Below are 71,696 nucleotides of genomic sequence, written 5' to 3' on the forward strand. Positions count from 1 at the left end.
TCAGAGAGACAGAGTCAGAGAGACAGAGAGAGAACATTTTCCTGTGACCCTCAGCCTCCACCCCCCATAATACAATAGCCTTATGAAACCCTGCGATATCAAAGGTGACTGCAGAGAAACACACACACACACACACACACACACACACACACACACACACACACACACACACACACACACACACACACACACACACACACACACACATATAAACACAAACACACATACGTACTGTGTGGCAGGTACTGTACAGGAGCCTTCAATGATCCAGGGCAGGGCCCGGTTGAGTTGAGACCACAGAGGACAGAGAGGTGTTTACAGCTCTCAGGTTTATTATTAGACCTTTATATTTACCTCTCTTAGCCATGGTTGACTGGCTCACTGGCCCACAGGCCAGTTTACACCACTGGGGTCAACTAGTCTATCTGAGAGTCTGAGAAAAACCCTTGAATGAGTAGGTGTGTCCAAACTTTTGACTGGTACTGTATATCTACTGCATATATATATATATATATATATATATATATATATATATATATATATACATTTACATTTGAAGTCGGAAGTTTACATACACTTAGGTTGGAGTTATTAAAACCCGTTTTTCAACCACTCCATAAATTTCTTGTTAACAAACTATAGTTTTGACAAGTCGGTTAGGACATCTACTTCGTGCATGACACAAGTAATTTTTCCAACAATTGTTTAGACCGATTATTTCACCTATAATTCACTGTATCACAATTCCAGTGGGTCAGAAGTTTACATACACTAAGTTGACTGTGCCTTTAAACAGCTTGGAAAATCCCAGAAAATTATGTTATGGCTTTAGAAGCTTCTGATAGGCTAATTGACATCATTTGAGTCAATTGGAGGTGTACCTTTGGATGTATTTCAAGGCCTACCTTCAAACTCAGTGCCTCTTTGCTTGACATCATGGGAAAATTAAAAACAATCAGCCAAGACTTCAGAAAATAAATTGTAGACCTCCACAAGTCTGGTTCATCCTTGGGAGCCATTTCGTCTGAAGGTACCACGTTCATCTGTACAAACAATAGTATGCAAGTATAAACACCATGGGACCACACAGCCGTCATATCACACTCAGGAAGGAGACGCGTTCTGTCTCCTAGAGATGAACGTACTTTGGTGCGAAAAGTGCAAATCAATCCCAGAACAACAGCAAAGGAACATGTGAAGATGCTGGAGGAAACAGGTACAAAAATATATGCACTGCTCAAAAAAATAAAGGGAACACTTAAACAACACAATGTAACTCCAAGTCAATCACACTTCTGTGAAATCAAACTGTCCACTTAGGAAGCAACACTGATTGACAATAAATTTCACATGCTGTTGTGCAAATGGAATAGACAAAAGGTGGAAATTATAGGCAATTAGTAAGACACCCCCAAAAACGGAATGGTTCTGCAGGTGGTGACCACACACCACTTCTCAGTTCCTATGCTTCCTGGCTGATGTTTTGGTCACTTTTGAATGCTGGCGGTGCTCTCACTCTAGTGGTAGCATGAGACGGAGTCTACAACCCACACAAGTGGCTCAGGTAGTGCAGTTCATCCAGGATGGCACATCAATGCGAGCTGTGGCAAAAAGGTTTGTTGTGTCTGTCAGCGTAGTGTCCAGAGCATGGAGGCGCTACCAGGAGACAGGCCAGTACATCAGGAGACGTGGAGGAGCCGTAGGAGGGCAACAACCCAGCAGCAGGACCGCTACCTCCGCCTTTGTGCAAGGAGGTGCACTGCCAAAGCCCTGCAAAATGACCTCCAGCAGGCCACAAATGTGCATGTGTCTGCTCAAACTGTCAGAAACAGACTCCATGAGGGTGGTATGAGGGCCCGACGTCCACAGGTGGGGGTTGTGCTTACAGCCCAACACGTGCAAGACGCTTGGCATTTGCCAGAGAACACCAAGATTGGCAAATTCGCCACTGGCGCCCTGTGCTCTTCACAGATGAAAGCAGGTTCACACTGAGCACATGAGCACATGTGACAGACGTGACAGAGTCTGGAGACGCCGTGGAGAACGTTCTGCTGCCTGCAACATCCTCCAGCATGACCGGTTTGGCGGTGGGTCAGTCATGGTGTGGGGTGGCATTTCTTTGTGGGGCCGCACAGCCCTCCATGTGCTCGCCAGAGGTAGCCTGACTGACATTAGGTACCGAGATGAGATCCTCAGACCCCTTGTGAGACCATATGCTGACACATGCACATTTGTGGCCTGCTGGAGGTCATTTTGCAGGGCTCTGGCAGTGCACCTCCTTGCACAAAGGCGGAGGTAGCGGTCCTGCTGCTGGGTTATTGCCCCCCTACGGCCTCCTCCACGTCTCCTGATGTACTGGCCTGTCTCCTGGTAGCGCCTCCATGCTCTGGACACTACGCTGACAGACACAACAAACCTTTTTGCCACAGCTCGCATTGATGTGCCATCCTGGATGAACTGCACTACCTGAGCCACGTGTGTGGGTTGTAGACTCCGTCTCATGCTACCACTAGAGTGAGAGCACCGCCAGCATTCAAAAGTGACCAAAACATCAGCCAGGAAGCATAGGAACTGAGAAGTGGTGTGTGGTCACCACCTGCAGAACCATTCCGTTTTTGGGGGTGTCTTACTAATTGCCTATAATTTCCACCTTTTGTCTATTCCATTTGCACAACAGCATGTGAAATGTATTGACAATCAGTGTTGCTTCCTAAGTGGACAGTTTGATTTCACAGAAGTGTGATTGACTTGGAGTTACATTGTGTTGTTTAAGTGTTCCCTTTATTTTTTTGAGCAGTGTATATCCACAGTAAAACAAGTCCTATATCGACATAACCTGAAAGGCCGCTCAGCAAGGAAGAAGCCACTGCTCCAAATACGCCATAAAAAAAGCCAGACTACGGTTTGCAACTGCACATGGGGGCAAAGATTGTACTTTTTGGAGAAATGTCCTCTGGTCTGATGAAACAAAAATAGAACCGTTCAGCCATAATGGCCATCGTTATGTTTGGAGGAAAAAAGGGGAAGCTTGCAAGCCGAAGAACACCATCCCAACCGTGAAGCATGGGGGTGGTAGCATCATGTTGTGGGGGTGCTTTGCTGCAGGAGGGACGGGTGCACTTCACAAAATAGATGTTATCATGAGGTAGGAAAATTATGTGGATACATTGAAGCAAAATCTCAAGATTTCAGTCAGGAAGTTAAAGCTTGGTCGCAAATGGGTCTTACAAATGGACAATGACCTCAAGCATACTTCCAAAGTTGTGGCAAAATGGCTTAAGGACAACAAAGTCAAGGTATTGGAGTGGCCATCACAAAGCCTTGACCTCAATTCTACAGAAAACTTGTGTACAGAACTGAAAAAGCATGTGCGAGCAAAGAGGCCTACAAACCTGACTCAGTTACACCAGCTCTGTCAGGAGGAATGGGCCAAAATTCACCCAACTTATTTTGGGAAGCTTGTGGAAGGCTACACGGAACGTTTGACCCAAGCTGAACAATTTAAAGGCAATGCTACCAAATACTAATTGAGTGTATGTAAACAACTGACCCGCTGGGAATGTGATGAAAGAAATAAAAGCTGTAATAAATAATTATTTCTACTATTATTCTGACATTTCACATTCTTAAAATAAAGTGGTGATCCTAACTGACCTAAAACAGGGAATTATTGCTTGGATTAAATGTCAGGAATTGTGAAAAACTGAGTTTAAATGTATTTGGCTAAGGTGTAAACTTCTGACTTCAACTGTACATTTTTTGCATGTTATTTTGGCATTAATACGTAGCACATATCGGTTTGAAAACAATGTAAAAAAACAAACATCATTGAGTTAATAAAGCCACATACAAACATGGTCTCTTTTTTGCTTTCTTGAGTCAGGCAGCTCCAAAATTAAGGTGTTTCACCCTAACGCAGTACTTTCTGTGGTGGTGGGGCAGCCAGCGGAAAATACGAAGTGTAGGAGTTGGTAATGTTCTCTAGTTGCGCCGTGATTGGCTCAGTGTTCTGTCACTCTTGGGGATACTACATCACTGCAAAATCTACAGGGAGAGCTCGAAAATGTAAGCCCCTTTGGTGCTGCCATAGAGTTACATTAGAAGTGGCCTTCGATGAAGGCTTAATGTCACTGGCCACAGATAAAATTACGTCAAATGACATACAGTGCCTTGCAAAAGTATTCACCAACCTGGGCATTTTTCTATTTTTGTGCATTGCAACCTGTAATTTAAATAACATTTTATTTGGATTTCATGTAATGGACATACACAAAATAGTCCAAATTGGTAAGTGAAATGAAAAAAATGACTTGTTTACATATTTTTAAACAAATTTTAAATTGAAAAGTGGTGCGTGCATGTGTATTCACCCCCTTTGCTATGAAGCCCCTAAATAAGATTTGGTGCAACCAATTACCTTCAGAAGTCACATAATTAGTTAAATAAAGTCCACCTGTGTGCAATGTGTCACATGATCTCAGTATATATATTCTTCGGATGGGGCCACAGTGTCTCCTGACCGCTCCTGTCTCAGCCTCCAGTATTTATGCTGCAGTAGTTTGTGTCGGGGGGCTAGGGTCAGTTGGTTATACCTGGAGTACTTCTCCTGTCTTATCCAGTGTCCTGTGTGAATTTAAGTATGCTCTCTCTAATTCTCTAGTTCTCTTTTTCTTTCTCTCTCTCTGAGAACCTGAGCCCTAGGACCATACGTCAGGACTACCGGGCATGATGACTCCTTGCTGTCCCCAGTCCGCCTGGCCTTGCTGCTATTCCAGTTTCAACTATTCTGCCTGCGGTTACGGAACCCCTACCTGTCCCAGACCTGCTGTTTTCAACTCTTAATGATCGGCTATGAAAAGCTAACTGAAAATTATTCATGATTATTATTTGACCATGCTTGTCACTTATGAACATTTTTGAACATCTTGGCATTGTTCTGTTATAATCTCCACCCGGCACAGCCAGAAGAGGACTGGCCACCCCTCATAGCCTGGTTCCTCTCTAGGTTTCTTCCTAGGTTTTGGCCTTTCTAGGGAGTTTTTCCTAGCCACCGTGCTTCTACACCGGCATTACTAGCTGTTTGGTGTTTTAGGCTGGGTTTCTGTACAGCACTTCGAGATATTGGCTGATGTACGAAGGGCTATATAAAATAAACTTGATTGATTGATTGATTGATATATACACCTGTTCTGAAAGGGCCCATAGTCTGCAACACTACTAAGCAAGGGGCACCACCACAAAGCAAGGGGCACCAGCACGAAGCAAGGGGCACCACCACTAAGCAAAGGGCACCACCACTAAGCAAAGGGCACCACCACTAAGCAAGGGGCACCACCACTAAGCAAAGGGCACCACCACTAAGCAAGGGGCACCACCACTAAGCAAGGGGCACCACCACTAAGCAAGTGGCACCACCACTAAGTAAGGGGCACCACCACTCAGCAAGGGGCACTTCCACTAAGCAAAGGGCACCACCACTAGGCAAAGGGCACCACCACTAAGCAAGGGGCACCACCACTAAGCAAGGGGCACCACCACTATGCAAGGGGCACCATCAAGCAAGCGGTACCATGAAGACCAAGGAGCTCTACAAACAGGTCAGGGACAAAGTTGTGGAGTACAGATCAGGGTTGGATTATAAAAAATATCCGAAACTTTGAACATCCCACGGAGCACCATTAAATCCATTATTAAAAAATTTAAAGAATATGGCACCACAACAAACCTGCCAAGAGAGGGTCGCCCACCAAAACTCACGGAACAGGCAAGGAGTGCATTAATCAGAGAGATAACAAAGAGACCAAAGAGCATGACAGACGTAGGTTTACCATGTTGAGAAATAAGAAATAAGGTGATGAAAGAAATCAGACAGGCCAAGGCAAACTTTTTTATTAACATAATTGGTGAAGCAAAGGGAAATTCTAAACTGATCTGGGAGAATCTAAAAAAGTTAACAGGGAAAGACCATAGTAACACTGCAAAAAGACTAGAAATCATGGTGAATAACAATCTAACACAGGATGCAGTCGAAATAGCAATAGCCTTCAATTCCTACTTTATTGACTCTGTCAGGGTACTGACACAGAACCCCTCCACTGGTTTCTTGGGCTCAGTGCTAGTAAATGATGCTCAACCTGTCTTCCTCATAAGGGAGGTTTCTGAGTCAAAGGTGGACAAGGTGATTAGCTCACTAAATAACTCTAAAGCCAAAGATGTGTTTGGGATGGACTCTACCTTTCTTAAAAACTACAAAGAGTCACTCATTGGCCCCATTACTAAGGTCACCAACACATCTATTGGTCTCGGGGTGTTTCCAAAGGTATGGAAGTCGGCCATAATAACGGCCATCTTTAAATCAGGCGACCCTGCTGACGTGAGTAACTACAGGCCCATTAGTATACTACCTGTGGTGTCAAAGGTTGTTGAAAAGTGTGTAGCAGAACAACTGATTGCCCACCTCAACAACAGCCCCTTCACATTACATTCCATGCAGTTTGGCTTCAGAGCGAAACACTCCACAGAAACGGCCAACTGCTTTCTTCTGGAAAATGTGAAGTCCAAGATGGACAAAGGGGGCGTTGTTGGGGCTGTGTTTCTGGACCTAAGGAAGGCTTTTGATACTGTTAACCATGAGATTCTCATCACAAAATTGTCCAAGTTCAACTTTTCCCCCGATGCCTTGAGATGGATGAAATCATACCTTGAAGGCAGAACTCAGTGTGTCAGAGTGAGCAATGAGCTGTCGCCCACTCTTAGCTATGATGTGGGCGTGCCCCAGAGGTCAATACTGGGGCCCCTCCTGTTCAGCCTGTACATTAATGATCTGCCTTCTGTCTGTACTGGGTCTGAAGTTCAAATGTATGCAGATGATACAGTGATATATGTGCATGCAAAGAGCAAACAACAAGCTGCACAAGAACTCACTACTGTAATGGTCCAGGTTACAAAGTGGCTCAGTGACTCGTGTTTGCATCTCAATGTGAAAAAAAAACTGTGTGCATGTTCTTCACAAAGAGGGCAACAGATGCTACTGAGCCAGATGTCTATGTGTCAGGGGAGAAGCTCCAGGTGGTATCTGATTTTAAGTACCTTGGCATCATACTTGATTCCAACCTCTCTTTTAAAAAGCATGTGAAAAAGGTAATTCAAATAACCAAATTCAACCTAGCTAATTTCCGATTTATACGAAATTGTTTGACTACAGAGGTAGCAAAACTGTACTTCAAATCTATGATACTCCCCCACTTAACATACTGCTTGACTAGTTGGGCCCAAGCTTGCTGTACAACAGTAAGACCTATTCAGTCTGTCTACAAACAGGCTCTCAAGGTGCTTGATAGGAAGCCCAATAGCCATCATCACTGTCACATCCTCAGAAAGCATGAGCTCCTGAGTTGGGAAAATCTTGTGCAATACACCGATGCATGTCTTGTATTCAAGATCCTAAATGGCTTGGCTCCCCCTCCACTCAGTATTTTTGTTAAACAGAAAACCCAAACATATGGCAGCAGATCCACAAGGTCTGCCATGAGAGGTGACTGTGTAGTTCCCCTAAGGAAAAGCACCTTTAGTAAATCTGCTTTTTCTGTGAGAGCTTCCCGTGTCTGGAATACACTGCCATCAGACACACATAACTGCACCACATATCACACTTTCACAAAATGCTTGAAGACATGGCTAAAGGTCAATCAGATTTGTGAACATGGTCCCTAGCTGTGTGTTGCCGCTTTCCATGTCTGTAACTTGTGAGGTGTGGAAACACTTTGTTGCTTTTATGAATTTTGTCTTGCTGCTTTTTGTTCTATGTTACTCTGTCTGTATGCTACGTCTTGCTTGTCCTATGTTGCTATGTCTGTATGCTATGTCTTGTTCTATGTTGCTATTGTCTATATTGTAATTGTTTTTAATAACCTGCCCAGGGACTGCGGTTGAAAATTAGCCGGCTGGCTAAAACCGGCACTTTTACTGAAACGTTGATTAATGTGCACTGTCCCTGTAAAAATAAACTCAAACTCAAACTCAAAGATGACCCTGAGGGAGCTGCAAAGCTCCACAGCGGAGATTTGAGTATCTGTCCATAGGACCACTTTAAGCCGTACACTCCACAGAGTTGGGTTTTAAGGAAGAGTGGTCAGAAAAAAGCCATTGCTTAAAGGTAAAAATAAGCAAACAAGTTTGGTGTTCGCCAAAAGGCATGTGGGAGACTCCCCGAACACATGGAAGGTACTCTGGTTAGATTAAACTAAAATGTAGCTTTTTGGCCATCAAGGAAAATGCTATGTCTGGCGCAAACCCAACACCTCTCATCACCTCGAGAACACCATCCCCACAGTGAAGCATGGTGGTGGCAGCATCATGCTGTGGGTATGTTTTTCATCGACAGGGACTGGGAAACTGGTAAGAATTTAAGGAATGATTGATTGCGCTAAATCTAAGGAAATTCTTGAGGGAAACTTGTTTCAGGCTTCAAGAGATTTTAGACTGGGACGGAGGTTCACCTTCCAGCAGGACAATGACCCTAAGCATATGTCACGTTCGTCGTAACATTTAAGTTAGGAGGACCAAGGCGCAGCGTGATAACAAAACATTCTCTCTTTAATGAAGACGAAAACAAAACGAACACTATACAAACTAAACAAAACAACAAACAGACGAACGTGACGCTATACAAACAATAAGTGCAGACACTGGCAACTTACACATAGACAATCACCCACAAACTACCTAATGACTATGGTTGCCTAAATATGGCTCCCAGAGACAACGATAGACAGCTGTCTCTAATTGAGAACCAATCCAGGCAACCATAGACATACATACACCTAGACTAAACACTGCCCCATAAACATACAAAAAAAACCTAGGCAATACAAAACACATACATCCCCCATGTCACACCCTGGCCTAACTAAAATAATAAAGAAAACAAAGATAACTAAGGCTAGGTGTCACGTTCTTTCAAAATCGAACCCAGAAGCAGACCAGGACAAGGAGCGTAGAAAGAAGGTGAGTATTTATTTACAAGTGAATGTGAATGAGTAGATATATCCAGGTGGCGTAGCGGGCAGCGGAGGTGAGTGGATGGGAGTAAATAGGTGAATCCAATGGAGTAGCGGAATTCTCCGTCGACCAGGCGGGAATGGGGTGAATGATCCGGGTGAGTAACTGAAGACAAAACAAACAAGTAAGTTCAAGGCAAGCAATACGTAAACAAAAACAACAAAACAAATACTATCCAACTTGAGGCTGATACTATGGCACAACATACTGTTCATGTCTAACGATCCGGCAGGGAATGGAAGTCAGGTCAGAGCTTTTGAAGGGGAGAGGTGATGATCAGGACAGGTGTGCAGATTACTGATGGGATACAGGTGCGGGTGAACATCAATCTCCCAACGAGCTAATTCGCCCGGCAACCAGACAGGGTGCGTTCCAGGACACCGGAAACACACTCCAGGACAGACGCACAGGCAAACACAGACTCAGGAAGCGGGATTCGTGACACTAGGGCGTGACAGCATACTGCTAAAGCAACACATTAGTGGTTTACATTTAAATGTCTTGTAATGGCCTAGTCAAAGCCCAGACCTCAATCTAATTGAGAATCTGTGGTATGACTTAAAGATTGCTGTACACAAGCGGAACCTATCCTACTTGAAGGAGCTGGAGCAGATTTGCCTTGAAGAATGGGCAGAAATCCCTGTGGCTAGATGTACCAAGCTTATGGAGACATACCCACAGAGACTTGCAGCTGTAATTGCTGCAAAAGGTGGCTCTACAAAGTATTGACTTTGGGGAGATGAATAGTTATGCACGCACAAGTTTTCTGTTTTTTTGTCTTATTTCTTGTTTCACAATAAAAAATATTTTGCATCTTCAAAGTGGTAGGCATGTTGTGTAAATCAAATGATACAAACCCCACAAAAATCTATTTTAATTCCAGGTTGTAAGGCAACAAAATAGGAAAAATGCCAAGGGGGGGTGAATATTTTCGCAAGCCACTGTATCTACCGTAGCTTTGATTGGACTCATCATGTCAACATCATACTTTCAAAATCTTACCTAGCAAGCTAGCAGTCATCATCATGAATGAAGTCGACAATCTACTGGCAAATCCTTTTCAATCACTGTCATATGAAGAGAAATTATGAAGAGAAATTATAGATAAAAAGTATTGTGGACAAAAAATTATACAACAAGTTGGAAATCGCAAATTCAACAATGAGTGGTTTGGAAGGAATCAGTGGCTAACTGCAAGCATTGCAAAGCAATCACTAGCCTGCTATTCAGTGGAGTGGGTGTGTGGTCCAAGTCTGGGTCTCTTTTCCAAGCTTAAAAGGATAAACATTCAACATTGGCCATGCTATCAATCCAGCGTTCAAAACAACTAGAAACTCGGAACTGGGAAATCTCAGACTTCAGCCAGTTCAAGACAACTAGGTCATGCTGGGAACATACGTTTTGAATGGTCATCCAACTCGGAATTCCAAGTTGGGAACTCGGGCCTCTTTCTAAAGCTCTGAGCTGAAGACCACTGGCGTCATAATTCAACCTTGTTTTTTTCTGAGTTCCCAGTTGTCTTGAAAGCACCATAAATTCCCAGAATGCCAGACTTTGATTACAAAATTGAAGAACCACCGCGCCACCTTCCTGTTCAAGTGAGTACAGCACAGAAGGTGAGTAAAATTTTTTATTGTATGCTGCTGCATAAATTATGTAATATGTCAGGGAGATATGTATACTGTAGCAAAGAAAGTAATACTAAGTGTAGTGTTGTAAGCTGTTAGTAGCCCATGTGCCTCAACCTAATAATTTGGTCCCTTTTCCACTCATAACTTAGCCTACAGTTTTAGGCTAAGACTTAGCCTACTGTTTAGCCTATTTTAGAGAAATGTCATCATTGAATATTGTAAGACCTGTCATTGTATGCTTATATGCCTCCTTTATTTATCATACGGTTCTGACTTGGTGTACAGGGAGAATACTGTAAGAACGGCCCCGGTTCTGAATTCTGTCTCTGTACATTTCAAAAGTGCTGAACAAATAGTTATATTGACTACGTCCGTCATAGCTCTCTCATTAATGTCTTAATCTAAATCTTATGGATTGCCTCTTATCCGCTCGTCGTCCCCCTATGCCATAGTTTTTTCATGTCAATTGTCAGTAGAAACAACATTTATTATGCGAAAATTGTTCATTTCTAGGTTTTGCAGTAAAATCAATAGAGGAAGACAAGTGTTTCCAATGACATCGTCGGTGTGCATCGTGTGATTTCAACCAATTATGAGGTGGCATTGTCTATTAATTATATACTTATTGATTGAAGATGTCATTGGAAACACTTATCTTCCTCTATCGTTTTTACTGCAAAACCTAGAAACGCGTCATTTTCTTATATGTTGATGTTGGGGTGGTGCTGGATGGATATGAAGTTGAAACATGTGGAAATGTCCCTTTAAGCCAAACTAAGCTAGCAGTGTTATTAAAAGTCTAACTTAAACATTCATTGAAAGTTGAGGAAGTTATTCAAAAACCTCCATGCAACCTAAAAATGAATGTTTCCAGAATAGGCAAAATTTTTCACATCCGTTCTTAGAAAGTTTAAAAAACGTTCCGTTTTACGGGTCTGGAAATGTACAGTATGGCTTCGTTCCCAGAATCAATGAGAAACCAAAAACATACATTCCCACAACATCCAAGGAACCAAATGTGCTAGCTGGGTGCTCTCTTATAATTTAAAAAGTCCACAAAAGCTCTCACTGTACATAACATCATTATTAACCTTTAGACGTACGAGTTACAATAGCAATCTCAGGGATGGCTAACTCTGGAAATTCCTTTCGTTTTTTTGCACCTTACTTGTGGAATAATCTTAAAAATTCAAATGTTTTATTTATTTTGGTGCCTCTAGGGTAATTCAGACTGCTGATTGAGGATCTTCTTACTGAAGAATGTGTTTTTTTCTATGATCTGGTTTTGTATTTCTGCTTTGCATTTCGTATCTGTATTTTATGTGTGTATCTTTTTAATTACAGGGATCATTTGTAAATTAGACCTTGGTCTCAACATGACTGCCTTTCAAAATAAACGTTCAAATTAAAAATTAAAAAATATCCCACTGGGCACAGACATCAATTCAACGTCAACCCGTGTGTGAAATGCTTCCAAGGAAGTCGTCACCAGTAGTCCCACAGATTTTGGACAGGAACTCCAATGGCAGTGCCAAGGACTCGCTTCCCTCCTGGATGGGGCCAGTTGTTGACAATAGCTAGTGTGTGTGTGCATGCGCGCATGTACAGACACTCTCAGAAACGTAGGCACACACAAGCACGCACACACACTTTTAGCCTATTTGCAAGTCTGTTACCTCATCCCTTGGTCGACTCTAGTTGAATGGACAAGAGGCAAGGTAAATGGTCTGTTCCAGTCAGGCTGACAGCTGGCAGGCAGGCTGCAGGCAGAATTAGGTCCTTACAGCTCTTGTGAAGCAGGCAGCCACAAGACTAACAACAAACGTTCCCACAACTTTAGAGAACGTTCCCTTAAGAGTCTCATTAGGTCATTAACTAAAGTTTTCATAGTTCCCATGACGTGCAAGGAAGAGACCATTCCCTTACTGTCAAATAGAACCAGTGGCGATTTTAGCATGTAAATCTTGATGGGGCAACAAAAAAATGCTGCATGCCAGATAACCCACTACACATTAATTGCACTATAACAGTGACAAATTGTGCCCATGAACTGTTAGGGCCTACATTTTTTTATTTACCTTTATCAGTCAGTTAAGAACAAATTCTTATATTCAATGACGGCCTAGGAACAGTGGGTTAACTGCCTTGTTCAGGGGCAGAACGACAGATTTTTACCTTGTCATCGCAGGGATTTGATCTTGCAACCTTTCGGTTACTAGTCCAACACTCTAACCACTAGGATACCTGCTGCCACATAAAGCTGTCCCAACAGTAGTCCCAACACCTTACCACTGCTACACCTGGCTATCAGTGGAGCCTTGTCTGGCAGCGAAACAGTTAATTCAGCTTAATTTACTGCCTTTAAAAAAAACATAGCTGATATGGCTGACTTGCTTAATTAAACAAAATGTAGTTTCTACTGACAATTGAGATGTACAAACCATGGCATAAGGGGACAACGTGCGGATAAGAGCCAATCCATAATTTCGATTAAGACATTAATGAGCGAGCTAGGACGGACATACTCAGTATAACTATTTGTTCAGCACTTTTAAAATGTACAGAGACATAATTCAGAACATGGGTCGTTCTTACAGTATTCTCCCTGTACACCAAGTCAGAACCATAGGATGAATAAAGGGGGCATATAAGTAGACAATGAAATCTCTTACAATATTCGATGATGACATTTCTCTAAAACAGGCTATAGGCTACATATGCACCACCACTAAATCAGAACAGTAGGCTAAGTTGAAAGTGGAAAAGGGACCAAATGATTAGGTTGAGGCACATGGGCTACTAACAGATTACTACACAACATACATTTAGTATTACTTTCTTAGCTACAGTTTACATATCTCCCTGGCATATTACATAATTTATGCAGCAGCATACAAGACCTTTTTGGACTCATCTTGTTGTGCTGTGCTCACTTGAACAGGAAGGTGGAGCGGCGGTCCTTTGTGGCAAATTTTGTCATCAAACTTTGTAATCAAAGTCTGGCATTCTTTGGATTAATGGTGCTTTCAAGACAACTGGGAACTCAATTGGTTGAATCATGGTTGAATTATGACGTCAGTGATCTTCAGGTTGGAGTTCCCGACTTGGAATTCCTAGTTGGATGACCATTCAAAGCGTATTTTCCCAGTCAGAGCTAGTTTTTTTCAGAGTTCCCAGTTGTCTAGAACATTAGTTCATATTATTTGCTAGTTAGTGAGTTATTAGCCCAGTTATAACTATCTAATTTCTAGTCAACAATGGGGAAGTGGTCATTTCCAACAAGAGCACAAAATGTGTGCATTTCTGTCCATCTTTGAAAAACCAGTCAGGTAAAGAGCTTTTTATGTCTTCATTTTTTATGTATTATTTAAAATTTTCGCCTAAAATGTGGACCTGAAGCAAGGATATGCATATTCTTGATACCATTTGTGTCAATGGTGGGTGTAGCTGGTGCATGGAAGTCAGGCACAGGAGAGCAGTGATGAGTGGACAAAGCACTTTACTTAGGCAATCATAATACAGAACGCAACCGCGTCACGAAACAAATGAGGCAGCACAAAGTACAAAACCCAAGTACAAAGTACCGGCTGCCACAAAGCACGGGCATAAAACAAAACCCGGCGCAAACCAGCCGGAAGCGTGCCAACCTTGACAAATAAACAATACCCCACACAGACATGGAGGGAACAGAGGGCTAAATACACATAGTAATGATGATGAGATGTAAACCAGGTGTGCAGGAAAACAAGACAAAACAAATGGTAAATGAAAAGTGGAGCGGCGATGGCTAGAAGACCGGTGACGTCGACCACCGAACGCCGCCCGAACAAGGAGAGTGACCGTGACAGTACCCCTCCCTTGACGCGCGGCTCAAGCAGTGCGCCGACACCGGCCTCGGGGACGACCCGGAGGGCGAGGTGCAGGGCAATCCGGATGAAGACGGTGGAACTCCCAGAGCATTGAAGGGTCCAATACGTCCTCCACCGGGACCCAGCATCTCTCCTCCGGACCGTACCCCTCCCAGTCGGCGCGAACGGAGTACGCCGGGACCCCCTCGATGTCCAGAGGGGGCAGAGGAACCTCCCGCACCTCAGACTCCTGGAGCTGGCCAGCCACCACCGGCCTGAGGAGAGACACATGGAACGAGGGGTTAATACAGTAATCGGGGGGAAGCTGTAACTCACCTCGTTCAGTCTCCTAAGGACTTTAAATGGCCCCACAAACCGCGGTCCCAGCTTCCGGCAGGGAAGGTGGAGGGGCAGGTTTCGGGTCGAGAGCCAGACCCGGGCACCGGGGCCTCACTGCGGTGATGGTCTGCGCTGGCTTTCTGGCGCAGCACGGCCCGCTGGAGGTGAACATGGGCGGCATCCCATGTCTCCTCCGCGCGCCTGAACTAGTCGACCACCGCAGGAGCCTCAGTTTCCGGCTGATAACCCAGGACACACTGGAAGGGGGAGAGGTTTGTGGAGGAGTGGCGAAGCGAGTTCTGAGCCATCTCTCCCAGGGCACGAACGCCGCTCACTCCCCCGGCCGGTCCTGGCAATAAGACCGCAGAAACCTACCAACATCCTGGTTCACTCTCTCCACCTGCCCATTACTCTCGGGGTGAAAACCCTAGGTAAGGCTGATTGAGACCCCCAGACGTTCCATAAACGCCCTCCAGACCCTCAAAGTGAACTGGGAACCCCGATCAGACACTATATCCTCAGGCACCCTATAGTGCCGGAAGACGTGCGTAAACAAGGCCTCCGCAGTCTGTAGGGCCGTAGGGAGACCGGGCAGAGGGAGGAGACGGCAGGACTTAGAGAAACGATCCACAACAACCAGGGTCATGGTGTTACCCTGTGAAGGGGGAGATCGGTCAGGAAATCGATCGACAGGTGCAACCAAGGCCGTTTTGGAACGGGTAAGGGGTGTAGCTTACCTCTGGGCAGGTGCCTAGGAGCCTTACACTGGGCGTACACCAAGCAGTAGGAAACATAAACCCTCACGTCCTTAGCCAAAGTGGGCCACCAGTACTTCCCACTCAGACAGCGCACCGTCCGACCGATGCCTGTATGACCAGAGGAGGGTGAAGTGTGGGCTCAATAGATCAGCTGGTCATGGACAGCAGGCAAAATGTACAAACGCCCAGCGGGACACCGGAGGGGAGCGGCTCTGCACGTAACGCCTGCTCAATGTCCGCGTCCAGCTCCCACACTACAGGCGCCACCAGGCAGGAGGCAGGGAGTATGGGGGTGGGATCCATGGGCCGCTCCTCTGTGTCATACAGCCGGGACAGTGCGTCTGCCTTCACGTTCTGAAAACCTGGTCTGTAAGAAAGGGTGAAAACAAAACGGGTGAAAAACATGGCCCACCTTGCCTGGCGAGGGTTCAGTCTCCTTGTTGTCCGGATGTACTCCAGATTGCGATGGTTAGTCCAGGTGAGAAAAGGGTGTTTAGTCCCCTCAAGCCAATGTCTCCACGCCTTCAAAGCCTTGACGACAGCCAACAGCTCCCGGTTTCCCACATCATAGTTTCGCTCTGCCGGGCTGAGCTTCCTCGAGAAGAAGGCACAGGGGCGGAGCTTCGGTGGCGTACCCGAGCGCTGAGAGAGCACTGCTCCTATCCCAGCCTTGGATGCGTCCACCTCCACCATGAACGCCAAAGAGGGATCCGGATGGGCCAGCACGGGAGCCGAGGTAAACAGAGCCCTCAGGTGACCAGAAGCCCGGTCCGCCTCAGCCGACCACTGCAACCGTACCGGGCCCCCCTTCAGCAGTGAGGTAATGGAAGCCGCTACCTGACCAAAGCCCCAGATAAACCTCCGGTAGTAATTGGCAAACCCTAAAAAACGCTGCACCTCCTTTACCGTGGTGGGAGTCGGCCAATAACGCACGGCTGAAATGCGGTCACTCTCCATCTCCACCCCCGAGGTGGAAATGCAGTACCCTAGGAAGGAGACGGACTGCTGGAAGAACAGGCATTTCTCAGCCTTGACATACAGGTCATGCTCCAACAGTCGACCAAGCACCTTGCGCACCAGGGACACATTCTCGGCGCGTGCAGTGGAGTACATCAGAATGTCATCAATATACACCACTACACCCTGCCCATGCAGGTCCCTGAAAATCTCGTCTACAAAGGCTTGGAAGACTGATGGAGCATTCACCAACCCGTACGGCATGACGAGGTACTCATAATGCCCTGAGGTAGTACTGAACGCCGTCTTCCACTCGTCTCCCTCCCGGATACGCACCAGGTTGTAAGCGCTCCTGAGATCTAGTTTGGTGAAAAAGTGCGCCCCGTGCATTGACTCAATCGCTGTGGCGATGAGCTGTATCGGGTAACTGCTCACAGTGATCTGGTTTAGGCCTTGATAGTCAATACACGGGCGCAGACCTCCCTCCCTCTTCTTCACAAAAAATAAACTCGAGGAGGCGGGTGAAGTGGAGGACCGAATGTACCCCTGATGCAGGGATTCGGAGACATATGTTTCCATAGCCGCCGTCTCCGCCTGTGACAGGGGATACACGTGACTCCTGGGAAGTGCGGCGTCTACCAGGAGATTTATCGCACAATCCCCCGTCGATGAGGTGGTAATTGAGTCGCCTTCTTTTTGGAGAAGGCGAGAGCCAAATCGGCATATTCAGAGGGAATGCGCACGGTGGAGACCTGGTCTGGACTTTCCACCGTAGTAGCACCAACGGAAACCCCTAAACACCTCCCCGAGCACTCTCGCGACCACCCTGTGAGAGCCCTCCGTTGCCATGAAACAGTGGGGTCATGACAGGCTTACCAGGGTAGGCCTAGCACCACAGGAAACGCAGGAGAGTCAATGAGAAAGAGACTGATTCTCTCCTTGTGACCCACCTGCGTCACCATGCCCAGGGGAGCAGTGGCCTCCCTAATCAACCCTGACCCCAATGGTAGACTGTCTAAGGCGTGAACTGGGAAGGGCACAGCCACTGGAACAATGGGGATCCCTAAACTATGAGTGAATGCTCGGTCTATAAAATTCCCAGCCGCGCCTGAATTGACGAGCTCCTTATGCTGGGAATGCGGGGAAAACTCAGGAAACATGACATGCAAAAACAGGTGTGCAACCGAGGGCTCTGGGTGAGAATGGTGCCAACTCACCTGGGGTGACGCTAGAGTGCCCTGCCTGCTGCCTCGACCCCCATAGAAACCAACTCGACACCGACCAGCAGTGTGCCCTCTGCGGCCACAGATGGTGCACGCGAAGGCCCCTCCGGCCTCCCTAAGCACAGCACCTCCCAGCTCCACAGGTATCGGAGCAGTGGTGCTGGAGGATGGAACCAACAGAGCCCGATCTGGACGTCCGCGGGTGGCCAGCAGGTTATCCAGCTGGATGAACAGGTCCACCAGCTGGTCAAATGTGAGGGTGGTGTCCCTGCAGGCCAACTCCCGACGGACATCCTTGCGCAAGCTGCAGCAATAGTGGTCGATCAGGGCCCTGTTGTTCCATCCTGCTCCGGCGGCCAGGGTCCGAAAGTCCAGAGCGAACTCCTGAGCGCTCCTCGTCCCCTGCCGCAGGTGGAAGAGACGTTCACCCGCCGCTCTACCCTCGGGCGGGTGGTCGAAGACTGCCCGGAAACGACGGGTGAACTCCTCAAAGTTGTCCAGCATCGCATCTCCTTCCACCCACCCGGCGTTGGCCCACTCCAGGGCTTTCCCCGAGAGGCATGAGACGAGGGCGGACACCCTCTCACGGGCCCGAAGGAGCCGGGTGGACGGTCGCCAGGTATAACTCCAACTGCAGCAGGAAACCCTGGCAGCGGGCAGCCGTCCCATCGTACTCCCCGGGGAAGGCGTGGCGAATCCCACTGGAACCGGGTGCAGGGGAAGCGAGTAGAGGAGGCCCCTGTTGTGCTGGTGGAGGTGCTGGAGGGACTCCCTGTCTCTCCCAGCGGTCCATTGTTTGGACGACGCGATCCATGGCGGCGCCGAGATGGTGGAGCATCGCTGCATGTTCCTGGACGCGCTCCTCTACCCCAATGACAGGGGCACCTGCTCCTGCTGACTCCAATTGAAGGTGGGGTATTCTGTCAATGGTGGGTGTAGCTGGTGCATGGAAGTCAGCCGCAGGAGAGCAGAGATGAGTGGACAAAGCACTTTACTTAGGCAATCATAATACAGAACGCAACCGCGTCACGAAACAAATGAGGCAGCACAAAGTACAAAACCCAAGTACAAAGTACCGGCTGCCACAAAGCACGGTCATGAAACAAAACCCGGTGCAAACCAGCCGGAAGCGTGCCAACCTTGACAAATAAACAATACCCCACACAGACATGGAGGGAACAGAGGGCTAAATACACATAGTAATGATGATGAGATGTAAACCAGGTGTGCAGGAAAACAAGTCAAAACAAATGGTAAATGAAAAGTGGAGCGGCGATGGCTAGAAGACCGGTGACGTCATCCGCCGAATGTTGCCCGAACAAGGAGAGGGACCGACTTCGGCAGAAGTCATGACAATTGGAAAGGAAACACTTTGAAGTTCGTGGAAATGTGAAATGAATGTAGGAGAATATAACACCTGGTAAAATATATATATATATATTTTTTTGTACCATCGTCTTTGAAATGCAAGAGAAAGGCGAAGATGTATTATTCTAGTCCAGGCACAATTTAGATGTTGGCCACTAGATGGCAGCAGTGTATGTACAACGTTTTAGACTGATCCAATGAACCATTGTATTTCTGAATCAAGACTGCCCAAATGTGCCTAATTGGTTTATTAATAACTTTTAAAGTTCATAACCGTGCACTCTCCTCAAACAATAGCATGGTATTATTTCACTGTAATAGCTACTGTAAATTGAACAGTGCAGTTATATTAAGAAGAATTTAAGCTTTCTGCCAATATCAGATATGTCTATGTCCTGGGAAATTTTCTTGTTACTTACACCCTCATGCTAATCACATTAGCCTATGTTAGCTCAACCGTCCCGCGGGGACCAGCCGATCTTGTAGATGTTAAAGGGGAAGTTTTGTATTTTGAGACAGTCTTGAATAAGCTAAGTAGCCAATAGGTAGAGCATAGCATACTTTGTCTGATTCTCTGTAATAATGGTATGGGAATAATAATGCATTATATTTTGTTTCTTGCATCAAACACAACATTTTCAGCCACTTCCTTGTCTGAAGGACAAGTGGATAAACAGGTTAATGTCAAGCCCTGCATGTTTTTTAACAAAAGTCGCATGGAATGTGGCTTTAGAACACCACACATTGGCTGCTGCTGTAGGCTGAATGATAGAACAGCTATTTCCACATTAAAATGTTATGGGACTCTTTTTGTCTCTATTGTTTTTGATGGTAGTCCACTCTGGTAGGCCTACATTATGATCAAATAGCTATCGTAGCCAGCTTGGCCACTGTTAAAACTGTAACTTAAAGCAGGTACAGCCTCAGTGTTTACAGTAAACGCATGCGTGAAGTTGCACAGAACGCAAACTGTAATGTTCATGTCGGATAAGACAAACCCAAACATACAAGGTTGGCAGTCATCTAATTATACACAGACAGACAAAGTGTTTAGTATTAGGCAATCGGGAGAGGAGAGGGGAAGAGGGGAGAGGAGTGGGGAAGAGAAGAGAGGAAATGAGAGGGTAAGAGAGGAGAGGAATGTAGAGGGAAAGAGAGGAGAGGAATGTAGAGGGAAAGAGAGGAGAGGAGGAGAGGAACGGAAAGGGAAGGAGAGGAGGGGGGAGGAAAAGAAATGAGAGGAAATGAAAGTAAAAGAAAGGAGAGGGGGAGAGGAGAGGGAAGTAAAGGAAAGGAAATGAGAGGAATGGAAAGGAAAGGTTAGGGGAGAGGAGAGGAGATGGGAGGAAAGGAGAGGATAGGGGAGGAAAGGTGAGGAAATGGGAGGAGAGGAGAGGGGAGGAAAGGAAAGGGGAGGAAAGGAGATGGAAGGGGAGGAAAGGAAATGAGCGGAAAGGGGAGGAGAGGAGAGGAGAGGGAAGGAAAGGAGAGGAAAGGAGAGGCGAGGAAAAGAACGCAGAGGGGAGTAAAGGAAAGGAAATGAAAGGAATGGAAAGGAGAGGAAAGGAGAGGAGAGGAAAGAAGAGGACAATAGAGGTAATGAGAGGAAAGGAGGATGGGAGGAGAGGAAATGAGAGGGGAGGAGAGGAGGGAGGGGAGGGGAGGAAATGATAGGAAAGGAAAGGAGAGGGGAGGGGAGGAGAGGAAAGGAGAAGGGAGGTGAGGCAGAATTTTATCATTGTAAACTCTCAGAGATCCAGCAGGTCAAAAGTTGTTCCCTGTGTCTTCTCCACTTCTCCTCTTCTTCCAGGATCTGATGCTTCTGGATAGGTATTAACCACATCTCCACCTAGAGGCCACTATATTTATTTCACCTATCAGCTCTGTAAAGAGCAGCGAGAAGTAACTTGTCTGAAATTAAACACGACCCTTGTTCTCATCTGATGCGGCATCTCTTTTTCGTCTGACGTTGAAATACGAGCTGTGTTTCAAGTTTCAACAACTCGAAAGATCCAAACAGCTCTTCTAATTCAGACACGTAACTGCAGACGTCAGCCGGTCAGCGGGTTTCTGAGCTCTTCCTTCGTCGGGTTTGTTAACAGTGTCAGTTTTAATGTGTTGTCTCCACTAAACATATAGGACATACCTTGTCTCACTAAACATTATGACCATGATATGGGTTTAAAAGATGCATACTTTGTTACATTTCCAACCATGCTAGAGTGCTTTTACCAAACACCCTCAGTTCATGTTCAGTTCAGTTCTGATGGTTTATAATGGTGTGTGTATGTTGTACTTGTGGAGCAATTCAAACAGCTCACAAGTAGTTCATCCCATGTTTTAAATTAGGCCTTGGAAAGTGTTGTCCTTCCACATGTCTATTGACATCTCGGTCTGTCCTCTTTCTCTGCTCTCTCTTTCTGGAGAGTGACACCAGACATCAGTGTAGACGTGTGTTGTAATACACAACGACCACCAGATGGCGAAATCTCACCACTGACCAGAGCTATCCAACCATTTTCCAAGAGAACTTCTGTGCATTATAAATGGCAGCCAATTCCCTATAGTTCACTACTTTTGACCAGAGCTCTATGGGCCCTGCTCAAAAGTAGTACACTATATAGGGAATAGTGTGTCATTTGGGACTCATTCATAGGGTTGGCCTCGTCCTAGAGAGCTACTGGGTGTGTTAGAGAAGGGTTGGAGGAAAACCCTGCACGTCCACAAATCAGCTGTCACAGTGGTGAGGTGAGTAGTGACTGGGATAGTGTAACTGCCAGGGGACAAGGATGACAGGGGACATGGACAGTGTAACTGCCAGGGGACAGTGGACAGGAACAACACCAAGGAAACTGTACCAGCCTACACATAGTAGGGCTCAGGTCGGCATAGTAACTGAAACCCTATAGGATCAGTAGCAGAGCCATGGCTAGCAGATAAACCAGATAGCATCAGCCCATGCTCCTACACGCGCACACACACACACACACACACACACACACACACACACACACCTATGTTTCTACAGTTGGGTGGAACTGGAGTCAACCCTGCCCCTGTCCTAGTCCCTGTGAACTAATGAATTAATTAAACCAATGAATGACTGAGCTGACTATATTAATCGCGAGCAGCATATCACCCTGCATACCACTGCTGGCTTGCCTCTGAAGATAAGCAGGTTTGGTCCTGATCAGTCCCTGTGTAACAGATGTAACTTTACGTCGTCCCCTCGCCCCGACACGGGCGCGAACCAGGGAACCTCTGCACACATCAACAATGGTCGCCCACGAAGCATCGTTACCCATCGCTCCACAAAGGCCGCGGCCCTTGCAGAGCAAGGGGCAACCCTACTTAAAGTCTCAGAGCAAGTGACGTAACTGATTGAAATGCTACTAGCGCGTACCCGCTAACTGCCATTTCACATCCGTTACACCTGGATGGGAGCAGGGCTGGTCCTGGTCAGTCCCAGGATGGGAGCAGGGTCGGTCCTGGTCGTTGGTCCTGGTCAGTCCCTGGATGGGAGCAGGGTTGGTCCTGGTCAGTCCCTGGATGGGAACAGGGTCGGTCCTGGTCAGTCCCTGGATGGGAACAGGGTTGGTCCTGGTCGGTCCCTGGATGGGAACAGGGTCGGTCCTGGTCAGTCCCTGGATGGGAACAGGGTCGGTCCTGTTCTGTCCCTGGATGGGAACAGGGTCGGTCCTGGTCGGTCCCTGGATGGGAACAGGGTCGGTCCTGTTCGGTCCCTGGATGGGAACAGGGCTGGTCCTGGTCGGTCCCTGGATGGGAGCAGGGTCGGTCCTGGTCAGTCCCTGGATGGGAACAGGGTTGGTCCTGGTCGGTCCCTGGATGGGAACAGGGTTGGTCCTGGTCGGTCCCTGGATGGGAGCAGGGTCAGTCCTGTTCTGTCCCTGGATGGGAGCAGGGTTGGTCCTGGTCGGTCCCTGGATGGGAGCAGGGTCAGTCCTGTTCTGTCCCTGGATGGGAGCAGGGTTGGTCCTGTTCTGTCCCTGGATGGGAGCAGTGTCAGTCTTGGTTGGTCCCTGGATGGGAACAGGGTCGGTCCTGGTCGGTCCCTGGATGGGAACAGGGTTGGTCCTGGTCGTTGGTCCTGGTCGGTCACAGGATGGGAACAGGGTCGGTCCTGGTCAGTCCCTGGATGGGAACAGGGTTGGTCCTGGTCGGTCCCTGGATGGGAGCAGGGTCGGTCCTGGTCGGTCCCTGGATGGGAGCAGGGTCGGTCCTGGTCGGTCCCTGGATGGGTGCAGGGTCGGTCCTGTTCTGTCCCTGGATGGGAACAGGGTTGGTCCTGGTCGGTCACTGGATGGAAACAGGGCTGGTCTCAGGGCAGTGAAGGGGATATTTCCCTGTATAGGGTGCTGTCTTTGGGATGGGACATTAAACAGGTGTCCTGCCTCTCTGTTGTCATTAAAAATTCCATGGCACTTATTAAAAGTGGTATATAAATCCAATGTATAATTATTATTAATGAATAATGAAAGGTGAATGAGGCCTGTCTGTAGACCTCAGTTATGATTGTGTGTGAGTCTAAGGGAAGGAGTCGGTCACTGTGCACTTTTACATGATGAGTAATGTTGCTTGATACCTGAAGACTTGGTCCTGAAGATACCTGCTAGGCTTTAGCTCAGTGGGCTAACACAGTCTTGTGGAGGGCTGGGGCAGACATTGTCATGTAAACACAATAAACACCCAATATGAACAACTTCTCACAAGAACAGAAACCAGGGGGAAGTGTAGAGGGCAGCACTGCAGAGAGAGAGGGAAAGAGAGAACGAGAGAGAGATCTCTAAGTAACAGTGAGGTTCAGATCTGATCAAGGCGAGATTAATCAAGCCGTAAAGCTCGATTACCAGCTGAAAATAGCAGCAGCTTATTTTAATGAGATTGCCATGCAGCAGTGTGCACTGTGCAGCTTGGTGCTACCGAACACACACACAATCTCTCTCTGATGCTTTCTGATTAATCTTAAAGGGATAAATAACTGATTCAATCATTTGATTATCACATCTTGACCAATAAAGTATGTTCCAGAGTCAAGGCTTATGAAAGAAGATTCCCAGCTAGCACATAACGTTCTGAGAACCATATGTTTCTTAGAGCTTGGTGAGAGCCTGGTTGTTCTATGGTTATTTTGCCTACAACCTTCCCACAACTTTCTGGTGCAGCATAGTTGTTTGGCTTTGGAACGTTCTCAGCACATTTAAGGAACTTGACAAAATACTGTTATTTTCTTGGTATTTCATTACTTTAACAGAACGTTTCCTAAAAGTTCAAACATGGTTACATTTGATTTCAATTTTGGTAATGTTCTAGGAATGTTCTAAAACTGGTTTGACATTGGGAGTGTTCTCACGTTTCACATGTGGCGCAGTGGAGTAATTCCATGGATAGAGAACATAAGTTCAAGTCTCACTGACGCTGACGCTGTGCCACAATAAAAAAGAAATGTGTTTGCATGATTAATGGCTAAGCAAATTAATTTCCATGTGTCCTATCTGTGCTTGGAGTTCAAATTGTATTGGTCACATACACGTATTTAGCAGCTGTAGCAAACTGCTTGTGTTTCTAGTTCCAACAGTGCAGTAATATCTAACAATACACACAAATCTAAAGTAACGGAATTAAGAATATATAAATATTTAGGCGAGCAGTGTCAGAGCGGCATAGACTAACATACAGTAGGATAGCATACAGTATATATGAGATGAGTAATGCAAAATATGTAAACATTATTAAAGTGACTAGTGTTCCATTATTAAAGTGGTCAGTGATTTTAAGTCGATGTATATAGTGCAGCAGCCTCTAATGTGCTAGTGATAGCTATTTAACAGTCTGATGGCCTTGAGATAGAAGCTGTTTTTCAGTCTCTCTGTCCCAGATTTGATGCCCCTGTACTGACCTCGCCTTCTGGATGATAGCTGGGTGAACAGGCAGTGGCTCGGGTGGTTGTTGTCCTTGATTATCTTTTTGGCCTTCCTGTGACATTGGGTGCTGTAGGTGTCCTGGAGGGCAGGTAGTTTTCTCCCGGTGATACGTTGGGCAGACCGCACCACCCTCTCGAGAACCCTGCGGTTGCGGGCGGTGCAGTTGCTGTACCAGGCGGTGATACAGCCCGACAGGATGCTCTCAGTTGTGCATCTGTAAAAGTTTGTGAAGGTTTTAGGTGCCAAAACAGTTCCCAGAACAGGCAAAATGTTCCCTTCAGTTCTCAGAATGTTTAAAAAACTTTCAGTTTTACCGTCAGGAAACGTATGACTTCGTTCTCACAACCAATAGGAAACTTCAAAGGAACCAAATGTGCTAGATTGGCCTCTTATCTTGCCTTTTTCTTGTGTTTAAATGTGTTTAATAAACCCGTTTAATCATAGATGAATATCACACAGAAGCCTTGACTGACTAGATTTTTAAATGCAGGGAGTACTGAATGTATAAAATACATCTAGTTTGAATTTTGTGCATTATTTGCCTGCATGTGTAACTCCACCCATGAATTTCTCAACATCCTTATTTGGGCTGAGAACGTCTTGAACGCAGTGCCATTTCATTGAAAAGGCGTGAGATGGGTGTGGTTTACCCACACATATCCAATTAAACGCCATTCATCTGTGGAAAGGGGCGAGGCCGCAGAGGGAAACCCTTGCAGTCTGTGAGTGGGAGTTGGAGGAGGCGGGGGCGGGGTTATGAGTCGGAAGTGTCTCCCTACTGGCCCAGCTGTCATCGACTAGAAGAGACCATTCGTACCGGTTGACTTGGAAATGCAGAAAATTGAAAAAAAGCTGAAATATGGCAACATCTAGGAACCATAAGGACATGACGACAATTTAGAGGTACATAATGCACGATATAGAATCCGTTTCAGAAATGTAATGTCGTACCAGAGAAATGCACTCAGGTTTATACCCGTAGTTTAGAATTGCACAAAAATTATGACGACAACGATTGGTGCTAAGCTATGACATTGAACACACAGGACACGAAACCGACGAGGTCGTTTAAAGATACACACACCATTTAATACCAATATCACCGCAGTGATATCACCCGTGTATCGCTGTCGGTGGAATTTTCGGATACATTGTTTAATTTGTCATCGACATTTTTGCCTATCTGCTTCGATTGCTCGTTAGATCGGCTACAATGTATCTACTGTAGTAGCTTGTCGGCTATTACCCTAGCCGAGCGGCTTGTATACGGGGAACTAGGCTACCCTAGATTCAGCATAGACAAGAAACGTCACCAGCATTTTCTTCTTTAACTGGTCGCGACGGAGGAGGTCATTGCAGAAAAAAATCTAGATATTCGGTAGGTGTTGGTGTATTTACCTTCATTATAACGCACCGGCATAGACACACACTACACTGCATATAGACCAACACTGATAATCGTAATGTGTTTGATTGACAGGGCACATGGAACCCAATGCAGCAGCTGTTAGCTTGCTAGCCACATAACGACCTTTGGGAAGAGAAACGGCAACTAATAGCGTAGCCAGCCTGCCTGGTGCTATGTGCTTATACCGCAGCTAACCTACGCATGTTCACTCAGGTGTTTTCTGTTGTGGCCTGCTAGTACTACTGCTATGCTAAATCTGTTATTTTATCATGTAGCCTTGGCCTACTGTGGCTGAGCGAGTCAATGATTTAATCTCATTGTTACATCACTAGCAGTCTGCAGTTGCAGCAAAGTCACTGCAGTTGGCAAGGCTGGTGTTGTTTTGGATGGCCTGTAGGATCAAATTGTGGAATGATAGCCTTTGTATTTATGTCCCCCCCTGTCTCTCCCTCCCCCTCCCTCGACCCTGTCTCTCCCTCCCCCTCCCTCGACCCTGTCTCTCCCTCCCCCTCCCTCGACCCTGTCTCTCCCTCCCCCTCCCTCGACCCTGTCTCTCCCTCCCCCTCCCTCGACCCTCCCCCTCCCTCTCTCGACCCTGTCTCTCCCTCCCCCTCCCTCTCTCGACCCTGTCTCTCCCTCCCCCTCCCTCTCTCGACCCTCTCTCAACCTCCCTCGACCCTCTGACTCCCTCCCCCGACCCTATCTCTCCCTCGACCCCTCCCTCGACCCTCTGACTCCCTCCCCCGACCCTATCTCTCCCTCGACCCTCTGACCTCCCTCGACCCTCTGACCTCCCTCGACCCTCTGACCTCCCTCGACCCCCCCCCCCCCCTCCCCTGTCCCCCCCCTCCCCTGTCCCCCCCTCCCCTGTCCCCCCCTCCCCTGTCCCCCCCGACCCTGTCCCCCCCCGACCCTGTCTCCCCCCCGACCCTGTCTCCCCCCCGACCCTGTCTCCCCCCCGACCCTGTCTCCCCCCCGACCCTGTCTCCCCCCCGACCCTGTCTCTCCCCCGACCCTGTCTCTCCCCCGACCCTGTCTCTCCCCCGACCCTGTCTCTCCCCCGACCCTGTCTCTCCCTCGACCCTGTCTCTCCCTCGACCCTGTCTCTCCCAACCTCCCTCGACCCTGTCTCTCCCAACCTCCCTCGACCCTGTCTCTCCCAACCTCCCTCGACCCTGTCTCTCCCAACCTCCCTCGACCCTGTCTCTCCCAACCTCCCTCGACCCTGTCTCTCCCAACCTCCCTCGACCCTGTCTCTCCCAACCTCCCTCGACCCTGTCTCTCCCCCCTCCCTCGACCCTGTCTCTCGACCCTGTCTCTCCCCCCTCCCTCGACCCTGTCTCCCCCCCCCTCCCTCGACCCTGTCTCTCCCCCCTCCCTCGACCCTGTCTCTCCCCCCCTCCCTCGACCCTGTCTCTCCCCCCCTCCCTCGACCCTGTCTCTCCCACCCTCCCTCGACCCTGTCTCTCCCCCCCTCCCTCGACCCTGTCTCCCCCGTGACCCTGTCTCCCCCGTGACCCTGTCTCCCCCGTGACCCTGTCTCCCCCGTGACCCTGTCTCCCCCGTGACCCTGTCTCCCCCGTGACCCTGTCTCCCCCGTGACCCTGTCTCCCCCGTGACCCTGTCTCCCCCGTGACCCTGTCTCCCCCGTGACCCTGTCTCCCCCGTGACCCTGTCTCCCCCCTGACCCTGTCTCTCCCTCGACCCTGTCTCTCTCCCCCCCTTACTCGACCCTGTCTCTCTCCCCCCCTCACTCGACCCTGTCTCTCTCCCCCCCTCACTCGACCCTGTCTCTCTCCCCCCCTCACTCGACCCTGTCTCTCTCCCCCCCTCATTCGACCCTGTCTCTCTCCCCCCCTCACTCGACCCTGTCTCTCTCCCCCCCTCACTCGACCCTGTCTCTCTCCCCCCCTCACTCGACCCTGACTCTCCCCCCCTCACTCGACCCTGACTCTCCCCCTCCCTCCCTCTTTCGACCCTGACTCTCTCCCCCTCCCTCCCTCCCTCTTTCGACCCTGTCTCTCTCCCCCTCCCTCCCTCTTTCGACCCTGTCTCTCTCCCCCTCCCCCTCCCTCTTTCGACCCTGTCTCTCTCCCCCTCCCCCTCCCTCCCTCGACCCTGTTTCTCTCCCCCTCCCCCTCCCTCCCTCGACCCTGTCTCCCCCTCCCTCGACCCTGTCTCCCCCTCCCACGACCCTGTCTCCCCCTCCCTCGACCCTGTCTCCCCCTCCCTCGACCCTGTCTCCCCCTCCCTCGACCCTGTCTCCCCCTCCCTCGACCCTGTCTCCCCCTCCCTCGACCCTGTCTCCCCCTCCCTCGACCCTGTCTCCCCCTCCCTCGACCCTGTCTCCCCCTCCCTCGACCCTGTCTCCCCCTCCCTCGACCCTGTCTCCCCCTCCCTCGACCCTGTCTCCCCCTCCCTCGACCCTGTCTCCCCCTCCCTCGACCCTGTCTCCCCCTCCCTCGACCCTGTCTCCCCCTCCCTCGACCCTGTCTCCCCCTCCCTCGACCCTGTCTCCCCCTCCCTCGACCCTGTCTCCCCCTCCCTCGACCCTGTCTCCCCCTCCCTCGACCCTGTCTCCCCCTCCCTCGACCCTGTCTCCCCCTCCCTCGACCCTGTCTCCCCCTCCCTCGACCCTGTCTCCCCCTCCCTCGACCCTGTCTCCCCCTCCCTCGACCCTGTCTCCCCCTCCCTCGACCCTGTCTCCCCCTCCCTCGACCCTGTCTCCCCCTCCCTCGACCCTGTCTCCCCCTCCCTCGACCCTGTCTCCCTCTCCCCCTCCCTCGACCCTGTCTCCCTCTCCCCCTCCCTCGACCCTGTCTCCCCCTCCCTCGACCCTGTCTCCCCCTCCCTCGACCCTGTCTCCCCCTCCCTCGACCCTGTCTCCCCCTCCCTCGACCCTGTCTCCCCCTCCCTCGACCCTGTCTCCCCCTCCCTCGACCCTGTCTCCCCCTCCCTCGACCCTGTCTCCCCCTCCCTCGACCCTGTCTCCCCCTCCCTCGACCCTGTCTCCCCCTCCCTCGACCCTGTCTCCCCCTCCCTCGACCCTGTCTCCCCCTCCCTCGACCCTGTCTCCCCCTCCCTCGACCCTGTCTCCCCCTCCCTCGACCCTGTCTCCCTCTCCCCCTCCCTCGACCCTGTCTCCCTCTCCCCCTCCCTCGACCCTGTCTCCCTCTCCCCCTCCCTCGACCCTGTCTCCCTCTCCCCCTCCCTCGACCCTGTCTCCCTCTCCCCCTCCCATGTCTCCCTCTCCCCCTCCCATGTCTCCCTCTCCCTCGACCATGTCTCCCTCTCCCTCGACCCTGTCTCCCTCTCCCTCGACCCTGTCTCCCTCTCCCTCGACCCTGTCTCCCTCGACCCTGTCTCCCTCTCCCTCGACCCTGTCTCCCTCTCCCTCGACCCTGTCTCCCCCTCCCTCGACCCTGTCTCCCCCTCCCTCGACCCTGTCTCCCCCTCCCTCGACCCTGTCTCCCCCTCCCTCGACCCTGTCTCCCCCTCCCTCGACCCTGTCTCCCCCTCCCTCGACCCTGTCTCCCCCTCCCTCGACCCTGTCTCCCCCTCCCTCGACCCTGTCTCCCCCTCCCTCGACCCTGTCTCCCCCTCCCTCGACCCTGTCTCCCCCTCCCTCGACCCTGTCTCCCCCTCCCTCGACCCTGTCTCCCCCTCCCTCGACCCTGTCTCCCCCTCCCTCGACCCTGTCTCCCCCTCCCTCGACCCTGTCTCCCCCTCCCTCGACCCTGTCTCCCCCTCCCTCGACCCTGTCTCCCCCTCCCTCGACCCTGTCTCCCCCTCCCTCGACCCTGTCTCCCCCTCCCTCGACCCTGTCTCCCCCTCCCTCGACCATGTCTCCCCCTCCCTCGACCCTGTCTCCCTCTCCCTCGACCCTGTCTCCCTCTCCCTCGACCCTGTCTCCCTCGACCCTGTCTCCCTCGACCCTGTCTCCCTCTCCCTCGACCCTGTCTCCCTCGACCCTGTCTCCCTCTCCCTCGACCCTGTCTCCCCCTCCCTCGACCCTGTCTCCCCCTCCCTCGACCCTGTCTCCCCCTCCCTCGACCCTGTCTCCCCCTCCCTCGACCCTGTCTCCCCCTCCCTCGACCCTGTCTCCCCCTCCCTCGACCCTGTCTCCCCCTCCCTCGACCCTGTCTCCCCCTCCCTCGACCCTGTCTCCCCCTCCCTCGACCCTGTCTCCCCCTCCCTCGACCCTGTCTCCCCCTCCCTCGACCCTGTCTCCCCCTCCCTCGACCCTGTCTCCCCCTCCCTCGACCCTGTCTCCCCCTCCCTCGACCCTGTCTCCCCCTCCCTCGACCCTGTCTCCCCCTCCCTCGACCCTGTCTCCCCCTCCCTCGACCCTGTCTCCCCCTCCCTCGACCCTGTCTCCCCCTCCCTCGACCCTGTCTCCCCCTCCCTCGACCCTGTCTCCCCCTCCCTCGACCCTGTCTCCCCCTCCCTCGACCCTGTCTCCCCCTCCCTCGACCCTGTCTCCCCCTCCCTCGACCCTGTCTCCCCCCCTCCCCCCTGTCTCCCCCTCCCTCGACCCTGTCTCCCCCCCTCCCCCCTCCCTCGACCCTGCCTCTGTGCCCCTCCCCCCTCCCTCGACCCTGCCTCTGTGCCCCTCCCCCCTCCCTCGACCCTGCCTCTGTGCCCCTCCCCCCTCCCTCCCTCGACCCTGCCTCTGTGCCCCTCCCCCCTCCCTCCCTCGACCCTGCCTCTGTGCCCCTCCCCCCTCCCTCCCTCGACCCTGTCCCCCCCTCCCTCCCTCGACCCTGTCCCCCCCTCCCTCCCTCGACCCTGTCCCCCCCTCCCTCCCTCGACCCTGTCCCCCCCTCCCTCCCTCGACCCTGTCCCCCCCTCCCTCCCTCGACCCTGTCTCCCCCTCCCTCCCTCGACCCTGTCTCCCCTCCCTCCCTCGACCCTGTCTCCCCTCCCTCCCTCGACCCTGTCTCCCCTCCCTCCCTCGACCCTGTCTCCCTCTCCCCCTCCCTCGACCCTGTCTCCCTCTCCCCCTCCCTCGACCCTGTCTCCCTCTCCCCCTCCCTCGACCCTGTCTCCCTCTCCCCCTCCCTCGACCCTGTCTCCCTCTCCCCCTCCCTCGACCCTGTCTCCCTCTCCCCCTCCCTCGACCCTGTCTCCCCCTCCCTCGACCCTGTCTCCCCCTCCCTCGACCCTGTCTCCCCCTCCCTCGACCCTGTCTCCCCCTCCCTCGACCCTGTCTCCCCCTCCCTCGACCCTGTCTCCCCCTCCCTCGACCCTGTCTCCCCCTCCCTCGACCCTGTCTCCCCCTCCCTCGACCCTGTCTCCCCCTCCCTCGACCCTGTCTCCCTCTCCCTCGACCCTGTCTCCCTCTCCCTCGACCCTGTCTCCCTCTCCCTCGACCCTGTCTCCCTCTCCCTCGACCCTGTCTCCCTCTCCCTCGACCCTGTCTCCCTCTCCCTCGACCCTGTCTCCCTCTCCCTCGACCCTGTCTCCCTCTCCCTCGACCCTGTCTCCCTCTCCCTCGACCCTGTCTCCCTCTCCCTCGACCCTGTCTCCCTCTCCCTCGACCCTGTCTCCCTCTCCCTCGACCCTGTCTCCCTCTCCCCCTCCCTCGACCCTGTCTCCCTCTCCCCCTCGACCCTGCCTCTGTGCCCCTCCCTCCCTCGACCCTGCCTCTCTCCCCTCCCTCCCTCGACCCTGCCTCTCTCCCCTCCCTCCCTCGACCCTGCCTCTCTCCCCCTCCCTCCCTCGACCCTGCCTCTCTCCCCCTCCCTCCCTCGACCCTGCCTCTCTCCCCCTCCCTCCCTCGACCCTGCCTCTCTCCCCCTCCCTCCCTCGACCCTGCCTCTCTCCCCCTCCCTCCCTCGACCCTGCCTCTCTCCCCCTCCCTCCCTCGACCCTGCCTCTCTCTCCCCCTCCCTCGAACCCTGTCTCCCCCTCCCTCGACCCTGTCTCCCCCTCCCTCGACCCTGTCTCCCCCTCCCTCGACCCTGTCTCCCCCTCCCTCGACCCTGTCTCCCCCTCCCTCGACCCTGTCTCCCCCTCCCTCGACCATGTCTCCCCCTCCCTCGACCATGTCTCCCTCTCCCTCGACCCTGTCTCCCTCTCCCTCGACCCTGTCTCCCTCGACCCTGTCTCCCTCGACCCTGTCTCCCTCGACCCTGTCTCCCTCTCCCTCGACCCTGTCTCCCTCGACCCTGTCTCCCTCTCCCTCGACCCTGTCTCCCCCTCCCTCGACCCTGTCTCCCCCTCCCTCGACCCTGTCTCCCCCTCCCTCGACCCTGTCTCCCCCTCCCTCGACCCTGTCTCCCCCTCCCTCGACCCTGTCTCCCCCTCCCTCGACCCTGTCTCCCCCTCCCTCGACCCTGTCTCCCCCTCCCTCGACCCTGTCTCCCCCTCCCTCGACCCTGTCTCCCCCTCCCTCGACCCTGTCTCCCCCTCCCTCGACCCTGTCTCCCCCTCCCTCGACCCTGTCTCCCCCTCCCTCGACCCTGTCTCCCCCTCCCTCGACCCTGTCTCCCCCTCCCTCGACCCTGTCTCCCCCTCCCTCGACCCTGTCTCCCCCTCCCTCGACCCTGTCTCCCCCTCCCTCGACCCTGTCTCCCCCTCCCTCGACCCTGTCTCCCCCTCCCTCGACCCTGTCTCCCCCTCCCTCGACCCTGTCTCCCCCTCCCTCGACCCTGTCTCCCCCTCCCTCGACCCTGTCTCCCCCTCCCTCGACCCTGTCTCCCCCTCCCTCGACCCTGTCTCCCCCTCCCTCGACCCTGTCTCCCCCTCCCTCGACCCTGTCTCCCCCTCCCTCGACCCTGTCTCCCCCTCCCTCGACCCTGTCTCCCCCTCCCTCGACCCTGTCTCCCCCCCTCCCCCCTGTCTCCCCCTCCCTCGACCCTGTCTCCCCCCCTCCCCCCTCCCTCGACCCTGCCTCTGTGCCCCTCCCCCCTCCCTCGACCCTGCCTCTGTGCCCCTCCCCCCTCCCTCGACCCTGCCTCTGTGCCCCTCCCCCCTCCCTCCCTCGACCCTGCCTCTGTGCCCCTCCCCCCTCCCTCCCTCGACCCTGTCCCCCCCTCCCTCCCTCGACCCTGTCCCCCCCTCCCTCCCTCGACCCTGTCCCCCCCTCCCTCCCTCGACCCTGTCCCCCCCTCCCTCCCTCGACCCTGTCCCCCCCTCCCTCCCTCGACCCTGTCTCCCCCTCCCTCCCTCGACCCTGTCTCCCTCTCCCCCTCCCTCGACCCTGTCTCCCTCTCCCCCTCCCTCGACCCTGTCTCCCTCTCCCCCTCCCTCGACCCTGTCTCCCTCTCCCCCTCCCTCGACCCTGTCTCCCTCTCCCCCTCCCTCGACCCTGTCTCCCTCTCCCCCTCCCTCGACCCTGTCTCCCCCTCCCTCGACCCTGTCTCCCCCTCCCTCGACCCTGTCTCCCCCTCCCTCGACCCTGTCTCCCCCTCCCTCGACCCTGTCTCCCCCTCCCTCGACCCTGTCTCCCCCTCCCTCGACCCTGTCTCCCCCTCCCTCGACCCTGTCTCCCCCTCCCTCGACCCTGTCTCCCCCTCCCTCGACCCTGTCTCCCTCTCCCTCGACCCTGTCTCCCTCTCCCTCGACCCTGTCTCCCTCTCCCTCGACCCTGTCTCCCTCTCCCTCGACCCTGTCTCCCTCTCCCTCGACCCTGTCTCCCTCTCCCTCGACCCTGTCTCCCTCTCCCCCTCCCTCGACCCTGTCTCCCTCTCCCCCTCCCTCGACCCTGTCTCCCTCTCCCCCTCGACCCTGCCTCTGTGCCCCTCCCTCCCTCGACCCTGCCTCTCTCCCCTCCCTCCCTCGACCCTGCCTCTCTCCCCTCCCTCCCTCGACCCTGCCTCTCTCCCCCTCCCTCCCTCGACCCTGCCTCTCTCCCCCTCCCTCCCTCGACCCTGCCTCTCTCCCCCTCCCTCCCTCGACCCTGCCTCTCTCCCCCTCCCTCCCTCGACCCTGCCTCTCTCCCCCTCCCTCCCTCGACCCTGCCTCTCTCCCCCTCCCTCCCTCGACCCTGCCTCTCTCTCCCCCTCCCTCGAACCCTGTCTCCCCCTCCCTCGACCCTGCCTCTGTCCCCCTCCCTCCCTCGACCCTGCCTCTCTCTCCCCCTCCCTCGAACCCTGTCTCCCCCTCCCTCGACCCTGCCTCTGTCCCCCTCCCTCCCTCGACCCTGCCTCTGTCCCCCTCCCTCCCTCGACCCTGCCTCTGTCCCCCTCCCTCCCTCGACCCTGCCTCTGTCCCCCTCCCTCCCTCGACCCTGCCTCTGTCCCCCTCCCTCCCTCGACCCTGCCTCTGTCCCCCTCCCTCCCTCGACCCTGTCACCCTCTCCACCTCCCTCGACCCTGTCTCTCTCCCCCTCCCTCCCTCCCTCGACCCTGTCTCTCTCCCCCTCCCTCCCTCGACCCTGTCTCTCTCCCCCTCCCTCCCTCTGTCTCTCTCCCCCCTCCCTCGACCCTGTCTAGTCCGCTTCTCACCCGTCTCCCCCTTTTTACGTCACCCACTGTTTTCCCTACATCACCTTTCCCTCTCCTTTCTCGCGCATGCCTTCACTTCTGTCCTCTCCCTCACCCCCTTTCTCCCTTCAATTCCTCCCTCTCTCCCGCACTCCTCTCCTTCCCTCCCCATGTTATACAGTAGGAAATAGGCCTAAAAGACATTGAGGTAAGAAGAACCAAGTTGAGGAGGAAATATCGTCTTTACCCCGGGATTCATAAATGGACGACTACGGCTTCGGAGTCCTGGTGAAGAATAACGGCAGTGGCAACAAGTCTGCTTTCCCCGTGAGGATCCCCCCTCACCTCCAACCCCAGCCCCCCCACCTCAATCACCCTGCCAACCCCCCCAGTCCCCCTTCATTCGTCAACAACACCTCGGCCACCAATGGAGGAGGTAGCGCCTGGCTGTTCCCCTCCGTAACACCCCACAGTAACATGCAGGATGAGATCCTTGACTCCGACAAGTCCAACGCCCTGGACCGCCAGGACCTGCAGGAGAAGGCCCAGCCGCAGGCCCTCTCCCCTGGGCAGCAAGAGGCCGGAGGTGGCCTAGGGGAGCTGGATGGAATCCTACCTGAGGACGGCTCCATGGAGAAGGGCTCGTTGGAGACCGGTGGGAAGGAGAAGCTTAGGGGTGGGATGGACTCTCCTCCGGTGCTGGGGGGGTTTGACTACCAGGATAGCCTGGGGATGGGGACGTCCGGAGCCCAATCCACCACCACCTCCTCCTCCTTGACCTCCTTCAACAACTGGTCCCCGACCATACCTTCCAACCCCTCCCCCGTTATCGGTGAGGACGTCGGGAGTGGGTTCTTTGGCCCGGCTGGTTCCAACGCTAACGGACCCCAGATGCTGTTCCAGAACTTCTCCCACCACGCGGGGCCCGGCTTCGGAGGGGCGGGGGGCAGCTTCTCCCCCCAAATCGGCCCGGTCTCCCAGCACCACCCTCCTCCCCACCACTACCACCCCCACAACCAGGGGGTCCCCCCTCAGCACCGTCGCTCTCCAGCCTCCCCCCACCCTCCCCAGCCCTCCTTCCCTCCTCACCCCCACCGCTCTGGAGCTTTCACCCAGCTGCCCCACCTGGCCCCGGTCCAGTCCAAGCCCCCCTCCCCTTGGGGCAGCTACCAGAGCCCTGCCCCCCCCACTTCCACCTCCTGGAGCCCCGGGGGAGGTGGGTACGGTGGCTGGGGAGGGTCACAGGGGGTTCGTGAGTATCGCAGGGGCCTCAATGGAGGCGTGACGGCCCTCAACTCCATCTCACCACTTAAGAAGTCTTTCCCCAACAACCAGGTACTGAACTAGCTAGATATACTGCACACTCCCATCTAACAACCTGGTACTGAACTAGCTAGATATACTGCACACTCCAATCTAACAACCTGGTACTGAACTAGCTAAATATACTGCACACTCCCATCTAACAACCTGCTACTGAACTAGCTAGATATACTGCACACTCCCATCTAACAACCTGCTACTGAACTAGCTAGATATACTGCACACTCCCATCTAACAACCTGCTACTGAACTAGCTAGATATACTGCACACTCCCATCTAACAACCTGCTACTGAACTAGCTAGATATACTGCACACTCCCATCTAACAACCTGCTACTGAACTAGCTAGATATACTGCACACTCCCATCTAACAACCTGCTACTGAACTAGCTAGATATACTGCACACTCCCATCTAACAACCTGCTACTGAACTAGCTAGATATACTGCACACTCCCATCTAACAACCTGCTACTGAACTAGCTAGATATACTGCACACTCCCATCTAACAACCTGCTACTGAACTAGCTAGATATACTGCACACTCCCATCTAACAACCTGGTACTGAACTAGCTAGATATACTGCACACTCCCATCTAACAACCTGGTACTGAACTAGCTAGATATACTGCACACTCCCATCTAACAACCTGGTACTGAACTAGCTAGATATACTGCACACTCCCATCTAACAACCTGGTACTGAACTAGCTAGATATACTGCACACTCCCATCTAACAACCTGGTACTGAACTAGCTAGATATACTGCACACTCCCATCTAACAACCTGGTACTGAACTAGCTAGATATACTGCACACTCCCATCTAACAACCTGGTACTGAACTAGCTAGATATACTGCACACTCCCATCTAACAACCTGGTACTGAACTAGCTAGATATACTGCACACTCCCATCTAACAACCTGGTACTGAACTAGCTAGATATACTGCACACTCCCATCTAACAACCTGGTACTGAACTAGCTAGATATACTGCACACTCCCATCTAACAACCTGGTACTGAACTAGCTAGATATACTGCACACTCCCATCTAACAACCTGGTACTGAACTAGCTAGATATACTGCACACTCCCATCTAACAACCTGGTACTGAACTAGCTAGATATACTGCACACTCCCATCTAACAACCTGGTACTGAACTAGCTAGATATACTGCACACTCCCATCTAACAACCTGGTACTGAACTAGCTAGATATACTGCACACTCCCATCTAACAACCTGGTACTGAACTAGCTAGATATACTGCACACTCCCATCTAACAACCTGGTACTGAACTAGCTAGATATACTGCACACTCCCATCTAACAACCTGGTACTGAACTAGCTAGATATACTGCACACTCCCATCTAACAACCTGGTACTGAACTAGCTAGATATACTGCACACTCCCATCTAACAACCTGGTACTGAACTAGCTAGATATACTGCACACTCCCATCTAACAACCTGGTACTGAACTAGCTAGATATACTGCACACTCCCATCTAACAACCTGGTACTGAACTAGCTAGATATACTGCACACTCCCATCTAACAACCTGGTACTGAACTAGCTAGATATACTGCACACTCCCATCTAACAACCTGGTACTGAACTAGCTAGATATACTGCACACTCCCATCTAACAACCTGGTACTGAACTAGCTAGATATACTGCACACTCCCATCTAACAACCTGGTACTGAACTAGCTAGATATACTGCACACTCCCATCTAACAACCTGGTACTGAACTAGCTAGATATACTGCACACTCCCATCTAACAACCTGGTACTGAACTAGCTAGATATACTGCACACTCCCATCTAACAACCTGGTACTGAACTAGCTAGATATACTGCACACTCCCATCTAACAACCTGGTACTGAACTAGCTAGATATACTGCACACTCCCATCTAACAACCTGGTACTGAACTAGCTAGATATACTGCACACTCCCATCTAACAACCTGGTACTGTTAGATGTACAGTTGAAGTCGGAAGTTCACATACACTTAGGTTGGAGTTATTGAAAGTCGTTTTTCAACCACTCCACAAATGTCTTGTTAACAAACTATAGTTTTGGCAAGTTGGTGAGGACATCTACTTTGTGCATGACACAAGTAATTTTTCCAACAATTGTTTAGACCGATTATTTCACTTATAATTCACGATATCACAATTCCAGTGGGTCAGAAGTTTACATACAGCAAGTTGACTGTGCCTTTAAACAGCTTGGAAAATTCCAGAAAATGATGTCATGGCTTTAGATGCTTCTGATTGACTCAAATTATGTCAATTAGCCTAATGGAGGTGTACCTGTGGATGTATTTCAAGGCCTACCCTGAGTGCCTCTTTGCTTGAAATCATGGGAAAATCTAAAGAAATCAGCCAAGACCTCAAAGAGAATTGTAGACGTCCACAAGTCTGCTTCATCCTTGGGAGCAATTTCCAAACGCCTGAAGTTACCACGTGTTCTGTCTCCTAGAGATCAACGTACTTTGGTGTGAAAAGTGCATATCAATCCCAGAACAACAGCAAACGACCTTGTGAAGATTCTGGAGGAAACAGGTACAAGAGTATCTATATCCACAGTAAAACGAGTCCTATATCAACATAACCTGAAAGGCCGCTCGGCAAGGAAGAAGCCACTGCTCAAAAACCGCCATTAAAAAAGCCAGACTATGGTTTTCAACTGCACATGGGGACAAAGATTATACTTTTTGGAGAAATGTCCTCTGGTGTGATGAAACAAATAGAACTGTTTAACCATAATGACCATTGTTATATTTGGAGGAAAAATGGGGAGGCTTGCAAGTCGAAGAACACCATCCCAACCGTGAAGGACGGGAGTGGCAGCATCATGTTGTGGAGCTGCTTTGCTGCAGGAGGGACTGGTGCACTTCACAAAATAGATGGCTTCATGAAGAAGGAAAATTATGTGGATATACTGAAACAACATCTCAAGATATCAGCCAGGAAGTTAAAGCTTGGTTGCAAATGGGTCTTCCAAATGGACAATGACCCCAAGCATACTTCCAAAGTTGTGGCAAAATGGCTTAAGGACAACAAAGTCAAGGTATTGGACTGGCCATCACAATGCCCTGACCTCAATCCTATAGAAAATTTGTGGGCAGAACTGAAAAAGCGTGTGAGCAAGGAGGCTTACAAACCTGACTCAGTTACACCAGCTCTGTCAGGAGGAATGAGCCAAAATTCACCCAACTTATTTTGGGAAGCTTGTGGAAGGCTACCCGAAACATTTGACCCAAGTTAAACAATTTAAAGCCAATGCTACCAAATACTAATTGAGTGTATGTAAACTTCTGACCCACTGGGAATGTGATGAAAGATATAAAAGCGGAAATAAATAATTCTCTCTACTATTATTCTGACATTTCACATTCTTAAAATAAAGTGGGGATCCTAACTGACCCAAGATGGAATTTTTACTGGTATTAAGTGTCAGGAATCGTGAAACTGATTTTAAATGTATTTGGCTAAGGTGAATAGTAAACTTCAGACTACAACTGTATATGGCACACCTCATACCTGTTAAGACCGGATGTCCCAAAGGCCTCAGACTCATGAGTAGATAAACCATATTCATTTAACAGCCTACAATGAACTAGTCAATGATTTCTTTAATTTCAATGTTTTGCCAAACTCCAATAGTGCTTGATTTAGTTGCTTATGGTATAATTTATTTGCGACTGCAGACTGTAATCCAGCTAATGCTCTTGATGTCTATTGAGCCATAAAGTAAACTCTATCCTGCGCTTCAATGGTACTATCACATGGTAATATCCCACTTGTACTAATATTACACTGCTCAAAAAAATAAAGGGAACACTTAAACAACACAATGTAACTCCAAGTCAATCACACTTCTGTGAAATCAAACTGTCCACTTTGGAAGCAACACTGATTGACAATACATTTCACATGCTGTTGTACAATTGGAATAGACAAAAGGTGGAAATTATAGGCAATTAGCAAGACACCCCCAATAAAGGAGTGATTCTGCAGGTGGTGACCACAGACCACTTCTCAGTTCCTATGCTTCCTGGCTGATGTTTTGGGCACTTGAATGCTGGCGGTGCTCTCACTCTAGTGGTAGCATGAGACGGAGTCTACAACCCACACAAGTGGCTCAGGTAGTGCAGCTCATCCAGGATGGCACATCAATGCGAGCTGTCGCAAGAAGGTTTGCTGTGTCTGTCAGCGTAGTGTCCAGAGCATGGAGGCGCTACCAGGACATGTACAGGCCAGGACATCAGGAGACGTGGAGGAGGCCGTAGGAGGGCAACAACCCAGCAGCAGTACCGCTACCTCCGCCTTTGTGCAAGGAGGTGCACTGCCAGAGCCCTGCAAAATGACCTCCAGCAGGCCACAAATGTGCATGTGTCTGCTCAAATGGTCAGAAACAGATTCCATGAGGGTGGTATGAGGGCCCGACGTCCACAGGTGGGGGTTGTGCTTACAGCCCAACACCGTGCAGGACGTTTGGCATTTGCCAGAGAACACCAAGATTGGCAAATTCGCCACTGGCGTCCTGTGCTCTTCACAGATGAAAGCAGGTTCACACTGAGCACATGAGCACATGTGACAGAGTCTGGAGACGCCGTGGCGAACGTTCTGCTGCCTGCAACATCCTCCAGCATGACTGGTTTGGCGGTGGGTCAGTCATGGTGTGGGGTGGCATTTCTTTGTGGGGCCGCACAGCCCTCCATGTGCTCTCCAGAGGTAGCCTGACTGCCATTCGGTACCGAGATGAGATCCTAAGACCCCTTGTGAGACCATATGCTGACACATGCACATTTGTGGCCTGCTGGAGGTCATTTTGCAGGGCTCTGGCAGTGCACCTCCTTGCACAAAGGCGGAGGTAGCGGTACTGCTGCTGGGTTGTTGCCCTCCTACGGCCTCCTCCACGTCTCCTGATGTACTGGCCTCTCTCCTGGTAGCGCCTCCATGCTCTGGACACTACGCTGACAGACACAGCAAACCTTCTTGCCACAGCTCGCATTGATGTGCCATCCTGGATGAACTGCACTACCTGAGCCACTTGTGTGGGTTGTAGATTCCGTCTCATGCTACCACTAGAGTGAAAGCACCGCCAGCATTCAAAAGTGACCAAAACATCAGCCAGGAAGCATAAGAACTGAGAAGTGGTCTGTGGTCACCACCTGCAGAACCACTCCTTTATTGGGGGTGTCTTGCTAATTGCCTATAATTTCCACCTGTTGTCTATTCCATTTGCACAACAGCATGTGAAATGTATTGTCAATCAGTGTATTGTCAATCAGTGTTGCTTCCTAAGTGGACAGTTTGATTTCACAGAAGTGTGATTGACTTGGAGTTACATTGTGTTGTTTAAGTGTTCCCTTTATTTTTTTGAGCAGTGTATATAATATTGTCCTATCTTCCAGGTGCCCTCTCAGAAGTATCCTCGTAATAACTCTGGGTTCAACCAAAAGGCCTGGATGGAAGACAGCATGAGTCGCACTGACAACTTCCCTTTCCAGGTGAGAGAAGGGATGAGAAAACTGTAGAGAAAATATATTTATCCACCCTTATAGGACAATAAAAAAATTGACTTGAAACATGCTTCAATATTGTTAAAACCAACACGTGCAGCTTTGTAAAGGCATTTTTGATACAAGTGTCAGAGACAAATTATATGTTCTGATATGTGTAATACAGTACACATCAAAGTAAATGAGAAGAGCAAATATGATCTAGTTACTAGTAAGAAGAGCATCTGATAACATCAATGACGATTAGGCCAAGAACTTGTTTATTGATGAAATTCACATTAACTATTGTTGTATATGTAGTCTTATAGATCTGTGAATGTGGTGGTAAGCGTATGCCATGAAGAGGCCTAATCCGGTAATCAGAGTTCACCCAAAATAGCACCATACTCCTTGTTTAGTGCACTACTTTAAACCAGAGCCTGGTCAAAGGTAGTGCACTATACAGGGAATTGGGTGCCATTTGGTACGGAAACTTCAGCTTTCTTCTTTCGTTAGAGATGCAGCACGTTAAATACGGAAACCCCAGCCTCCTCCTGTTGTTGTTTGAGATGCCACAACGCCTGTATGATAAATGTTGACATACTGTCATCTCACTTCTGCAGGCTTTGGCCCTGTTTGAATACATAAAGAAGGCCCTGTTTGAATACATAAAGAAGGCCCTGTTTGAATACATAAAGAAGGCCCTGTTTGAATACATAAAGAAGGCATGCATCCTTTCTTCTTTGAGGTAAACGCAGATCTGACATGATCTGGATTGGCTAAAGCAGTAGGGTGTAAGTCTAGCTTTAGCGTTCCAGTCACACACAGATCGGTGATTACTTCAAGGAAGGGATTATTTGAAAAGCATTCTGTGTCTATCTACAGAGACAGGGGCATGTGATACAAAAGCTGTAGATGGCCTACATCTGGAGATATCTCTGTAGAATCACAGAAATACATTTTGGTGGTATTTTATTCGATAAGCGTCACCACAGAACGTCTATGTGGATGTGTAACTGTTTAGGTCTAAAGTACCAGGACAACATAGTTCTCATCTATACACAAAGCAAAACTGTGTCAAGGGTCTAGATTAGAACCTACCACGTTTTCTCGCGTCAGAATGGTTCTGTGTTCCTGTTCTTAGAACACCGGAGGCTAATCATCGTGTTCCCTGTCTCTGTGTGTCTCTCAGCAGGAGAGAACCCGTTCCTTTGATGGCTTCAGCATGCACTCTCTGGAGAACAGTCTGATTGATATTATGAGGGCTGAACAGGATTCCTTGAAAGGTGGGTTTCTCTGTTTCTCGCAGTATGAAGAAACACCCTGGGCCAGTATTCACAAAGCGTCTCAGAATAAGAGTGCTGTTCTTGAATGAGTTTTTTTCCTTTAGAAAAATAATGAATATGATTATATGTACAAGGGGGACCTGATCCTAGATGCTTTGAATATAGGCCCTGGTATTCTGTAATACTCCACAAACAATGAGGAAATATTTGCTGAATATACAGTAATGGCATATTTTCAATTTAGAGACAGAAGATTGATTTCACGTAATTCTGACCGGTTGGTAAAATGTCTAGCTGCGCTAGTGCAGGATAGAGGCGAAACGGCTCTACTCCGTCTAAACCTGCTCAATCACACACGCGTACCTGTTTAAGTACTACTATGCTGCCACTTTGATCCATGCTCCACTCTCAATTCTCTCCACCACCATGAATTAAACATTTGGGTTCCGTTTTGTCGCATACCATCTCTGAAGACATGTTTTATAGCCAAGACCCTGACTGCTCTTCAGAAGGAGTTTGTCTCTATGTTAATTTATGGCCAGTCCATCACTTATTTCCCTTCTCTGATCATGTATCGCTATCTGTTGGCTGTTAAGTTGGAGTTCTCTGGATGCTTTGATGGTTCTGCTGCTCATCTCAATTCTCATTCTCCTCAGTACATCACAGAACTACAGTTGTTGAAATGTGGTGGCTATATGGAGTGAGAAGGCAAAATAATATACATATTCTAACTGACGTCGGTCTCTTCTCCAGGTCGCTATGGTTTCTCTCACCAGGCCGGAGATGGGTCTTTGCCCATGAATGGTATGGAAATGTTAGATTTTGCCTCAATACAATAAAGTGTATTGCTTAGTTCAGCCATTCACAGTACAGGTAGTCAATATGATGCAAGTTGTTCATGGAGTGTACATTATTTTATAACCCTGTGCTGTTAAGAGTTGGTATGAAGGCTGTTGTCTCTTGTTTTACATGCAGCTAGGAGCTATGGCAGACGACGAGGTAAAGCCAAACCCAAAATGTCTTCATGTTTTAGCCTAAGTCATGTCATTATTTGCAAAGCGGCCATCACACAGTACATGCTGTCTGGTTTGGCCTCTCTGTCTAAAATGGTGGAATAGGGTGCCATTTTCAGATGCAACTTGTCTGTGTTTACCTCTTAAACGCTGATTGTTCACTAGTCCCCGACTGAACCTGCAGAGGAAGACTTCAAGTCCCCAGGGAGGATTTGAAATGAATATAATAAAACAATCTCATCTTAATTCTATAAATACTACACTGCTCAAAAAAATAAAGGGAACACTTAAACAACACAATGTAACTCCAAGTCAATCACACTTCTGTGAAATCAAACTGTCCACTTAGGAAGCAACACTGATTGACAATACACTGATTGACAATACATTTCACATGCTGTTGTGCAAATGGAATAGACAACAGGTGGAAATTATAGGCAATTAGCAAGACACCCCCAATAAAGGAGTGGTTCTGCAGGTGGTGACCACAGACCACTTCTCAGTTCCTATGCTTCCTGGCTGATGTTTTGGTCACTTTTGAATGCTGGCGGTGCTTTCACTCTAGTGGTAGCATGAGACGGAATCTACAACCCACACAAGTGGCTCAGGTAGTGCAGTTCATCCAGGATGGCACATCAATGCGAGCTGTGGCAAGAAGGTTTGCTGTGTCTGTCAGCGTAGTGTCCAGAGCATGGAGGCGCTACCAGGAGACAGGCCAGTACATCAGGAGACGTGGAGGAGGTCGTAGGAGGCAACAACCCAGCAGCAGGACCGCTACCTCCGCCTTTGTGCAAGGAGGAGCACTGCCAGAGCCCTGCAAAATGACCTCCAGCAGGCCACAAATGTGCATGTGTCTGCTCAAACGGTCAGAAACAGACTCCATAAGGGTGGTATGAGGGCCCGACGTCCACAGGTGGGAGTTGTGCTTACAGCCCAACACCGTGCAGGACGTTTGGCATTTGCCAGAGAACACCAAGATTGGCAAATTCGCCACTGGCGCCCTGTGCTCTTCACAGATGAAAGCAGGTTCACACTGAGCACATGTGACAGACGTGACAGTCTGGAGACGCCGTGGAGAACGTTCTGCTGCCTGCACCATCTTCCAGCGTGACCGGTTTGGCGGTGGGTCAGTCATGGTGTGGGGTGGCATTTCTTTGGGGGGGCCGGCACAGCCCTCCACGTGCTCGCCAGAGGTAGCCGGACTGCCATTAGGTACCGAGATGAGATCCTCAGACCCCTTGTGAGACCATATGCTGGTGCGGTTGGCCCTGGGTTCCTCCTAATGCAAGACAATGCTAGACCTTATGTGGCTGGAGTGTGTCAGCAGTTCCTGCAAGAGGAAGGAATTGATGCTATGGACTGGTCCAACCGTTCCCCAGACCTGAATCCAATTGAGCACATCTGGACATCTGGGACATCATGTCTCGCTCCATCCACCAACGCCACGTTGCACCACAGACTGTCCAGGAGTTGGCGGATGCTTTAGTCCAGGTCTGGGAGGAGATCCCTCAGGAGACCATCCGCCACCTCATCAGGAGCATGCCCAGGCGTTGTAGGGAGGTCATACAGGCACGTGGAGGCCACACACACTACTGAGCCTCATTTTGACTTGTTTTAAGGACATTACATCAGTTGGATCAGCCTGTAGTGTGGTTTTCCACTTTAATTTTGAGTGTGACTCCAAATCCAGACTTCCATGGGTCGATAAATTTGATTTCCATTGATAATTTTTGTGTGATTTTGTTGTCAGCACATTCAACTATGTAAAGAAAAAAGTATTTAATAAGAATATTTCATTCATTCAGATCTAGGATGTGTTATTTTAGTGTTCCCTTTATTTTTTTGAGCAGTGTATAAAGCATTTAAGATCTTCCGTGTAGATTGTGGCCTACTGCTCTGTGTTGCTTTATATACTTAACATGGTGAAGTGTTGAAATGGATTTCCAGGTTGTCTGTATTACCGTTGTGCTGACCGTCTCAGATTGCTATATTAATAACCTTCAACACGTGTTTGTTGTGAAATCTGATCATATGTACAGCGCAATAGCAAAAAAAGATGAGCTGACGTGAATGTCGGGTGCCTGTTTCCTGCTGGGTTGTTATGACCTGGCTGTGGTGGCTTGTCACTAGACTTTACCAAAACATCAAATCTTGTAAGTGCTTGCGGAAATCATGATTTGGTTTCATGATCACGGTTCTCTTTTGTCTTCATCACAATGAAAAATTGCTTTATTTGAGTTAATTTGATTTCAATCAATGTACCGCAAGTTTATTGTAGGTGTGTTTATTTGGGTACAATCTTACCCTTTTTCGACGACTGAGTCAAACAGAGCTGAGCCAAGCTCTACAGAGCTGAGCCAAGCTCTACAGAGCTGAGCCAAGCTCTACAGAGCTGAGCCAAGCTCTACAGAGCTGAGCCAAGCTCTACAGAGCTGAGCCAAGCTCTACAGAGCTGAGCCAAGCTCTACAGAGCTGAGCCAAGCTCTACAGAGCTGAGCCAAGCTCTACAGAGCTGGCCTGGTTAAATCCAAGCTCTACTGTGCTGGCCTGGTTAAACATCCACAATAGTTGTTGGAAAGGACAATGTGAAAATGAATTATCGGAGCCAGCACACTGGTTTGAAAATAAATATAACCACAAATAGGTGCTAAGTGGCATAAAAATGTCCAGGCACTCGTGTTTGGTTTGAAAGTTAAAAAGCCTTTAATGTATGGGACATTTTAAAGTACTTCAATGTATAGCAGCTTACGTCTTCATCAGGGTGTCGGGGTTAGTACGGTTTGGGTTGGCAACATGGTGTGAAATAAGTCCAGGGTGTCGGGGTTAGTACGGTTTGGGTTGGCAACATGGTGTGAAATAAGTCCAGGGTGTCGGGGTGTCGGGGTTAGTACGGTTTGGGTTGGCAACATGGTGTGAAATAAGTATCTCTACCGATCTCTCTGCCCTCCAGGTCACTCTAACCTGTTCCCCATGGAGGACGAGCGGTCCTTCGGAGAGGACGAGTCAGGTGACCAGGGACTTCCTGGTTTAGGATCCGCCCACTGTTTCCCGCACCTCAACGGAGAGCGAGTGGAGAGGTACTCACGCAAGGTGTTTGTGGGAGGACTGCCCCCCGATATAGACGAAGGTATTGATCAATGAACAGAATAATACACCTTTTACAATGTAGTTCTGAGTTAAAGACGATGTGAGGTGTCTGTTGTCTATGTTAATGGGTCCCGACATGTGATGTCAGAGGCTTGAAGGCTGTGTGCTACAACTACAGGGCCCTGAAGAGCCTGTGTAGCTGACTAGCTTTGACTCTTTCATTCTCAGATGAGATCACTGCCAGTTTCCGCCGGTTCGGTCACCTGTTTGTCGATTGGCCCCACAAGGCTGAGAGCAAGTCCTATTTCCCACCCAAAGGTGAGTCTGATATGGTCACATTGGCCAGGAAATACTAGGGGCCCTAGGAATGACGGGGACACTCGGGGGGGGCCCTAGGAATGACGGGGACACTCGGGGGGGGGGGCCCTAAGAATGACGGGGACACTCGGGGGGGCCCTAGGAATGATGGGAACTAGATGGTCATGAGAGTACTGAGCTCTTTCTTTCCCTCTAGGTTATGCATTCTTACTGTTCCAAGATGAGAGCTCTGTCCAGGCTCTGATCGATGCCTGTATCGAGGAGGATGGCAAGCTCTACCTCTGTGTCTCCAGCCCCACCATCAAGGACAAGCCTGTGAGTGGAGCTTTACGTGTCTGTCTGTGTGTGTGAGACACACGAGCCAGTCAGTCTTGGTGGGAGTTGTCTGTCCTCCTTGTCAGTCTAGCACTGCTGGTAAATAGTTGTGAGATTTCCCCAGTCCACTCACCTAGTTCAGCCCTGCCCACTCCACTCACCTAGTTCAGCCCTGCCCACTCCACTCGCCTAGTTCACATCTAGTTGTATGGACATTGAAAGAGTTACAAATGTTATGACATTTGTTAGCATTTTCTAGATGTTATATGAGTGTTATCTGAATGTTGTCTGGCCGTTCCTCTAGGTCCAGATCCGTCCCTGGAACCTGAACGACAGTGACTTTGTGATGGACGGCTCTCAGCCTCTGGACCCGAGGAAGACCATCTTCGTAGGGGGGGTGCCACGTCCTCTACGCGCAGGTACTGGACTGTGATTCTGTGTGTGTGTGTATGAGAGAGAGACTGAGCTACAGTAATGCCTAGGCTTTAGCTCAGCAGGCTAACACTGTCTGGCGTGACAGACCCAGTCAGCCACATCATCAGCCTATATGTGTTACTGTTCCAGTGGAGCTGGCCATGATAATGGATCGTCTGTATGGAGGAGTGTGTTACGCTGGCATCGACACAGACCCTGAGCTGAAGTACCCTAAAGGAGCGGGCCGTGTGGCCTTCTCCAATCAGCAGAGCTACATCGCTGCTATTAGCGCTCGATTCGTTCAGCTGCAGCACGGCGAGATCGACAAACGGGTGAGTCAGTCTGGTCTTTGGTAGTTTAGCAGAGCCACATACGCCGTGCATTTTGTCCAGGAGAAGAACCATAGAGCCCTCACACGAACAATAGCTAAGCTACAAAATGGCGCTGGCTCTGAGCTTTTCCCCTCTGGTTTCTCTCATGTCCCATTCCATCTGGGTATGTTTCATCTCCTCTTTCTCCTTCTGTCCTCCCCCTCTCCCCCAGGTGGAAGTGAAGCCATACGTGCTGGATGACCAGCTGTGTGATGAGTGCCAGGGGACACGCTGTGGGGGAAAGTTCGCTCCCTTCTTCTGCGCTAACGTCACCTGTCTCCAGTACTACTGCGAGTACTGCTGGGCAGCCATACACTCCCGTGCCGGACGAGAGTTCCACAAGCCACTGGTCAAGGAGGGGGGAGACCGGCCCCGACACATATCCTTCAGGTGGAATTAGGGAGGGAGGGAGGGTGACGGGCTATGTTGTAGAAAATAAATGCACTTTTCTTTTTGCTGGTTCCTATTTTTAGTTTCAAAAAGAAACTTAAAAGCTTAATTTAATCTTTATTTTTTTAATCAGACTTTCTTCTAAGACAAGTAAATGCTAAGAAGAAGTAAAACGAAGTGAAAGAAATCCCGTTTTGAATTTAAGTTAAGGTGTGCATGAGTACTTGGATGCATTATTAGATACGAGAAGAAGTGTTTCTTCTGACTTGACTGTACTTTCTCTTCTCATTAGCTGGCGAAGCTGCTTCCATTTGTTGTCAAGAGTAACATATATAACATTTGAGTGAGCTATGTGCTGCACCTCAATCAGTATATTAACTACAACAGTTGCGTTTTAAAGGGTGCACTTATTTTGTTACTTTACGCATGCAGGATTAGATTAATAATTGTATCGTTAACCAAAGGTTGAGAGCAACTGGTCAGGTTAAAGTTCAATAGTCAAAGAAATCCACTGCAGTAGGGCAGACAGACTGACAAGTCCCTTCATCATAAATAAACTGTTCAGAGTACATACAGCATTACTTCAGAAAAAAATGATCCCCTCTGTATCGGGCCTGACATCGATTACTGATATGTGTTTCTAGATCATGGTTTAAATTGACGCATTGTAGCCAAAATGGGCAAACCAAAGATTGGCCTAAAAACAAGTGATCAAAGCCAGTTGATTATCTGAGGGGTTTAAGGACTGTAAGACTCCATTTTCAGGTTCAGGAGGTCAGTAAGGCTAGTGCCGTTGTGAAATTGAGAGGGGAGAAAGTCTTTGGAAAAACACCTTCAGCTGATAAAGACTACAGCCCTAGCTATCTAGGCAGGGCTCCGGTATTGGCAGTAGTATTAGCTCACTTTATATTGTCAGGGATATTAGCACTGGACGCTAACATGCTAATGTTATAGTACTAGTAGGAATGCACAGTACAGTGGTAGCTAGCTACAGTGTTCCCTGAGTGACTCATAGTATGCAGCCTGGTACTATGGGCTTTAGTGTTAACCAACTCCTCTGGCTATCGTTGTCCAGCCAATTAAAATGGAGAGGAGTTGGCTAAAGCACAGACAGACAGGACTACCAGCCTAGTCTCATGGTGATCTGACGCACTCTCTACCATGACTGGAGTGTAGAGGAAGTAGATCCGAGCTGTGGCGAGTGGATTCTAGCTGTGGAGGATGAATACATTAGTAGTTGGACACTCTTTGAAGAACTTGCTGTCACAGAGATAAAGATATTATTTTATACATGGCCTGCTGATTTTTGTACAGTGTTTTCTAGCTGATTATTTTGTCATGAACATATATAAATTTATTATGCACTACTTTTCTAAATATTTTTTTCAATAGTCATTTTAGGCACATTTTTCACAAGATGGGATAACTCCTTTTGCAATACCTCATTTTTTTCACTTGGTGAAAAATAATTTTGTACCTTTGTTACTAAGAGATCTGCATTTATGGTAAAACTTAATTTAAAAAATAAAAAATGAATGATATTAATATAATTTTCAATTTAGCTTTTTATATATTTAAGTGCTGGTAAATGTTAAATTGTCTGGTGTGATTGTGTAGAGAAAAGAAAAAGAGTTAGCCAATCATGTACAGTACAGACTTCTCTTTCATAATAATAAACCATAAGTACTGGATCTTAAGGCATGACAAGACCTTTCTAAACTTATTTTGATAGTCTTGAAACATATATTCAGCTTGTAGTGGGTAAGGAAAATCTTGGGGAAATGTTTTGGCTTGGGTGGATGAGTGAACCCTTGTTCCCTTGTATCATCAGTGAATGATGACAGGTGTTCTAAAAACTATTTAGATTCTCATTCTGGAACTACCTGAAGGCTCCAGAATGTGCCAGTTATTCTAGGCATGCATGACGTAATACAGGATAACAACATGACTATTGACTAGTGTTAATGCAGAAAACTATTGTAATGCACTAGATCTCTCTTTGTTTTATTTTTGTATGAGTTTTTAAGTTCTCTTTCAGATCACCTATCTATCCCCTCTTTCTCACCTAAAGTCTGCCTCCCTCACAGACAGACCTGCTGTACATGCAGGATACCACATGAGTTTAGCCATGTAGAAGACACTTGTTCCTAAAGAGACTTGATCACTCCACCCCTGTGATGTGGCATGCTTTGGGACATAGACTTGAATGTGATTCATGTTGCAAGTTAACTTTGAGCCCTGATGTGCAATACTTCTTCTTTCCTAAAACAGTTTCTCTCTTTCTGCAATGTAAATCATTTAAACCCATATAAACCATGTAAACATTAAAACAGGATTATTTTCTCAGTCTACTATTGTTCATGTTGGTGTCTGCAAAGTAAAACAAAAAGATACTTTCTACTAATATATAACTGAATTTATTTTTAAACATTATTTTGTGCTTATTCAATTATTTTGCTACTACCATGCTACTGTGATTAAGAAAACATTGTATATACTAAGTTGATAACGTATTTAGCGTTTGTTATATTTTCAATTGAAATGTAAAACTATCATTTGGATCAGATTTGTATATTTTTTGGGGTGATGTGTTGAACTTGTTGATGTCTAGGTTTTCTAATTGCTGTTTGTGTGCCACATTCAGAGGAATAATGTCTGTTAGTATTACTTGATTGCGAAACATGTCAATAGTTTTTAATGGTATGTTGGGAAGGTTGTATTTATTGATATACCTTTTTTACTTGAGACATCATCTTGATTTTTATTATGGTCATTTCGCATTTATAAGTTCCAATTTGTATATTTCTCCCCCCCCGGTTACGTTATGTGGTAACAGATGTCAGTTTTTATAGTTGGTTTGTAGAACTGAAGTAAAAATCAAGATCTAAAGTCATATAATCATCTGCAGCCAACTATTTATAACTGTATGCATACAACATTTGAAGTATTTGTAATGTGAGATGTTGAAAGAATAAAACTCAGCTGTGAGGAGAACAGGGGTTGAAGTCAATTTCTTGAGGAAAGCAAGGCGTGTGTGTGCTGCTAGGTTTGTACATGAAAAGGACAACGCACAGGTTATTTTTCAGTACATTCTTTTTGAACCCTGCACCCAAAAACTATTGACTCAAACACTCCAATTTCTCATTATGTTGCTAAAAGTGGACATAACTCCCCTCCATGGATTTAAACCCACTGGATTGGTATAAATATTGTTACACCAGTCCATTCCTTTTTAATCCATGATGGGGAGTAAGTGCACACTTCATGCAGAAGATTGTCCCTCCTTACAAGACCAGTCTTTCTACATTGTTTTGTTCCTCTTTTTAGTTGTGTGAAAGGTGTTGTGACCCTTGTTAAATGCATTTGACTTGCCTAGAACGGTAGAGTATTGGACCACAACCGTTGAGTGCAGCTGTGTGACCGAGACCAAGGAGGAGGTTTCTGACACATTATAGATGCAGGCAGATCCAATTCTCCAGCACGGACCTTTGGCTCCTGATACCAACAACGACGGAAACCTAGAGGGTTGAAAGTGGACTCAGCAGGCCACTGCACTATGTGCTATTTCATGTCAGAAAAAGAAAGCAACGCCATCTGCTGGCGAAGAGAAGCCATTGTAATGCCGCAGGCAAATCTTTTATTTTCATCAATCCATTTGGCCGGCAGTGGCAAATTGTACTGGTCTTTTGGTCAATGAGTGACAACACTAATGTTCACAAAATAAGTGATTAGCAGCTAAATTGAGAATTAAATAGTGCGTTGTTGCATCTCTAGATTCATGTTTACAGACTGCACGTGCAGCTAATCCTAACTGCTCGAGGTAGGTAGGGCACGGGCTCGAGACTGTCCGTTTACTAGCCTAGCTAGCCAGCAGCATTTTGTTAGACTAACTTTTGCTAGCTAACTTCAAATTATTGTTGATAAACAGACATAGAAATAAGATGCCAGGTGCTCAGTTCAAGGCTGTTTACGTGCCAAGTTTTGGATATCAAACCTCACGATGTAGTCAAAAAGATGGACAGCAAATGAATGAGTACTTGATCGAGTTGTCCAGCTCACGGAGAAGACAAGATACGTTGTCAACAAAAAAGATCAAATTAACGAAGTGTAACAGCAAGGCTGCACTGTCCAAGAAGAAACGAAAGGATGAGAGAAGGTCGATGCCTCCACCACGACCCGTGATAGAGAGAATGACAGCTGCCCGAAGTCAAGGTGAAGGAGAGAGATCACAACAACAGAGACGGAGAAGTCCTAGCGTTGGCCAAAGATGTAACTACACTAAAATAACGTTATCCAGAATATTGTCAGAATAAGTAGTTAGCTATCAGCAGAATGTTGTCATGTGATGGTCTAATTTAGCTAGATAACGCTAAGTTGGGTGCTATGTCAATGGTAGGCTACCCAACTGAACCCTGTTAGAATTCTTTAAAAGTTAATTAATCCATCGTAACTTCCTGGAAGTATTCACTGATTAGAATGAAAAACCATGAATATATGTGGGTCGTTCAGTTTACCTGTCCAATCATGTCTAACCAGTGCTCATTTCAAGGAAGCTAGGAAGGAAGGAATCACTTTTAAATATTTGAAACGGGGCCGCAGCCTCGTCCCTTCCTTGTTCCTCCATGTCCAATACAGGCACTCCTCAGAGCATGATGAATGAAGACCTCTTCACCTTCTACCAGAGAGACAAGCACACATCAACCAACCAACCTGTAAATGTGATGCTGTATTACAAATATGTCTGATTTATTTGTGCGGTTGGAGTCTTTTGCCTCCATTTCCTGGCAGTCTGGCAGCTGTTGAATTGTGTTACCTGTCACAGACTTACCGTTATTAAACTACTGTACTGTCTCTAACCTACAAAGTTTTTATATGATGTTGATGTGGGCTTTGCCATGACTCTGTTACTTGTCTCTCCTCCCCAGCAGTGGGCAGCCAGACAGGCTGTGTTAAGGACCATCGGTAGGATGCTGCAGGAGAACAGGAGCATCAGAGAAAGACTGCTCTCCCTCAGCCATAGCAGTCAAGTTATACATTCAACTCAGTCTGAAGACTAGATTACAATCTGGGAATGATACATAGATTATGGAACTTCTCTTTCCCTCTCAAACTCAAGAATGGAATAGTTTTATTTGTTTCCCTTAAATGTTATGATTTTGTTTTAACCAAGTTTATGGACTACCTGGCAAATGTGCTGATTTGAGATGGAATGAAGATGAGGTTATTTATGTTACCTGAAACTAAACCTGTACTGTACATCTCCAGCAATCTGTTCCTATAGTTTCCTCTGGTTGAAGAAATCGACTATAGGTTGGTTTTGATGGGGAACGAAGAGTTCTGAATTAAAACAACTTCTTGAGGAGAAAGTGTTGTTCATTTCTGTTATGTCTGGTGAGCTATAACAGGTCAGCCAACCCTCCTGGAGTGCTACTACTGGGTATGAAGGCTGTTGCACCAGCCCTTCTTCCTCATGGAGAACCTCACCTCTTTTTCCACTAGAGGGAACTGTCTCTATTTTGTGTGTGTGTGGGTGTGTTAGATACTGTACACTCAGCCACCTAACGGTAGAATACACAGGTCAGCCACAGCTTAACTTTCTCAATCAGAGGTTCTCAGTAAAGCCTGGGCGTGTCCAAAATGGCACATTATTCCATTTATAGTGCACTACTTATGAACAGAGCCCTGTGTGTTTTGAACCCATGTGTTTCTGTTTCCTGTTCCTTATTAGTGAATTACCAACCCACAGCCAACATGTGTTTCTGTTTCCTGCTCCTTATTAGTGAATTAACAACCCACAGCCAACATGTGTTTCTATTTCCTGTTCCTTATTAGTGAATCAACAACCCACAGCCAACATGTGTTTCTGTTTCCTGCTCCTTATTAGTGAATTAACAACCCACAGCCAACATGTGTTTCTGTTTCCTGTTCCTTATTAGTGAATTAACAACCCACAGCCAACATGTGTTTCTGTTTCCTGTTCCTTATTAGTGAATTAACAACCCACAGCCAACATGTGTTTCTGTTTCCTGTTCCTTATTAGTGAATTAACAACCCACAGCCAACATGTGTTTCTGTTTCCTGTTCCTTATTAGTGAATTAACAACCCACAGCCAACATGTGTTTCTATTTCCTGTTCCTTATTAGTGAATTACCAACCCACAGCCAACATGTGGTTCTGTTTCCTGTTCCTTATTAGTGAATTAACAACCCACAGCCAACATGTGTTTCTGTTTCCTGTTCCTTATTAGTGAATTAACAACCCACAGCCAACATGTGTTTCTGTTTCCTGTTCCTTATTAGTGAATTAACAACCCACAGCCAACATGTGTTTCTGTTTCCTGTTCCTTATTAGTGAATTAACAACCCACAGCCAACATGTGGTTCTGTAGTATTAACAGGCCAGTTGTGTTGCTCTGTGTGTCACAACACACTAAAGTCTGGCCTTGTACAGTATACACATGGAACACAACATACACACAGAAAAGCATCCCCAAAAGGATCAGCTATATTGATCAACAGACACAGACATCTATCTAATCTAGAGTATTTGAAATAAGGTACAGTAAGTGTCTGATAAGACAGACTACACCTCTCCCTGTATTTCATGGGTCATTTTGTGGGACTCCCAGTTATTTTCTCAGCAGGGAAATGTTAAACAACCACATACCTCTGGTTATTACCTCTCCTGTGTTTCACCACTTCATGTAATAATTCCCCATTACCTCCTGTCTCTCCTCTACCTGTAATGATTCCACATTACCTCATGTCTCTCCTCTACCTGTAATGATTCCCCATTACCTCCTGTCTCTCCTCTACCTGTAATGATTCCACATTACCTCCTGTCTCTCCTCTACCTGTAATGATTCTCCATTACCTTCTAACTGTCTCTCCTCTACCTGTAATGATTCCCCATTACCTCCTAACTGTCTCTCCTCTACCTGTAATGATTCCACATTACCTCATGTCTCTCCTCTACCTGTAATGATTCCCCATTACCTCATGTCTCTCCTCTACCTGTAATGATTCCACATTACCTCATGTCTCTCCTCTACCTGTAATGATTCCACATTACCTCATGTCTCTCCTCTACCTGTAATGATTCCCCATTACCTCCTGTCTCTCCTCTACCTGTAATGATTCCACATTACCTCATGTCTCTCCTCTACCTGTAATGATTCCCCATTACCTCCTGTCTCTCCTCTACCTGTAATGATTCCACATTACCTCATGTCTCTCCTCTACCTGTAATGATTCCCCATTACCTCCTGTCTCTCCTCTACCTGTAATGATTCCACATTACCTCATGTCTCTCCTCTACCTGTAATGATTCCACATTACCTCCTGTCTCTCCTCTACCTGTAATGATTCCACATTACCTCATGTCTCTCCTCTACCTGTAATGATTCCCCATTACCTCATGTCTCTCCTCTACCTGTAATGATTCCACATTACCTCATGTCTCTCCTCTACCTGTAATGATTCCACATTACCTCATGTCTCTCCTCTACCTGTAATGATTCCACATTACCTCATGTCTCTCCTCTACCTGTAATGATTACCCATTACCTCATGTCTCTCCTCTACCTGTAATGATTCCACATTACCTCATGTCTCTCCTCTACCTGTAATGATTCCACATTACCTCATGTCTCTCCTCTACCTGTAATGATTCCACATTACCTCATGTCTCTCCTCTACCTGTAATGATTCCACATTACCTCATGTCTCTCCTCTACCTGTAATCAGACAAGTTTCAACTGAGCGTACATCGTTTAACACAGGCTGAATGACATGGTACCTACTCACATGAATTACATTACCCTTCTCTGTCTTGGATACCATGAAGATAGTTAAATAAATAATAAATAAAATACACTCACTGACCAGTCTATTAGGTATATCCATCTAGTACTGGGTCGGATCCCCTTTTGCCTCCAGAACAGCCTATATTCTTTGGGGAATTCTACAATGTGTCGGAAATGTTCCAAAGGGATGTTGGTCTATGTTGACGCCATGGCATCACGCAGTTGCTGCAGATTGGAAGGCGGTACATTCATGATGTGAACAGCCCGTTCCATCTCATCAAAAGCTGCTCTATAGGGTTGAGGTCTTGGGACTGCACAGGCTGCTCAAGTAAACTGAACTTGCTATCATGTTCCGGGCAATGTTTTTCCACTCCTCAACAGTCCAGTGTATGTGATGGCGTGCCCACTGGAGCCGCTTCTTCTTGTTTTTAGCTGATAGGAGTGGAACCCGATGTGGTCGTCTGCTGCAATAGCCCATCCGTGACAAGGATCATCGAGTTGTGCGTTACTAGATGCCCTTCTGCACACCACTGTTGTACTGCCCTGTTAGCTTGCACGATTCTTGTCATTCTCCTTGGACCTCTCTGATTAACAAGCTGTTTTTCCACACAGGATTGCCGTTTGTCGCACCATTTGTTTGTCGCACCATTATCGGTAAACCCAAGACCAGGGCTCTCCAATCCTGTTCCTGGAGAGCTACTGTCCTGTAGGTTTTCACTCCAACCCTAATCTAGCACACCTGATTCTAATAATGTTTGGTAAGCTGAATCAGGTTAGTTACAGCTGGGGTTGGAGTTAAAACCTACAGGATGGTAGCTCTCCAAGAACAGGGTTGGAGAGCCCTGACCTAGACACTGTTGTGCGTGAAAAGCCCAGGCGGGCATCCGTTTCTGAGATAGTGGATCCGACGCGCCTGGAACTAATGATCATACCACGCTCAAAGTCACTTAGGTCACATGTTTCGGCCATTCTAACGTTCAATCAAGCAGTACCTGAATGCCTGGACGCCCGCCTGCCTGCTTTATATAGCCAGCCACGGCTGCGTGACTCTGTCTAGGAGCTATCCATTTTGTGTGAGCGGGGTGATGTGCCTAATAAACTGGCTGGTGAGTGTACGTTAATAAACATCCACAAATATACATTTGCTTTGCTGATGCAGTTAGGCCTACATAACATCAACTTTAGAAAAGGATACCCAGGTACAGGTGATATCTTGCGCATACTAATTCTACGTAACTTAGGCTACGTGACATTGAGAGCAATGAAGAGTTGGAGAAGGATATGACACATCCCAAATGGCACCCTATTCCCTTTATAGTGCACTACTTTTGACCAGAGCCCTATGGAAAGTTGCCGTGGGAAGTAGGGTTGCTGAGGGTGCTGCACTCCTGTATGAGCGGACATAAATAGTCATCAACAGTGCAGGGAGACCATTTTTTTCAGCACTCCCACCCATAAACATCTCTTCCTGCAAGGCACCGTTCAAAAGTAGCACACTGTGTAGGGACCCGTGGAGGCTGCTGAGGGGAGGATAGTTCATAATAATGGCTGGAATGAACCAAATGGAATGGCATCAAACCATGTGTTTGATATATTTGATACCATTCCACTATTACCACGAGCCCATCCTCCCCAATTAAGGTGCCACCAACCTCCTGTGGAAGGGAATAGGTTGTAGCAGGAAGTGTTTAGTGGTACAGTATGGCAACAACAATCCCCAGTATATTTACTAAGCGTGTTAGAAGTACAGTGTTGTGGATAAAGACATTCTCAGGAGGTGATTAAGGTCTAAACAGCCCATTTCAGTGTAAGGTCTGAACAGATCTTCTAATCAAGGCTGTGGTTTGAGACAGAGACTGGTGGTAGATCATGGCGGCTCTACCTTCCAACCACACAGCCCTAGCCTCAGCATTGGTCTTGTTGTTCACTGTATTGTTGATGTGGAGAGGCCGTTTTCTCTATCACTCTATACTCTATTGTTATGATTGTTCCTGACCCCACTCTCCCCAGTGTTGTTTATATGGAGAGGCCTCTGGACACAAAAGAGGTTTCTGGGCTCTTAGGCTAGTCCTGAGAATGGAGTGTGTTGTATTAAAAAACCATTAGGCATAGCCTGAGGGCCAGTCTGTTTGTGCTATAATGCCAACTCAATAAGCAATAGAGTTGTTAAAAACACACACAGATCTGGGACCAGGCTAGGAGAGACCCACCCTGTTAGATTGCAGTAGCATGCTAAGCTGAAAGAGCTGGTGAACACTATTCAACCTGATCGACCGCCAAACTCAACTACACTGAACAAAAATATAAACAAAACATGTAAAGCGTTGATCCCATGTTTCATGAGCTGAAATAAAATATCCCAGAGGTTTTGTGCACAAATTTGTTTACATCCCTGTTAGTGAGCATTTCTCCTTCGCCAAGCTAATCCATCAACCTGACAGGTGTGGCATATCAAGAAGATGATTACCTTTGCTGGAGAATACACTGCATAGGGAATAGCATACATTCTCTGCAGATCTTCTCACACATACTGTATACATGTAGGGCACTTCTACCATACTGTATATGCTAATGACATGCTTCAAACTGGTTGATTAAGGCGATGGAGGAGGTATTGAGTTATTTTAGTCTGATGGACAATTAAATCTTGTCATGGTGTTATGTCATGAGGTGTGTGTGTGTGTGTGTGTCTGCGTGTGTGTGTGTTTTGGTTTGACTTTGCTAGTCTGACTTTGAAGATAAATTATATTTTGGATGTTACCATAGGCTATTTGACATTTAAACTGACATAATTTGCAAAAAGATCAGACGCACTCAATATTTTAAAAGCAGAGCTGTTGTCCTTTAAATGTTGTGTCTTTAGAATTGGTTAAAAACATTTTTTTTAAATAACATACCATACAAATCAGCTGTTTTCCTGAAATTGGATCTGTTTTTGTTGCTTGGTCAGGTTTTAGTCTGTTTTTGTTGCTTGGTTAGGGTTAAGTCTGTTTTTGTTGCTTGGTCAGGGTTTAGTCTGTTTTTGTTGCTTGGTCAGGGTTTAGTCTGTTTTTGTTGCTTGGTCAGGGTTTAGTCTGTTTTTGTTGCTTGGTCAGGGTTTAGTCTGTTTTTGTTGCTTGGTCAGGTTTTAGTATGTTTTTGTTGCTTGGTCGGGTTTTAGTCTGTTTTTGTTGCTTGGTCGGGTTTTAGTCTGTTTTTGTTGCTTGGTCGGGTTTTAGTCTGTTTTTGTTGCTTGGTCGGGTTTTAGTCTGTTTTTGTTGCTTGGTCGGGTTTTAGTCTGTTTTTGTTGCTCGGTCAGGTTTTAGTCTGTTTTTGTTGCTCGGTCAGGTTTTAGTCTGTTTTTGTTGCTCGGTCAGGTTTTAGTCTGTTTTTGTTGCTTGGTCAGGGTTTAGTCTGTTTTTGTTGCTTGGTCAGGGTTTAGGAGTTGAATAAAAAGTTGTTGACTGCCCTGTAAAGCTACAATACAGTAAGTCTGAGGGAGTTAGAAACAAGAAGCCAACACAAGCATGACTTTACACTGGACAACCATAATGTCCTGCATTGTCCAAACACTCTCCTTTCTCTGACATGCTTACTAGTAATCCTATTTTTACATCCTTAATGAGAAATGAGGTCTGATTTGTTGACAGTGCTGAGCCAGAGTTGTGGTTCCAGCTGTTTTAGGGCCCCTGGGGTTATATTGATGAGTTGGAGCAATAAGCAAAACAGTGGGAAAATATACCAGCAAAACTAAACCCACTATAAATTCTTCCCTGGAAAGTGGTTACAATTCAGACATTTATTGTGATTAGGAACCAGTGGTCACTGCGATTTGGTCATTTAGAATTGGGGGACCAAAGGTAAAGAACATGGATGTTTAATGCAGACATGCGTACACACACACACACACGTCTTATGTACTCGACTGTACTGTGAGAGCATTTTATACCGTGTGTTTATTCACTGTGCTCTAGAAAGAAAATTGTCTTTAGGGAGTGGTGGAGGTTATGTTATAACATTATCAAATGGCACCCTATTCCCTACATAGTGCACTACTTTTGACCAGAGCATCATGTAGGGAATAGGTTGCCATTTGAGAATGCAAGCCCTGTGTGCCCTAAATTAACCAGAAAGCACTAGCTTTCCCAGTTCATTTCTACTTAAGGAAAGAACTCTTTTCACTGTTGTTTTTATAATTAAATCATAGATCTAAACTATACTTATAATTAAATCAAAATGTGGGTTAAGTTAACTTGAAGTTTATTTTGACTTTTGTCATCAAACTCTTTTCTGTGGACGCAGTTTGACAGGTACCGAATGAAAAGTTAGGCTTAGGTTATATTGTCCATTGAAGTCTGGAAAATATCCGTCCAGACACAGTGAGAGAGACCGTGTGGGTCAGTCTGTTTAGAATAGGTTGTTCAACTCAGTGATTTGCGTGTTTTAACCTGTATCCAGACCTGTTATTACTAAGAGGTCTCTGAAACAGTCAGGACACCATGTACTTTCAGAAGAGGCTCTTCTAACTATTAACCCTCCTTAGGGTTGACAGCTGTAATAAGGGGTTGTCTTGGTGACCAGTCTGTAGAGGAGGACATCAGTCTTCCAGTAGCTTCGGCATGTAGCTACTTTCTGGTTTTCCTCAAGGATTCTAATCCATCGCTCAGACACACCGGTAGGATTGTCAAATATATGACTGCCGACAGTACTTAGCACCTCTGAACAGAGTGTCGGCAGTCAATCTCGTTTGTGTTCACACAGCAAAGACCTTGAAGTCGTCAGCCTCTCAGCCATGTTAAAAAACTCCAAACCAGAAGGTGGCAGGAGTGTTGCACTAACTCGGCAGCTGTTTCATGGAAACGAATCCATTGTGATTTACGTATAATGTCAATACTAGCAAAGGTGGTTAGCGAGCTTGGAGGAAGCATTTAGTGTTGTGTATTGCATCTGTGCACTTAGCTAGCTACCATCCCATAGCCTACAATGCAAATGTAGTGTAACTGGCTCGTGACATTTAACTGGATTTACAGAGAAAATGGCCTCTTTGTTCCTTTTTGTTGTCACTCCTGTTGGCTCCCCCACGTGGTATTCCGCGCTCTCTGATTGGCTCAAAGTCAAGTTGTTGGCCACTGACAAGCATCAATTCTACAAGTAGAATCACTAGGGTGGCAGGTAGCCTAGTGGTTAGAGCGTTGGGCCAGTAACTGGATCAAATCCCCGAACTGACAAGGTAAAAATCTGTCGTTCTGCCCCTGAACATGGCAGTTAACCTACTGTTTGTTCCCTGGTAAGCTGTTAATTGTAAATAAGAATTTGTTCCTAACTGACTTGCCTAGTTAAATATTTTATTTATTTATATAGGTTAGTCGCTACCGGGTTGCCACACAGCAGGTATCGCTTCTGTTCTAGCAGGAGAAGGAACGGCCTCCCACTGTGATAAGGGAGATTCTGGTTTCATGCTTTTTTTTATATATACACTGCTTAAAAAAATAAAGGGAACACTAAAATAACACATCCTAGATCTGAATGAATGAAATATTCGTATTAAATACTTTTTTCTTTACATAGTTAAATGTGCTGACAACAAAATCACACAAAAATTATCAATGGAAATCAAATTTATCTACCCATGGAGGTCTGGATTTGGAGTCACACTCAAAATTAAAGTGGAAAACCACACTACATGCTGATCCAACTTTGATGTAATGTCCTTAAAACAAGTCAAGAGGCTCAGTAGTGTGTGTGGCCTCCACGTGCCTGTATGACCTCCCTACAACGCCTGGGCATGCTCCTGATGAGGTGGCGGATGGTCTCCTGAGGGATCTCCTCCCAGACCTGGACTAAAGCATCCGCCAACTCCTGGACAGTCTGTGGTGCAACGTGGCGTTGGTGGATGGAGCGAGACATGATGTCCCAGATGTGCTCAATTGGATTCACGTCTGGGGAACGGGCGGGCCAGTCCATAGCATCAATGCCTTCCTCTTGCAGGAACTGCTGACACACTCCAGCCACATGAGGTCTAGCATTGTCTTGCATTAGGAGGAACCCAGGGCCAACCGCACCAGCATATGGTCTCACAAGGGGTCTGAGGATCTCATCTCGGTACCTAATGGCAGTCAGGCTACCTCTGGCGAGCACATGGAGGGCTGTGCGGCCCCCCAAAGAAATGCCACCCCACACCATGACTGACCCACCGCCAAACCGGTCACGCTGGAGGATGTTGCAGGCAGCAGAACGTTCTCCACGGCGTCTCCAGACTCTCACGTCTGTCACGTGCTCAGTGTGAACCTGCTTTCATCTGTGAAGAGCACAGGGCGCCAGTGGCGAATTTGCCAATCTTGGTGTTCTCTGGCAAATGCTAAACGTCATGCACGGTGTTGGGCTGTAAGCACAACCCCCACCTGTGGACGTCAGGCCCTCATACCACCCTCATGGAGTCTGTTTCTGACCGTTTGAGCAGACACATGCACATTTGTGGCCTGCTGGAGGTCATTTTGCAGGGCTCTGGCAGTGCTCCTCCTACTCCTCCTTGCACAAAGGCGGAGGTAGCGGTCCTGCTGCTGGGTTGTTGCCCTCCTACGGCCTCCTCCACGTCTCCTGATGTACTGGCCTGTACATGTCCTGGTAGCGCCTCCATGCTCTGGACACTACGCTGACAGACACAGCAAACCTTCTTGCCACAGCTCGCATTGATGTGCCATCCTGGATGAGCTGCACTACCTGAGCCACTTGTGTGGGTTGTAGACTCCGTCTCATGCTACCACTAGAGTGAAAGCACCGCCAGCATTCAAAAGTGACCAAAACATCAGCCAGGAAGCATAGAAACTGAGAAGTGGTCTGTGGTCACCACCTGCAGAACCACTCCTTTATTGGGGGTGTCTTGCTAATTGCCTATAATTTCCACCTTTTGTCTATTCCATTTGCACAACAGCATGTGAAATTTATTGTCAATCAGTGTTGCTTCCTAAGTGGACAGTTTGATTTCACAGAAGTGTGATTGACTTGGAGTTACATTGTGTTGTTTAAGTGTTCCCTTTATTTTTTTGAGCAGTGTATAATATTTCTATTCACAATGAATAACATATCAAATGTAAATATGTAAACTTTGTCCTAGCTACTAACACCTCAGGCTAGTTTTTGGAGTGGATTAGACCTGGGTTTTTAGTGAAGCAAGTATTGTTGTACAGAAAATAGCATTCAATAAAATGCCAATTTTCTGTACAACAATATAGACCCTTCCCCTGGTTTCTAGAATAAGATACTGCCTATTTGGGACCTCAGGCTAGCTTCTGGGGTAGATTAGACCAGGGTCTATGCTGAAGCAATTAGGATCAAATATTGTCGAGCAAAAAACACCATTCAAACAGAATTGTATTATTAAAGAAGAGACAGAGTAAAGCTGCTAGTCTACACCCCATAACTATTCCTTCCCCCTGGTCTCTACGTCTACACCCCATAACTATTCCTTCCCCCTGGTCTCTACGTCTAGGCCCCATAGCCATTCCTTCCCCCTGGTCTCTACGTCTACGCCCCATAGCCATTCCTTCCCCCTGGTCTCTAAGTCTACGCCCCATAGCCATTCCTTCCCCCTGGTCTCTCCGTCTACGCCCCATAGCCATTCCTTCCCCCTGGTCTCTACGTCTACACCCCATAGCCATTCTTTCCCCCTGGTCTCTACGTCTACGCCCCATAGCCATTCCTTCCCCCTGGTCTCTACGTCTACGCCCCATAGCCATTCCTTCCCCCTGGTCTCTACGTCTACGCCCCATAGCCATTCCTTCCCCCTGGTCTCTACGTCTACGCCCCATAGCCATTCCTTTCCCCTGGTCTCTACGTCTACGCCCCATAGCCATTCCTTTCCCCTGGTCTCTACGTCTACGCCCCATAGCCATTCCTTCCCCCTGGTCTCTACGTCTACGCCCCATAGCCATTCCTTCCCCCTGGTCTCTACGTCTATGCTTCCCCCTGGTCTCTACGTCTATGCCCCATAGCCATTCCTTCCCCCTGGTCTCTACGTCTACGCCCCATAGCCATTCCTTGCCCCTGGTCTCTACGTCTATGCCCCATAGCCATTCCTTCCGCCTGGTCTCTACGTCTAGGCCCCATAGCCATTCCTTCCCCCTGGTCTCTACGTCTAGGAAACCATGTGTTTTAGTTTCCTAATGGCTAAAGATACACCAGCTTAACTCGGAAAGGCGGAACTGACAGTGAGCTCTCTCTGTGTGTGTGTGTGTGTGTGTGTGTGTGTGGTGTGTGTGTGGCAGTGCTAATTGTATGGTATCTAATCAATGGGACTGAGGGTTGTAGTAGTCTGGAGCTCAAAGCTCACGCTGGACTCCTGGCATGCTGACCTTTAGGTGGACAACCAGAGAGACCAGAGAGATGTGAACACATTTCCTTAAGGCTGGCCGTCTGTCTATCTGTAGAATCAGGGAGGAGGGGACAGTGTCTACCCCCAATCAAGCAGACCCCTGCTGGGCTTGGTGTGGCCACTCTGCCCCCTTAACCAGGGATAGGAATCAGAGGAGAGGAGAGGAAAGAGGAGAGAAGAAGGGAAGAGAGGAGAGGAGATGACTAATGGGTGGAATCTAAGGATGTCAACATCAGTGAACTTTTCTTGTGCTCTGGTATAAACCTCACGCTCTTCTCTCTCCTTCACTGCCTTTCCAGCTAATTGCCTCTTCTCATTAAACTACTATAATTATCCTGGAGGTGTGAATACACTTCCTCTTATTCCTCCTGACCCAGCTAAACTATGACACACACACCTACACAAACACACACGTGCACAAACACAGATCACAGTGGGAAACCGTAAGGATGAAAGAGAGACCCTTAATTGATTTGCATGTGTTTCCATGAGGCTGGGGCTTGTGTTGCTGTAAACACACACACACACACACACACACACACACACACACACACACACACACACACACACACACACACACACATTATTTAAGTGCCTCCAGTGTGTCTGGGCTGTGCACTGTAAACAGTTGAGGATTAGTGTGGTGGTGTCAGCCCCTCGCCCCCCCTGCGTCATTAGGCCTTTATGAATCTGTGCGTGCGTGCTTGTGTTTGTGTGTGTGAGCGCGGCCACGCATCATTTCTAGATTTCCCGGATAATGCATTTGTTTGAATAGCATCCATGATCTCTACAGAACAGAGATGCTTTGTCTTGGAAGATTATATTCATTATTATTATTACTATTATTATTCTGTACCAGTATATCTACTGCTTCTTCATACGCGCAGCCCTACAGGTACATCTGAGCTTTATACAGTCACACACACACACACACACACACACACACACACACACACACACACACACACACACACACACACACACCCTAACCTGACAGCACTGCTCAGACCGAGTGATGATAGACTGAGGCTAATGTGAGCGGGCGCCACACACCTCAGGAAGGTAGTAATTTACCTTCATTACCCTTAAAAATCCTGTTTAAAGGAGACGGATTCCACACTCCTAATTACAATAATAACAACAATGTAACGACAGTCATTTACTAACCTGCTATCGGGCCCTGATCAAAAGTAATGCACTGCATAGGGAATACGGTGCCATTTGGGACCCTGGTTGACTGACATAATTCTTATTGATTACCATTGTGATTGACTACCAAAGTGATGTTTAAGGTCATAGCGAGTTTCAACATTAGAGAGACTTGTCAGGGCTCCATAGAGCCAGAGCGGTGTCCTTTGACTGTGTTGAAGTGGTAACACAACAATTAAGTTGTTTCTCTGATCCGCTTTCATCTTCCTGCCACCGACCGACGCCCAGAGACAAGTTGTGATGACACATAGACCTATACACATCAAGCTAATAGCAGAGAGGGAGGTACAGTAGTAGGACAGGGGCTCAACCTCTAATATATCACTACAATCAGCTCCCTATCAGCAGCACTGGACTAGTCTGCAAGTGAGATAGCACAGGGCTGACCCTGGCAAAAACACTCCCATGATTGAAATCGGGGCGTGGTCTGTGGATCTGTCTCCATCCTTGCGTTCGTACATACAAGCTGAAACGAGTCACCTTCGACTCCTCCTTATGGCAGCTTTCTGTCATTGTTTCTGACGGTTCAGAATCATAACAGCACATGCTTTCAGCCCCCCATGGATGCTGTGCATCATTTTTGTGATGTCAGCCAACCTGCTGTCTATTTACTGCACTGAAAGAGTCTTTTTTTATTTTCACTTCTAAGGCAATGGGCTATTTTTCATCGTTGATTCATGTCCTTCATTTGTTGAATGTAGCATATTTTTTATTATATTAATTTTTAAATATAAATTATGTAATTTATTCTGGGAAAATGGGGTTAGGCAGGCCTAATCTACATATTTGGAAGAATAGCCTTCATTTAGGGAATGAAGCATGAACTAGTTCCCAGATATTTTCCCTGCACATCGCCCTTCTCACGCAGTTAACGGTAAATTAGCCTCATGTTTACCCGGCCTAGTGTTTACGCGGAGTGGTAATCCCCCAAACTCACAGGCCAATCACAAGTCTACTTCCGCCTCTACAGTTTTTTCAGGGTTTTAATTGGGTGAAAGTCCCAGTACTTTAAACAAGCGTTCTCGTGAGTTTAGAGACACAGACTTCAGCAGTTGAGAAATTGTTGTTGACTCTGCGGACAACAGTTGAGATGCGCATATTGTTGTTTACTTGAAGCATGGATTCTCCAGTAGATTCGAAAAATGGATTTTCAACCTATGAAGACACTCCTCCACGGAGGCAGTTTAAGGAGCGCAAAACACCTTTATCACCTTTACCTTTCAGTGTGGAAGCGATCATGTTGGATAGGACTCATAGCGAAGGAGGGAGACGCGACAGCGGTACGATAGTCTCTCCCCTGGGGAATTACTCTATATCCGTGTCCAGACAGCCTTCTAGTCCAGAATACTTTATTCACAATGTTGACCCGTCTTCTTCGCCAGTTAAATCAGAGACGTCGGAACCAGGGGACTGTGCGTCATGGATGTCACCGCGGTGCAGGTTGTCTCCAGCGCTCAGTAAGTGCTCAACCTCATACTGTAGAAGAGTTATTGAATAGCCTACGACCTGGTATATTATTGTCCCATGCTGATCTATTGGGAAATATCCGTTATTTATGTTTTCTAATGTATTTTAAAGTTGTAGCCTATGTTGAAATAAGATAACTTTTAAATGGAATTGGAGAAGTCTTAGTGTGCAGTAGTTTTATACCATTCCATCTACAGATCAATATCATTCAATACACTGCATATCATCAGGGGAGAAGGGTTAATTAATGTATTTGTGTATATACACTAAGTATACCAAACATTAGGAACACATTCCTAATATTGAGGGACACCCCCTTTTACCAGCAGAACAGCCACAATTCGTCAGGCCATGGACTCTACAAGGTGTTGAAAGCGTTCCACAGGGATGCTGGCCAATGTTGACTCCAATGCTTTTGTGTTGGCTGGAGGTCAGTTGGGTGGTGGACCATTCTTGAGCACACAGGAAAATGTTGAGCATGAAAAACCTAGCAGCATTGCAGTTCTTGGCACAAGCCAGTGCACCTGGCATCTACTACCATACCCTGTTTAAAGACACTTAAATCTTTTGTCTCGCCCATTCACCCTCTGAATATCATACATACACAATCCATGTCCCAATTGTCTCCAGGCTTAAAAATCCTCCCCTTCATCTACACTGATTTGAAGTGGATTTAACAAGTGACATCAATAAGTGATCATAGCTTTCACCTGGTCAGTCTATGTCATGGAAAGAGCAGGTGTTCTTAATGTTTGTACACTCAGTGTATTTTGATTCATGTTCTCTTTTTGTATATTAATGACATGTTTAGGCTATTGGGTGTTGACAAATACCACAAACACTCATTACGCCTTTACGGAGACATCCCTCTCTCCCTCCCTCTTTCCCTTCCTCTTTCCCTCCCTACTTCCTTTTCTCCCTCTTTCTCTCTTTCCTTTCCTCCCTCTTTCTCTCCCTCCTTCCCTCCCTCTTCCCCTCCCCTTTTACCTCCCTCTTTCCCCTTTACCTCCCTCTTTCCCTCCTTCCCTCCCTCTTCCCCTCCCCTTTTACCTCCCTCCCTCCCTCTAGACCAGGTCAATCCCTCCTTGAGGAAACACAAGACCAACAGGAAGCCCCGGACCCCCTTCACCACCTCCCAGCTCCTGTCCCTGGAGAGGAAGTTCCATCATAAACAGTACCTGTCCATCGCTGAGCGGGCTGAGTTCTCCTCCTCCCTGTCCCTCTCAGAGACCCAGGTCAAGATCTGGTTCCAGAACCGACGGGCTAAAGCCAAGAGACTACAGGAGGCAGACGTGGAGAAACTCAAGATGGCCGCCGCAGGTGTTGGATCCAAGCCGGGGTTCTATCACCCGGGGTTCTCCTCGCTGCCGTTCCCCCTCTGTGTCAGTCTGGAGGGTCTGGGTGGGGGGGTCTCAGGGATGTGCGGACGTACCACTCTGTTAACAACAGTACCACATCTGGGGGTGTACACCTCACCTGTAGGGTACGGACTCTTCCACCTGTCTTGAGACTGGTCGGTGTGTGTGTGTGTGTCTGTGTGTCTGTGTGTTTTTGTGTGCGTATGCGATGAACCTTACAACAAGATATTAAATTGTACTCTAACTTTCAGGGGTGCTTTGAATATAGTGTGCTGGACCTACTTTGATATATTCAAGAGATGTGGAAGTGTACATTGTTATACGGTACCTTGTGTTCCCTGGTTTGTTACGGAAGTGACTAGCGCATCAGAACACCCATAGTACAAGCATCACTGCAGGGTAATTGTTCATTTATTCTATACCCCTGACCTCCTGACCTGTGCTGTATTTGCCAAAGCTAGTTGGCTCGTTCCCGAAGGATATTGATCTGTTTCTCCCGTTTGTCTGATCACTCCGTAAATGCCAGATTATCTCTATAATAGCATTAGTGATGTCTCTGTTTTTGCCCTTCCTGTCTTTGGGAAAGTTTATTTTTAGACTTTCATATTTGTGATATACATATAGGACAACATATTTATTGAATAAATGTAATATAATTAAGCAGTAAAAGTCAAGGGGGTGTGGTATATGGCCAATATACCATGGCTTAAGGTTATTCTTAGCACGACGCAATGCAGAGTGCCTGGACACAGACCTTAGCCGTGGTATATTGGCCATATATTACAAACCCCTGAGGTTCCTTATTGCTATTATAAACTGGTTACCAATGTAATTAGAGCAGTAAAAATAAATGTTTTGTCATACCCATGATATACTGTCTGATATGCCATGTCTGTCAGCCAATCAGGATTCAGGGCTCGAACCACCCAGTTTATAATATATATTTTATGAAGTGTATCTACAATTGTAAATAGTTTGTGGTCTGATGTTGAATATAAATGTCGTTATTTGCTGAGTAAAACATCTAGTCTTTTGATTTGGTGTCACCTTCTTCTTATAGTTACAGTATGTATTTTAGTCATGATTATGCTTCTACGTCTGGTAAATACAAAGAACAAATTGCTTAAATTCGACAGAATTTCATATGCAAGTGGATTGTTTAATCATGTGTCGATCTGACTGTTTTATCCGACCTTTAACTTTGTACCTGGAGCTTTAAAACGTGTAGTATAGGCTAATTCACCTTTGATTCTGAGTCCGGACACAGTGGACGGATAAGAAAAACATTTTAATACCATGTGTAGACGCTGTCTGAAAATGTGGGCACAATCAGAATATGGACAAGATCAGAACAAAGGATGCATGTTAGGGCCAGGTATAAATTAGGCTTTAGCGTTAGTGGGGGAGGTAGATTTAGCCAGTTAGGTCAACTAATAGCTATATATATTAAACCAGTTAGGTCAGCTAAAAGCAGATATATTAAACCAGTTTGGTCAACTAATAGCAGATATTAAACCAGTTTGGTCAACTAATAGCTGATATATTAAACCAGTTAGGGCAACTAATAGCAGATATATTAAACCAGTTAGGTCAACTAATAGCAGATATATTAAACCAGTTAGGTCAACTAATAGCAGATATATTAAACCAGTTAGGTCAACTAATAGCAGATATATTAAACCAGTTTGGTCAACTAATAGCAGATATTAAACCAGTTAGGTCAACTAATAGCAGATATATTAAACCAGTTAGGTCAACTAATAGCTATATATATTAAACCAGTTAGGTCAACTAATAGCAGATATATTAAACCAGTTTGGTCAACTAATAGCAGATATATTAAACCAGTTAGGTCAACTAATAGCTATATATATTATTACTGTAATAATGTTTGGAAACTTTGAAGTCGGCCGCTCCCCGTCTGAGGCTTTTCCTCAAGCTGGCGGTCTTAGAAGAAATGAGCCAATGTCATTACACGAGGAACCTTAACACATTAGACCAATCATCTATGGTATTTAACCCCTAATCCCTTTAATGTCTTTAAACTGAAGGATGTGTAGCTAAATGCTTAGGGTCTTACTGAACCGCCCTGGGTTGTATTCGTTAATGCAAACCGTAGAGAAATGCTTTGCAACAGAAAACAAACCTTTCTTATTGGAAAAGTTCAGGTAGTCCCTCCCTGTTTCAGTCTGTTTACTTCCATTTGTTGCCAAGTGAATATGACCCAGGTTATTGCTGAAGCAGTATGAATGTCTTTGTAAGCCTGTTGCCAGATCTGTATGTGCCTTAACTGCAGTCTGACTAGAGTAGTTGGTTAAAGTAAAAACAGATCTGGGGTCAGGTTGTGTGTTTGAGTCTGTGTGTGTGGGGTCAACTGGGTGGCAAGGTAAAGTGGTGCTTTTATCCTGGGACTCATATTTTCATCGCCCAATTGACTTTAAACACATAATTATATTATATACAAGAAAATTGCACATTTTCTGCAAATAACACT

General features: G+C 48.0%; 2 protein-coding genes across 13 annotated transcripts; both read left to right on the forward strand.

Moving 5' to 3' along the window:
- The first annotated feature begins 25,892 nt into the window (after positions 1-25,892).
- On the forward strand, positions 25,893-52,007 carry LOC129858684 (cytoplasmic polyadenylation element-binding protein 4-like). 11 transcript variants are annotated; one of them, XM_055927997.1, is made up of 12 exons: positions 25,894-26,029; positions 34,973-36,298; positions 41,733-41,828; positions 43,015-43,105; positions 43,859-43,909; positions 44,081-44,104; positions 47,069-47,245; positions 47,434-47,523; positions 47,720-47,838; positions 48,143-48,257; positions 48,403-48,584; positions 48,796-52,007. In XM_055927997.1, exons 2-12 carry the CDS (start codon positions 35,225-35,227, stop codon positions 49,021-49,023), a joined length of 2,247 nt encoding a protein of 748 aa, XP_055783972.1. In that variant the 5' UTR covers positions 25,894-26,029; positions 34,973-35,224; the 3' UTR covers positions 49,024-52,007. The 11 variants fall into 11 exon arrangements, with proteins under 11 accessions (XP_055783974.1, XP_055783976.1, XP_055783972.1 ...); XM_055927990.1 differs by having other exon boundaries at positions 25,895-26,029; positions 43,012-43,105; XM_055927994.1 differs by having other exon boundaries at positions 25,895-26,029; positions 35,145-36,298; positions 43,012-43,105.
- Positions 52,008-67,415: 15,408 nt separating this feature from the next.
- On the forward strand, positions 67,416-70,212 carry LOC129858702 (homeobox protein MSX-2-like). Of its 2 annotated transcripts, XM_055928032.1 has the most exons (3): positions 67,416-67,657; positions 67,760-67,834; positions 68,913-70,212. In XM_055928032.1, the coding sequence occupies exons 1-3, from the start codon at positions 67,495-67,497 to the stop codon at positions 69,350-69,352; spliced, it is 678 nt and encodes a 225-aa protein (XP_055784007.1). In that variant the 5' UTR covers positions 67,416-67,494; the 3' UTR covers positions 69,353-70,212. The 2 variants fall into 2 exon arrangements, with proteins under 2 accessions (XP_055784007.1, XP_055784006.1); XM_055928031.1 differs by having other exon boundaries at positions 67,416-67,834.
- Positions 70,213-71,696: the final 1,484 nt, after the last annotated feature.

The sequence above is a fragment of the Salvelinus fontinalis genome, chromosome 6 (genome assembly GCF_029448725.1).
Source record: "Salvelinus fontinalis isolate EN_2023a chromosome 6, ASM2944872v1, whole genome shotgun sequence".
NCBI lineage: Eukaryota > Metazoa > Chordata > Actinopteri > Salmoniformes > Salmonidae > Salvelinus > Salvelinus fontinalis.

Excerpts from the sequence above, each read along its gene's own strand:
- LOC129858684 (XM_055927990.1), top strand. The coding sequence starts at position 35,225 with ATGGACGACTACGGCTTCGGAGTCCTGGTGAAGAATAACGGCAGTGGC. Across the intron at positions 43,106-43,858 it reads TGAACAGGATTCCTTGAAAG|GTCGCTATGGTTTCTCTCAC; the intron begins GTGGGTTTCTCT and ends TCTCTTCTCCAG. Across the intron at positions 47,839-48,142 it reads CCACCATCAAGGACAAGCCT|GTCCAGATCCGTCCCTGGAA; the intron begins GTGAGTGGAGCT and ends CCGTTCCTCTAG.
- LOC129858702 (XM_055928031.1), top strand. The coding sequence starts at position 67,495 with ATGGATTCTCCAGTAGATTCGAAAAATGGATTTTCAACCTATGAAGAC. Across the intron at positions 67,835-68,912 it reads CAGGTTGTCTCCAGCGCTCA|ACCAGGTCAATCCCTCCTTG; the intron begins GTAAGTGCTCAA and ends CCCTCCCTCTAG.